General features: G+C 38.7%; 5 protein-coding genes, 1 long non-coding RNA gene and 1 other non-coding gene across 11 annotated transcripts; 4 read left to right on the top strand and 3 right to left on the bottom strand.

Annotated features, from left to right (window-relative positions):
* Window positions 1–17,255: 17,255 nt before the first annotated feature.
* Window positions 17,256–18,357, top strand: LOC146540841 (uncharacterized). The gene is made up of 2 exons (XM_085191195.1): window positions 17,256–17,681; window positions 17,960–18,357. Exons 1-2 carry the CDS (start codon window positions 17,256–17,258, stop codon window positions 18,227–18,229), a joined length of 696 nt encoding a protein of 231 aa, XP_085047321.1. The 3' UTR covers window positions 18,230–18,357.
* LOC146540840 (uncharacterized) lies at window positions 18,327–26,796 on the top strand. Its single transcript, XM_085191186.1, has 3 exons — window positions 18,327–18,370; window positions 19,421–20,168; window positions 21,537–26,796. The coding sequence occupies exons 1-3, from the start codon at window positions 18,327–18,329 to the stop codon at window positions 21,723–21,725; spliced, it is 981 nt and encodes a 326-aa protein (XP_085047312.1). The 3' UTR covers window positions 21,726–26,796.
* LOC146540839 (RNA-binding protein 25) lies at window positions 26,794–43,471 on the bottom strand. The gene is made up of 14 exons (XM_085191797.1): window positions 43,104–43,471; window positions 42,657–42,819; window positions 42,165–42,389; window positions 38,363–38,536; window positions 37,408–37,514; window positions 33,818–34,044; window positions 33,131–33,229; window positions 32,933–33,004; window positions 30,422–31,304; window positions 29,978–30,028; window positions 29,302–29,470; window positions 29,157–29,216; window positions 28,894–29,063; window positions 26,794–28,001 (listed from the first exon to the last, which is right to left on the bottom strand). Exons 1-14 carry the CDS (start codon window positions 43,179–43,181, stop codon window positions 27,753–27,755), a joined length of 2,727 nt encoding a protein of 908 aa, XP_085047923.1. The 5' UTR covers window positions 43,182–43,471; the 3' UTR covers window positions 26,794–27,752.
* A 2,325-nt stretch (window positions 43,472–45,796) lies between these two features.
* On the bottom strand, window positions 45,797–53,569 carry Syx17 (syntaxin 17). 2 transcript variants are annotated; one of them, XM_085191808.1, is made up of 4 exons: window positions 53,039–53,569; window positions 52,473–52,668; window positions 51,751–51,807; window positions 45,797–47,167 (listed from the first exon to the last, which is right to left on the bottom strand). In XM_085191808.1, the coding sequence occupies exons 1-4, from the start codon at window positions 53,156–53,158 to the stop codon at window positions 46,590–46,592; spliced, it is 951 nt and encodes a 316-aa protein (XP_085047934.1). In that variant the 5' UTR covers window positions 53,159–53,569; the 3' UTR covers window positions 45,797–46,589. The 2 variants fall into 2 exon arrangements, with proteins under 2 accessions (XP_085047934.1, XP_085047942.1); XM_085191816.1 differs by lacking the exon at window positions 51,751–51,807 and having other exon boundaries at window positions 53,039–53,549.
* A 2,772-nt stretch (window positions 53,570–56,341) lies between these two features.
* On the top strand, window positions 56,342–56,412 carry TRNAC-GCA (transfer RNA cysteine (anticodon GCA)). Its single transcript has one exon. It is a non-coding gene; the product is annotated as a tRNA-Cys (tRNA).
* Window positions 56,413–58,654: 2,242 nt separating this feature from the next.
* On the top strand, window positions 58,655–64,629 carry LOC146540836 (uncharacterized). Its single transcript, XM_085189002.1, has 7 exons — window positions 58,655–58,879; window positions 61,310–61,341; window positions 61,438–62,299; window positions 62,389–62,445; window positions 62,521–63,267; window positions 63,404–63,645; window positions 63,776–64,629. Exons 1-7 carry the CDS (start codon window positions 58,864–58,866, stop codon window positions 63,899–63,901), a joined length of 2,082 nt encoding a protein of 693 aa, XP_085045128.1. The 5' UTR covers window positions 58,655–58,863; the 3' UTR covers window positions 63,902–64,629.
* Window positions 64,630–65,576: 947 nt separating this feature from the next.
* On the bottom strand, window positions 65,577–67,929 carry LOC146540835 (uncharacterized). 4 transcript variants are annotated; one of them, XR_014878198.1, is made up of 6 exons: window positions 67,699–67,929; window positions 67,111–67,320; window positions 66,645–66,767; window positions 66,127–66,271; window positions 65,878–65,959; window positions 65,577–65,694 (listed from the first exon to the last, which is right to left on the bottom strand). It is a non-coding gene; the product is annotated as an uncharacterized LOC146540835 (long non-coding RNA). The 4 variants fall into 4 exon arrangements; XR_014878183.1 differs by having other exon boundaries at window positions 67,099–67,320; window positions 67,699–67,927; XR_014878190.1 differs by having other exon boundaries at window positions 67,127–67,320; window positions 67,699–67,927.
* Between the last annotated feature and the right edge of the window lie 3,646 nt (window positions 67,930–71,575).

Genomic DNA, 71,575 nt, shown 5'->3' with positions numbered 1-71,575 from the left:
TGTTGGGTGAAGTTTTCTAACAACAAACTTTGCAAATCGTTGCTTAGCAACGGCGGTTGTTATTAACACGGCGGAATAAATTGCATGTCAAATTAATAAGTATTTTAATATAATAATAATAATAATAACTCTTTATTGTACACCCAAGAAAAGACACAAAAAATACAATAACATTATATAAATGTACAATATAATAAAACAAACAATATATTGGTATACTAGCGACCCTCTTGCGGCTTCGCCGGCTTTTACTACTGGATTATTCATATAATGTATGTTTAAAAGCACTTAAGATAATGTGAAAATTAATTAAGCCCTAATGCAACCCGCATTTTCGTAGTTTCAATAGGGATTTTCCAATTGTTTTACACAGCAAGGATTTTTTAGTAGGTACCGTAATTTTAAATCTGTGCTACTAATCTTTTCAAGTACTTATTAATATATATTTAAATGTCTATTTTTAGGTAGTTAAATGACTATTTTTAAACGGAAGAAATTATAAACAAAAACCTACCTACTAATAACTACTACAAAAAATATGAAACCAAATATATCGCGCTGAAATAATACATTCAACTCCAATTATCCAATACGTGCAAACGCATCTAAATCTTCGTTGCTATAGAGGCAGGCGGGTTTTTTTTCGAGCTTGTGGTTAATGCTGAAGAGGGTATTCTGTCCCTGATGAAAAGCAAGCACTACGTGGCTGCCTGTGAGGAAAATTAAATAGAATGCATCGGCCGGGAATCGAACCCGGGGCGCCCGCGTGGCAGGCGAGCATTCTACCGCTAAACCACCGATGCGTGTAAGGCAGGCGGACGCGGCGGACGCATGGTTTCGCAGCAAGGATTTTTTGATATTGTAACAACTTCTAAAGTACTTATTAAAATGAAAAACAGTAAAAGACAGTTTTGATCTACATTAAATGGCCAACGTAACTAATGTACTTATTTATATGCTGAGAGTAAGGGATAAGTGAACCTTGAGTAACATACAGCTGATGTGTCAACGGCGGGATGTGTCAACAATTAAATGCGTTTTTCTCTAAAACTATTCGCAATTTCGAAATAGTGTAAAAAGCAAATTTTATCTTCGTTTGACGTAAAAAATCAATAAAGTATTTTAAAGGATAAGGATTAATACCATTATGGAAAAATATCCCTCACAATAAAAAATATATTGAAATTACAATTTTTAGACAGAAATATAATCACTACACGTTATTCTTAAAAGATACGAATATGCCGTCGCGGACTTTTTTGTAGATCTTATTAAGAGGAACAATACTCCAGTACATTTTTTTCATGTAGTACTTACCATTAAAGCAGCGCATGCGCGAAAGTGTCTCAACGGGTAGGACTTTATACACATTTGTCGTATTTATGCTAATTTACATAAGAATGTACAAATAATAAACTATATATAAACCTTCCCTGAGAAATACTCCGTTGGGTGGTTTAGAAGAAGAAGAGTTAGAAAGTTCAGACAGACACGAAAAGCGACTTTGTTTTACAAGATACTAGTGGCCCGCTCGCGGTTTCACACGCGTGAACTATGTTATTATTAATTTCTGTCTCCATGACTACGTCCTAGTGACGTCTTTGCGAAATTTGAGACTTCTAGCATTTGTAGTTACGAAGTTTCATACAAACTTTCAACCCCAAAAACAACCCCTTAGAAGTCGAATATTGCAAATTCCCGTCTTAGCGAGCACCTACGTCGTATAAGCAACTCTTATGCAAAATTTCAGATTCCTAGCACATGTAGTTTCTGTGATTTCGTGATGAGTAAGTGACCTTTCGATTTTATATATATAGATAGGATAGGATATAGAAAATATTACAAATATGAGAAAAAAAAAATCCTATGTTCATCCCGAGACCCTCAAGTATCTCTATAGGAGTATTTTATCACAATTAAATTAGCCGTGTGATCCCGGCCTAGAATAGGATCACCCTGGTACTGATGGTGTCGTAAGAGGCGACTAAAGTACGTGTGGTAGAGTCAAGTCGCCAGCAATGGCAACACGCATGGGCAGACTCGACCGGATCATTACCACCCCCGGCATTTAAAACCGGCGTTAAGTAGTGGCTTTATGCCACTGCGTTTCGCATTAGGTAATGCCGGGCTCCGGAGCCCAACCCCCACCCCTCCCTGGAATATGAAAGCGGCACATAAAGAGAATCTACCCCAGGAGGGTACCAGCACCTCCGGTGCTGGGGAATCCCTCCTTGAGTCCTCAAACTCAGGCTGCCCTTCGAATTCTGGGGAGGGCACAGTACCGCGCACAAGACCAAATTGCAAACAAGGCAAACGAGACGTACGCCCCACGGCAACCCCTACCACACTAAACGTGGACTTTTCCAATATCAGGGGTCTTCACTCCAATCTGAATGCCGTCCACCACCATCTTGAGACGGCACGGCCTTCCTTGTTATTTCTGACGGAGACTCAAATTGTCCGACCGAGCGACACAGCCTACCTCCAATACCCCGGCTATAAAATAGAACACAACTTTATGCCTCATGCCGGGGTCGCTGTGTTCGTAAGGGAGGACCTGAGTTTCCGTCGTCTTGCTAATCTTAAAGGTCGGGACCTGTCGACTATCTGGCTCCGTGTTGACTCGGACGATTGAATCCGAGTCTACGCATGCCTTTACAGGTCCCACAGTGGCAATGCGGAAACGGATCGGCTCATGGAGCACATGCAATCGGCCATAGACGATATGCTCTCACATATCCCCTCTGCTGAGGTCGTGATACTTGGCGATTTTAACGCGCACAATGCCAGTTGGCTTGGATCACGTACCACCGACCACGCTGGGAGAGCCGTTTTTGACCTTGCTACGGCGAATGGACTGTCAAAATTGGTCGAGTCGCCTACGCGACTCCCGGACGTGGACAACCACAATGCCTCTTTATTGGACCTTCTGCTGACTTCGCACCCGGAACAGTACCAGGTTGTCGTCGATGCTCCTTTGGGGTCTTCTGACTACTGCCTGGTACGGAGTGTTGTGCCCATTCAGCGCGGCAGTCGCAGAACACCCGCAACTCGTCGCGTCTGGCACTACAAGTCAGCAGATTGGGATGGGATGCGTACATTTTACTCATCTTATCCCCAGGGGCCGGTTAGCTTCTCTTCTGATGATCCTATTACCTGTGCCGCTGCTGTTGCCGACGTGGTTCTGCAGGGCATGGAACTTTATATTCCTAGCACTGTAGTGCCCATCGGTGGCAAGTCACAGCCTTAGTTTGATACGTCTTGCAAACTTGCTGCCATTAGCAAACGCGAGGCATATCAAATCTGGGCCGAGGCACTGGTTACTAAGGATCCGAAGGTGAAAGCTTCAAAAAGAGAGTATAACCGGGCCTCTAGGTCCTTTAAGCGGTAAATTGCCAAAGCAAGGTCCGAGCATATCGCCAAAATCGGCGAGAAGCTTGAGAGCTACCCGTCCGGAACTCACCAGTTTTGGGCGCTCTCAAAGGCGGCACTCGGCAACTTCAGCCAGCCTTCGCTTCCGCCTTTACGCAAGGGGAATAACATCTTGGTCCACACGGCGAAAGAGAAAGCCGATCTCCTGGGCGCTCTCTTTGCCTCGAACTCCACTTTGGATGACCAAGGATCAACGCCGCCGACCATCCCGCGGTGCCAGAGCTCAATGCTCGAGGTTAAGTTCAGCCAAAAAGCTGTAAGGCGAGCTCTGTCCTCTTTGGACATCCATAAGTCGAGCGGGCCAGATGGCATCTCCCCCTTAGTGCTTCGCTCTTGTGCTCCTGAGCTGACACCGGTGCCAACGCGTCTGTTTCGGCACTCTTACTCAGTCGGCGTAGTCCCAGATTCATGGAAGAGCGCTCTTATCCACCCGATTCCAAAGAAGGGCGATGGTTCCGATCCATCTAACTACAGGCCTATTGCCATCACCTCCCTACTCTCAAAAGTCATGGAGAGCATCATCAATAGCCAGCTCTTGGTTTATCTAGAGGATCACCGATTGATTAATGACCGTCAATATGGCTTCCGCCATGGTCGTTCAACCGGTGATCTTCTGGTTTACCTTACCCACCGTTGGGCTGCGGCTATTGAAAGCAAGGGAGAGGGCCTGGCAGTTAGTTTGGACATGGCGAAGGCCTTTGATCGAGTGTGGCATGGGGCGCTTCTTGCTAAAATTCCATCCTATGGGCTTCCCGAGAACTTATGCAGGTGGATCGCCAGCTTTCTCACTGGGCGCAGTATCAAGGTCGCTGTCGACGGTTTTTGCTCCAGTCATATGCCCGTGAACGCAGGCGTTCCCCAAGGCTGCGTGCTGTCCCCCACGCTGTTTATTCTGCATATCAATGACATGCTGGAAGATTCTACCATTCATTGCTATCCAGATGACAACACGGTGGACGCTGTTTACTCCGGCCGCGCAAGTCTTTCTCGGGAAAACGCTGAACAGTGCCGAAATAAACTTGTGTCTTCTGTTGAGGCATCCCTCGAGAATGTCTCTTCATGGGGTGAAAAGAACCTGGTCCAATTTAACCCCCTGAAGACGCAGGTTTGCGCGTTAACCACAAAAAAAACCCCATTTATCGTATCGCCAGTCTTACAGAACACTCCCCTTTCAGCCGCGCCCAGTATCAGCATATTGGGCCTTAATGTTTCGCGTTGCTGCCAGTATCGCGATCATCTGGAAAGCAAGGCCAAGTTGGCCTCGAAGAAACTGGGGGTCATCAATAGAGCGAGACGGTACTTCACGCCAAAACACCGATTGACCCTATATAGGGCCCAGGTTCGGCCACACATGGAGTACTGTTCTCATCTCTGTGCTGGTGCACCCCAGTATCAGCTTGACCCATTTGATCGCATACAACGTAGAGCTGTTCGAATCATTAAGGACCCAGTAAGCTGTGAAAGGCTTGACACTTTGGCTCTGCGTAGAGACGTCTCCTCGCTGTGCGTTCTCTACCGCATTTTTTGTGGTGAGTGTTCTGAAGAACTCTTCGACCTGTTACCTGCCGCCGAATTTTCCAACCGCACAGTACGTCACAAACTTAAATACCATCCACACCACCTGGATACGTGGCACTCCACTACTGTGCGGTTTCGTAGAAATTTCCTTCCACGCGCCACCGAACTTTGGAATAGCCTACCCGCGGCAGTGTTTCCAGGTCGGTACGATATGGGTACCTTCAAAAAGCGCGTCTATCTCCACCAGATTTTTAGTCAAATCCTATAATCTACAGGACATAAGAACATCTCATGAGAAATAATTTAATTTACAGTCAATATGAGCCTAGCCATCTACGTGGTCATATCTATATGTTTGCAAATTTTCATCTCAATCGGTCAAACCGTTTGGGTGCCTATTGGTGACAAAGTGCGTAAAAAGTCTCCAGTAGAGCGCTTCGCTCAATAATAATTCGTTTCCCACTCATTCTCACTCGGTGAATTGAACCCGCGACCGTCGCGTTGTAGTCACACGTTTGACGCTTGCGCCACGACGGTCTCAGACTAATACTGCTATACCCTAAATAAATGTATTTAATAGAGAAAGGTTTAGTATATTGACTGCACTGCTTTCCCGCGTACATTCGGATCCCAAATTTGAGATCTCGATATTCTTTATCATTATACAAATAATAGTTTTACAAACAATATCAAAGATCGAGATATTGACAACTTCAGGCACTACATACTTAAAATTGATATAACTTTTTTATTTATAACCCGATCGAACCGTAAATGCAAATGATAAGTTTGCCAAAATCTAATCGGTTACGCCGTTCTCGAGATTAGCGGGAACAAACGCACAGACAAACATATAAATAATTAAAATTGTTTGTTTTGGGTTGTAGTAGGTACACTAATAAATACTCATACTCAACACGCATTGTAAAGAATGGAGTATGTTAAAACTATGATAATTAGGCTATAATATAGCATATGCTAAGGCACACACATACACATTTCGGTGGGTAGTCATTTATATTTGAGCTTACAGTGTAGGATGTATTATGAGTAATACAAATGAAAGTGTGTAAGTCAGAAGCCGCCAGCACATATACAAGTATGTACGACACAATGCACGCGACATAGCGGGCATACAACAGCGTAGGCGGAGGGAACGCAGTGTTAAAACACTTCGTTCCCCCCTTTCCGCTGAATTTTTCGAGGCATTGCGTATTGAGTGGCGGAAGTCAACACTGGGCTTTGCCTTGGAGCCGGAGCAAAGGGCAGAGTTAAGAAATAATAATTTATTCCCTCGAATGGGGATCGAGCCCACAACCGTCGCGTTGCAGTCACACTCTTGTGCCGTGGCGCCACGACTGCATTATAAACGTGACATTAAATTCACAATTCAAGATGGATGTTTTGTTTTAAGCAGTTCCAATACAAGAGTGACCCCCACCACCCCGCACCACCACCACAGGTATTTCTAAGAAGCTGGAGTGTAACGATCAAGTTTTTGCCTACAATTTCTATTACATTCGGATTTACCTACAAATGACTCCCACGAATTATATTATACGTGAAACTAATGGGTAATTACTTTTTATATGTTATTTTTGTCAATTGTATAAGTTACTTTGTTCTTTTTAAGTTATTGGTTTCTTTAATAAAATAAACATTTGTAGTTTCTGTGATATCCTTAAGATTGGATTGGAAATAACCGTTAGAAAATATTAAAACAAATTTATAATATATACAGCCAGATACATCCAGGCCAGTTGTGGCGCAGAGGCACAAAGTGTGACTGTAGACGCGACTAGTTGTGCCTTCCATCCCCTCTAGGGGAACGGAGTGTCTTTGACACTAGGTACCCTCTGCCTGCCCTGCTGTGTGCGGCAGAAGCTGTGCGTACCTCTCATCTATAAGCTCCCGCTAATACCTATTGGAACATCTGAAAACTGGAAAGCACTTTGAAACACTTAGCAATTCCCAACTTCAACTTTTAACATCTATTCGCTGAAATTTGCAGCGACGAGCGGAGCTTAAAGATAAATGAAGCCAAAGATAACTGAGCTGAGCAGTACTACGTGTTAATTAGTTATATAAATATTTAGTTAATAAAATTAAATGTCGATTAAAATAAAGAGACCGTAGTGGCGCGTGTAGTGGCGGCACTTGGTGGCGCGTAGAGGCACGTGGTGGTGCATCGTTTGGTAAATGCTTGCAAAATTGCGCGGGAAATGCAGAGTCCTATGCCGTACGTAGAGATATTACTACCTACCCGGTAGATTACATCTTTAAATAGTTTTCTGTATGTACCTAATATGATTAAAATCGTCATTTAACAGGTAAACAATTAGAATAAACATAGATTTTAAGATTGATTTGATGAATTCTATTATATAATATTTTACTTTAAAACATAAGGCAGACCGCGCATTTTGTCGTCTATTCTCATAGTCAAACGGAACCGGAATTAAATATTTCAAACGATGGCAACCCCTGTTTGCGGCAGTTGTTTTCCAGGTGACCATGTGTTATAGTGTTCAGAAAAAAATAAAGCTTTAATTTGATATATAATTCATTAAAAAACACATGAGTGCAAATTATTACCATTAAGTGATCTGTTTAAACCAGGCGACCCTGGACCTGCGGCGGACTGAGAGCTGGCAAGCTTTAATTTTCCAATTCCTTATGTGATTTTCTTTCCAATGATGTGCGATTCATTTAAAAAACATATGAGTGCAATTTTCTCCAAAAACGAGTTACGAAAAAATTTTATTAAAGGTGATTGCGGCAGGATTCTTCTAGGCAACCCAAGTCTAATCTGTTCAAGTTTAAGTTAAGCTTATAATTTACTACTGTAACTGGGAGATCTAGAGCTGTCAGTGAACCTATTACATTAAAAGTTAATAATATAATCTTAAATTAAGATTTAGAAGTGGCAAATACTTTTCAAAATAATAGACCTATTGAAGTAATACGTTCACTGCCATCATCTCCTTCGGAAGCAGAATTAATACTAAAACTTCATGTAAATAGTTGTGGGACAAAATTTTGTGTTTAAGAATGTATGACCGGATGAAATAGTCAAAACTTTTAAAAGCCTTAATTTAAAGAAAACTGGTGACCTATGGGGCATGTCTGTTAAAGTTCTTAATACAATTTTCTCTAATATTGCTCCTTATGTAGCTTTTATTTTTAAAAATTGTGTAGAATCTAGTATTTTTCCCGATTTACGCCCAATGTTAATAATGTATCTCCTATCTCCAGTTAACGTCAATCTTGGATTGTTCGACATGTCTATCCAATCACTAACCTGCATGCCGTTCTCCATCTCTGTCTATTTCAATCTATGGTTGCAATTTATGGATTAGGATTGATTATTAACATTGGGCGTTAATGAAATATAACAAAATATTGCCACTTCACAAAAGTGGAGATAAACTGACCTAGGAAATTACAGACCAATCTCTGTTTTGCCGTCTTTAAGTAAAATATTTGAAAAAATAATATTGTCCAGCTCACAATTTTCTTATATATTAACAATTATTTCCATAATGGGCAATATGGTTTCACCAAAGGTAAGTCCATTTCAGATGCGGGTGCTGCACTCCTAAAGCACATTTATGACGCATGGAAGAAGTCACAAAATGCTATTGGAGTGTTATGTGATTTATCCAAAGCCTTTGATTGTGTAGACCATGAAACTCTGTTATTAAAACTATTTCATTATCGTATACAAGATACTGCCCTTGATCTTATTGCTTCATATCTAAACCAAAGAATTCAGAAGGTTAGTATAAATATGTAAAATCATCTGGATCTCCTCTAGAGATGGGCGTTCCACAAGGATCTATTCTTGATGTACACTCAATTACGCGAAGCGCGACAAATTCATAACTAAACAAATCTATTTTCTTTACATACTTAAAACAAACATATTCCCAAGTACGAGTATAATCATTTCTAAATCTACTTTATTAATTAAAAGAAATTACAACCTATAAAATATTTTTTATTGTAACTTAGTCTATTATATAATATTAATTACAGTAAGTGCACGGTTACAGGCACACGAGACAAAATAAATAAGCAACCTTTTAAAACGAGCCCTATGACGTCATCTGGCGTTAACAGACTGCTCCTAAGATAGCAATTTACATAAGAACAATCAGCCCTCGACCGTCGGGAATCGACGGAATCACTCAGTATTGAAATTGGCTCAATAAATTCAAGTGGGGCGCGTTAAAATGTTTTTAATCATCTTACGGTGTCCCGGAGGCTCGCCTTAATGAAGGAGGGTGTGATGGAGCGCGAGAGTGCTTCTGCGTGCCTCTCCGTGCCTCGAGTAGTGTAGCGGTGCTCTCTCCGCTCCAGCGGCACAGCGTGCACACCGCGTTAGGGGAGTCTCCGGGCGTCGCGCCGGACGCCATTAGGTAAATGTCCACATTCAGTGATCAGCTGCGGTTTGTTGTCGCTATACAAATTACACGCGCGTTACATTAGTTTTAATTAGTATTTATGGTGTAGTGCGGTCGGCGAGTCGAGGCCGCTCCCGACTAGGCTGTTCAGGTTCAGACAACACAACCACGCCCCGCCGACCGCACTGTATGGGACGCTCATTAATTATTTGTAAAGATACCCTCAATTGTTAGCTGAATGTCGCGTAATATACTCGTAGCGAGGATTATAGTAGACTTGTGATCGCACTCGTTACTTCAAGTTTTAGTTTTCCGAACGTGACAGGGAACACACATGCGATACTCCGCGGCGTAGAACATTATATTTATATATTTAACAACTTTACGCTGTGTCCCGCATGTAGCAGGGTAGGCAGAGGGAGCCTAGTGTTAAGACACTCCGCTCTCCATTATACATTTATTTTATTTTTTTTACTTTATAAAAATAAATATAAAATCAATTTATTAATTCAAGTTTAAATTATTTTAACAGAATAGTAGGTACTAACTAATAAAAGAGTAAAAGGTAAACTTTCATTTTGTCACGACGTTAATTTGCTTGCTGAGATATGCAACTCCTTACCTGACCGGTCATTTTCTAATCTCATATTATATTGTAAACATTTAGTTTTAGGACTAATTGTCTGTGACATAGAGACTACAATCACTTGTTTTTCAGTTCTCGTGAATAAAGTGAAGGAACCCTAACCCTTATAAATTGCTTAAGACGCGGCCTCTTTCTTAAATCTATGATTTGGATTGGACTTCGATTGGAATGAAGAGTTAGTTATGTGAGAGGAGACAATGTGGACTTAAATGATGTGGACGTAAAAACCAAAAAGCTGAAAACTATACATTTGTGGTTAAATCCTAAAAAATAATAGCTTTAAAAGTGGTGCAAATTTTGGTATTAAAGTCGCTAGTTCAAATGAGATATCAGGTGAAAGGGCTCTGGCTAAACTAAGCTTGAATAATTCATACCATGACGGCCTCCTCCAAGGTTATTCATAATCCCTATCCCTATCCCTATATATAATAAAGAAGTAAAAATGACGCGTCTGTACATTGATATATTTACAAAATAATAATGGAGGGGGGTTAAGGAACAGTAATAGACCCCAAATCTACAAAAAAATTGTCTGTTTATTTGTATGTTTGTACATGCCAATCTCCGGAACTACTGGACGGATTTGAATGAAACTTTTTTGGTTGTATAGCTATTAAGTCTAGGCAACATATAGGCTGTATTTTATTTTGAAAATCTGGATACCTGATGTGGAACCTTAATAGCCTGTCTAAACTATATATATAAATTTACTGACATGAGGAAAATTGAACAACATGACAAGAAATTTCCACCCACATAACAAAAATGAAGGTCTGGAGTACCTGACGTGGAACCCTAGCAGCCCATCTAATCTCTGAGATATAAATATAGCATCTTAGTTAAAGTTGAACAACATAACAAGCATATTCAGTCCAAATAATAAAAATGATGATGGTGCTCCAGGAACCCTAACAGCCCAGCTAAACCTTAAGAGATATGAATATAATGGTTTCGAAGTAGTTGTTGTGCGTGGTCAGTGTTCAATGAAATGAGGCTATTATTCTGACCTAATAATTTAAAATACCATAAGCTAGGAGTACCTCCACGCGGTGAAGACGGTAATCTATCTATATATATAAAAGGACTTGTCCTCACTGACTGAGGTAAGACGCACGCACAGCCGTAACCGCTGGTGGTAGAAACGTGGAATTTGGACAGATGTTTACTTTCGTAATCTGTATATCCACTAAGAAGGGATTTTGAAAAATTTTAACCCTGAAGTGGTGACATAGGGGTTGAAAGTTTGTATGGAAAAAAAATTAAATCGGCACCGATTTTTATAAAATTTGAAATTTAGATTTTTAAAAGTATTTAATTGAACAAGTGTTTCATCGTTTTCTAGAATTCTCCCCCTAAGGGTGCAAATAAGGGGTGGAAAGTTTGTATGGAAAAATCTTTAAATGGCCACCGATTTTTATAAAATTTGAAACTTAAACTCTTAAAAGTATTTAATTGAACACATGTTTCATGGTTTTCTACAATTCTCCCCCTAAGGGTGCAAATAAGGGATTCAAATTTGTATGTCCACCAGTCCACCAGTCTTTAATAATTGAAAGGATATTTTCACCATTTTTGGCGTTTATATTTTTTGTGTTAAATAGGTCAGATTAATAGAACCCAAAACATCGCTTTTTCTTACCTACCAAAGATAGAATTAAGAATATTGAAATAATAAATACTTCTACATTATTGTATTTGAGAGGTGAACTCAGAACTTTCACCTGTTCTTCACTGCCTCGCTCTGCCACCATTAGGTAGCCGATATTAATAAAAAAGTATTTTAAAATACTGTTACAATTAAGAATATAACATACTAGCGGCCCACTCGTTGCATGACCACTACGTGGCTGTATGCTAAGACGTCATCGGCGGCGGCGGGCGGGGGGCGCCCCCGCGGTACTCCATGTAGACTTGCGGCCGTGAACAGAGCGTGGAATTTGTAGGGGTATTGCACAAGTCTTATTATATTCTCTATAAACACGCTATATCAGCGCCCTCAATTTATTCGCTACAAATGCAATTGTGAAATTATGTTCCACTATTATGTTTAAATTATGTTTTGTAGCGTATAAATAACCAAATTAAATATATAATAAAAGAGTTCAATATTAAGTCTCGTCTCATTGACATCGCCACAATACCCGTTGCCCACCAATTATGTCAATTGTACATTTTCTCGAAAAGTATACTCGTACGTCCAAATTACATGCTATGAAGCCAAAGACTATCTTCATTAAATGAATCCTTGACGATAAAACGGCTTTCGCTCGTAAGTTTTCAATATCGATAATATATCACCTTACAATTTTCAATAAGTTTTTTACACAAAATGACACAGCGGCACAAGGGTGTGACTGTAACGCGATGGTTGTGGGTTCGATCCCCATTCGAGGAAGTGAAATATATATTTACGTTTATTTTTCTATTTCTTCGGTCTGGTGTCGAGGCAAAGTGCGGCCACTCAACACACAACGCCTCCAGAATTCGGCATAAGTGGGGATCGAAGCGTCTTAACACTAGGTTCCCTCTGCCTACTGTGCGGTGTGCGGGACAGTGTGAAGCTGATTTTAAATTTGAATTTAGAATCTAGTCTCGTATAAAAAATATGATTGTTTATCGTGTTTTCTCATTTCCGCGCCAATGTACCTATTATAAAATAATTTGTGATATTAACATGGAGTGATAAGGAGAACCGAATCGCTCTGATTACATTAAGCTCATTGTGTGAGGCGGCCGCGACCTATTGCGACCCACTGTGACCCACTGGGACCCACTGCGACCTACTGGGACCCACTGCGACTCACCACAGACAAATCCTACATGAAATGGCTTTAAAGTAGCTGACAAATGCGCTCGAACGCGAGCTCGAAGCCTATTTGTAGCCAATAAATAAATTTAATCATGCAATTTATCCACTGAAAGTTAAAACTGAAATCGTTTAAACATTACAGATACAATATTTCTTTACTAATCCACAAAAACTAACACCCCCCATTTATCCGGGCCCCGTGCCCAAATGTTGTCCATTTGTAAAGCAATTTTTATCCCCTCCTAGGTTGCACAACCACACCAGACCAACCCCCCCCCCCCCCTCGTGCCCCCCTCGCCTCCGCATCCCCAAGGAGACAACGCTGTATCGTTTGAATGAAATACGTGAACGATACAGTAAAATGTGGCCATTTATTTTTTAACGTACAATAGAGCGCCGCAATAACCACATTGATTGATTTGAGATATAGCTCTTGTGTCCGAGAGGAGGCTCTCAGTGACCGCATCTTGACAAATATCATGTTTTGCTACATAATTGTTCATTATTATCTTTATAACTTGTGAAATATCTTACCTTTAAATTAAACAATTAAATAGCTTCACGCGGTATCCAGTGTCTCACATGTAACGTAGTAGTCCAATTTTCGAACATTTCGGGTTGAATGGCGAAATTCAACAACGCCGCGCTTTCTCATTGTAACAAGCATAACATCGTCCGCTTATCATAATGTTTATTGCTTTTATGAAAATTAAATCAAAACGCTGTTTATTTATTGATCTTTTGCCCTCATATACAGTGCGGTGGACGAGTCGTGGCCGGCCTGAAGTTAATTGTAAATGGCACGCAGATTTGATATTAGGGAAGATTTTCTTATATTTTTTATTGATGAACGAACAATGTGCAAAAGTTCAAGCAGCGTAACTTTAGGACACACCCGGCGTGTTCGTGCGGGATGTATTAGAATAAAAAAATTATACGCGGATATATTTAATTAAAAATATCAATATTGAATAAACTAAAGCCGGACAGACAGACACCGCACAATAGTAACAGATTTATCTGCAAATGTACTTATTAAAGACGCGCCGCTCTTCATTTTCATATTTAAGCAATAATGATAAAATACAATGTCATAGTAAAAATAGTGACAATCATACGATAGGAACGAGAAATAAAGATAAGATTGTTACGACAAGTTTTCGCCTCCAAAAAGTTAATAAATCTTTTACAGGTCTATACGTGTATATAATAAAATTCCGCAGTGTATTCTAAGTTTGCCACTACAAAAATTTAAAGTATTTGTAAAAAAAGTTCTAACAAGTAAAGCTTATTACACTGTACAAGAATATTTAGAGGATAAACATGTATGGAATTAATGTCTATTGAATGTCAGGCAGGACAGCTGCCAGCTAATGTAATAGTAAAATATACCATTGATTTTGAAAAGAGCAACTGTTGAGTTTCTTGCCGGCTCTTCTCAACAGAACTGCCTTCCGAACCGGTGGTAGCTTTTTGTTTATATGTTCATTCGACGATTTAAAACTGCTTTTAATAGTCTATTTATTTAATTTTTTATGGAAAAAGCGCGAAACGAGATAGACGCGCTTTTTGCTTTTTTAGGTACCCATATCGTACCGACCTGGAAACACTGCCGGGGATAGGCCCTTCCACAGTTCGGTGGCGCGTGGAGGGAAATTTCTACGAAACCGCACAAGTAGTGGAGTGCCACGTATCCAAGTGGTGTGCTGTTTGAACCAAGGATATTTTAAATTTAAATTTTAATACACTTTTATTTTTGAGTTATAAAGTAGGTATTTCGTTATTTTTTTCTTGCATATATGAGGATAAGCAGAGGGGGTTTAGTGTTAAGACACGGCTACCTGCAACTCATTATACTCCAACCTCCACCTTTTTATTCAAGACATTGCGTGTTTAGTGGTGGAAGTCAACGCCGCGCTTTGTCTTGACCAGAACGTACAAATGACAATAATTTATTCCCAAGAGTGGGATTCGAACCCACAACCATCGCGTGTACAGCCAATACGCTGGGCCACTGCGCCACGGCGGCCTCAAGTAGTTTTATTGCTTAAAATAATATTCAAAATAATCCGAGTCGTATGGCGCATAATGTTATCGGTAGCGATTATATTTGTAGTGATTTTTAGTGCAGTGGCGTTTCCGAGTGAGAGAGGTCCGTTGATGTCTTAATATTTAATTAAATAGAGAGAGGCCAGACATAGCGCAGGGGCACAAGTGTGCGACTGTAAACGCGACTAGTTGTGGGTTCGATCCCCACTCGAAAAAAGAAAAATTCTCATTTCTGGTGTCGAGGCAAAGCACGGCGTCGAGTTCCTCCACTCAACACGCAGTGCTTCCAGAATTCGGCGGAAATGGGGAACGAAGTGTTTTAACACTTGGTTTCCTCTGCCTACCTTGGTGTGTGGGACAAAAAATATTGGGACATATAATGTGTTTTTACGTCCCAATGTTTTCAATTTTCAATAACTTTTTCATTTTTGTTTTAATTAAAATGTGATGTGATATTGTAGTAGTTAGGGTTCAGTACCTTTTAAGGAAAAAAGAAACCCTTATAAGATCACTTTGTTGTCCGTCCGTCTGTCTGTCTGTCAAGAGCCTTTATCTCAAGAACTATTATCTACTTATACTAACTACTATCTACTATATTATAACTATTTCCTGAAAAAAACGTATTCCTACATTTACTTTAAAAGAGATATCTATACTAATATAATAAAGCGGAAGAGTTTGTTTGTTTGTTTGTTTGTTTGTTTGTTTGTTTGTTTGTTTGTTTGTTTGTTTGTTTGTTTGTTTGTTTGTTTGAACGCTAAGATCTCTGGATCTACTGGATCGATTTACTTTGTTTTTGTTTTGTATGAAAGCTGCATTCTTCGGAAGTGCTATAGGCTATATAATATTATATTACACATATATACTAATAAATTAAAATACTTTCTAATTTGACATGCAATTTATTCTGCCATGTTAATAACAACCGTCGTTGCTACGCGACCGCTACCGCGACGTTTTGATATTCATCCTTATGAAAATAAATATAATAGTCACTTTTAGCATTTTATCTAGATTGAAATTATAGTTTACTGTATAACATACTAATAAATAATTAAGGAGATGTCACTGATTCCAAATGGCCTAGCCTATGGGCGGCTCAGTATATCCGACGCGAACGGGCAGATGACGTTGACGGTTTTATAAATTTTCATACATTTTCGAACTTTATTTGTTGTTTATAATTAATTTAAAATACACTTTGATTCTCTTCTTATTTTATTTGATATTGCCCGCTAAAATTATCCTACTTAATAGAGAGAAATGTTTAGTTATTTCGTAGAGTCGATATCTATGTACGCACGCACGGAAAACTTTAGGTACTTTTTCTAATATTAAGAATACCTATCCTTTAGTTACTTTTAATCCTTTTGTTAGTTCATTTCAATAACTCAGATATTTTTTTCTAATAATGTGTATCTACTTATTATTCTTTTTGATTATTTGAGCTTATATTTTTTTACTAATTCTATTGAGAATTGAAAATAATTTCATGAATATATTTAATAAATATTCTTATAGTTGAAGCAGGCGTAGCCGCGTCCGGGTCCACTAGTGTTATATATGCGTTACCGTATACCGTTTATATCGCAATAGACGCATATTTTCGGTTGACCTAGAATTATGAAATTATACAGCTACCCTCTACTAATCTACTAATTCAGAGAGAAATCTGAAAACTATACATTTGTTTAAATCCTAATAAATAATAGCCTGAAAACACGCAAGATTGGTATTAAATCCGCTAGCTTGGAAGCTAAGCAAAGCTTGAATTTCATAAAAAGATCGAGACCTCCAAACTTTGTACGTAATCCTCGGTGGGCCAGGCCGAGTCGCGCTTCTCCGGTTTTTTTTTATTGATGACGGTATGCGCAAAAAAATATCAATGTTGGCCAACATCGATGTTTTTCTAACATCAGGCATCCCTAGCGGGTTGCAGTGCGAGGCTAATTTATTTATTTTTTATTATCTATACTAATATAATAAAGCGGAAGAGTTTGTTTGTTTGTTTGTTTGTTTGTTTGTTTGTTTGAACGCTAAGATCTCTGGATCTACTGGTCCGATTAACTATGTTTTTGTTTTGGATGAAAGCTGCATTCTTCAGAAGTGCTATAGGCTATATAATATTACATTACACATATGTACTAATAAATTAAAATACTTTCTAATTTGACATGCAATTTATTCTGCCATGTTAATAACGACCGTCGTTGCTAAGAAACGGTTTGTAAAGTTTCTTTGTTGTTTTAAGAAAACGTCACCCAAAATGAACTTATATTTTGATATTCATCCTTATAAAAATAAATATATTATATAATATTTAATAAATATTCTTATAGTTCAAGCAGGCGTAGCCGCGTCCGGGTCCACTAGTATTAAATAAGTATTTAATATAATGAATTACTTATCTTTTCATTATGTCTTATTAGGTAAGATTAATATATCGAATGAGTTCTTAAACAAATTGCGAAATCAACTGTCACGGGACAACTACGACTACTCTAAAGATGAAAGTATAAGAAACACATCACCACGAATGAGAGCAAACTCTGAGCATGAAGAACCACACAAAGAAGAGAAAAATACTAGAGGCTATCGAAATAAAAAAGTCACGAGATATAATTTCTATATACCAACATTGACAAGAGATGTTAAAGTAAAAATAAATGATACAAATTTAGATAAGACACAATCACGGAAAGTAGAGCATACAGTGTCGAACAGAGACCTGCAGTACTACATGGACGTGCGAGAGCTGGTTCATCAGAGACAGGACATCAAACGTACAGCCTCTTCAGCTACAAAGTATAATATTTTAAAGGTAGGTATTTTATTTTCTAGGACTTCGACTTGAAAAATTATCACAGGTATCAGTTTTTCCGATATTTTTTATAATCAATATAATATGAAATATACATGACAAAGATTTTTTTTTCGTATTTTTCTCATAATCGTCACGACTTGGTCTATCACCTGTATTCGGCTTATTGTTGATTTCTGGGACATCCTGTATATATATTAGTATAAGTATATTTAGTAGCTACTTTATATGTTATTTATATTATAAGAATATTTTACTTATTTTAAAAGTTTTTACAGTTAAAACATGCATATCGACGTCGAAACCAACCGCGTCTCATCCAAGAAGAGAGCATGGGCACAGTAGCAATAGTGAACCTCGACGGCGGGCCGGTGCCCGAGCTGCGCCTGCCGCCCTCGCGCAGGCAGTACATGCTGGACCGCGGGGAGATACTGGGGGAGGAAGACGAGCTACTTCCACCTGTGGTCAACTCTAGTGATCCTGAAGCTGCGCCGGAAGATGTTTCCTCCAAATCTAACTTGACAATAGCAACGAAAATAATTAACTGATTATAAAAGTAAAAAACATCTTTTTATATCAATAAAAACGTTAAGAGTAGAATCTATTTTAATTATCCGTAATGAGACATTTAAGTAGGATTTCACAATGCCCAAGGTTGTACTTGCAGCTTCGCCTGCAGAGTGCGGAGGGTATAGCCGAAAATATTAACGTGAGTTGACATCAAAAATAATTTTCAATTTGAACCAGTAATGCCTGATATCAGCACGCTCTAGCAATCAAACAAACTTTTCAGATTTATAATATTAGTAGATAGTGGAGGATAGAAGTATACGTACGAGCATGTAACATTTGCAGCCGTAACAATGGCTATCTGGCCGACACACTCATTTAGCCGCGCCGCGACCCCACTCACACTCGTATATAAAATATAAATCGAAGCAAAGCTGCCAGCCGTTCAGTTCAATGGTGCAGCTCTAAATATATAGGTGCAGGTACTCCTGATAACGCGATAGTAAATTATAACTTTATAGGACGGCCTTTTGTACCGGCGCGCTGTCACTAACGCGACATAGACGCCGATATTCAAATATATCATGTAGGTACGTAATATAGTTTTACAAACACTACTTTTTTTAGTGCACAAGGTGTCATGGCTGAGTGTCGAGGGGCTCACCTCGCTGTTTGAACTTTGGACCAACGTGTTTATAGATCCATTAACGACGCCACGCGAAGGCGTAGAGGGAAGAGGCAGGAGGGTGTAGGGAAGGATGGGGAGGGGAGAGGAGGGGGATCGGGGGGCGGCGTCTTCAGTTACAGTTCGGCGGATATTGCGCAAATGGTCGTTACGCTGCGTTTTATAGCGCACTCTATTCTCTACCGATATTTTTTATTATTTACCGAGTTATTTTCCTCAAAAGCTGTTTTGTATTTTGTATGTTCAAAGCATGCGCTATGAGAGTCAACGCGCGCGCAGTGTTCGCTGCGGCCGCCCTCCTCTGTGACCTCTGCGACCTCGCGCGAACCTCTTGCTCACTCGCAGGTACTCTCGTTCGTTATAAACAATTATATTTAAATTGTACTAAATTAATTATTTTCTAATTTTTTATTATACGCTTTCTTATCTTAATTTTTTAATTGTTCATTACAAAATTTCTAAATATACGAGTATATGTCGAACCTTGACTCAAATTGAACCAAGATGGTATCTATTAATGTCATGCCAAACCAAACACGAACAGTGTGTCTACATATTTTGAGCGTGTAGGTACACTTTTCATTATATTTTACGTAAATAACTCTAATGAAGTTACAGGTCCATCGCTGAGGCAGGTCTATCAGGAGGGCATCACAACAGTAAGAAATGTCAATTTTGTGGAAATAATAAAACAAGACCTTAAGCGCAACAACGACGACTACAAGGAGCGTCTCCGGAGCGCTCGACCTGCGCTAGTCACCGATGAATCTCTTCCAATTTTATTACGAAACAACAAGCGAATAAACATAAAAAGCAACAGGAGAAATAACGACCCATACTATGAAATGTATGACTTTCTTAATCAACCTCCAATTGTAGATAATAAAAGCTCTAGCAATATGGCTACTGAAACTCAGAGGTTGAGGAAACTGTCGCCTGGACTCAATTTACTTCCAATTTTAAATAATCAAAGTCGTGTCGTGTCGAGTCAAAAGTCTTTCCTAAATTTTATTCAAAGTATGAAACAAAAGCATCAACAGATGACTCCACAACAAACCAAACAAAACAAAATCATCAAATTCAAGCAATTTATGAAGAGAAACGAAGAATTGATAAAACAATACATAAATACTAAAACAGAAGTTCCATCTCAGAAAGGTGCCTTACGACAGCTGCCTCCGAGAGAACACAGACAAGGATCGGACCGCATCAACGACGGCGCGCTGCCGGACCCCGAGGTGCTGGACCTGGCGCCGGCGCGCGGCGGCCGCGTGTTCCGACAACGCCTCAAGGTGCGTGTGAGCATGTTATAATGTTCTGAATAATACAAATTCATTTTATGTTTCTTGATTTTTGCTGGCTTTGGAAGTTCTCTTCTATTGGCTCGAATAGTCCTAAATAAACTGTTTTTTTTTTCAACATTTTAGACTTAGCGGCAATAACCGCATAGATCTTAAGCAAAGAGGGTACTGGATCAAAAACTTTATTTATATACTAATGATGTGCCCCCAAGTAGTATGACATTAAGCAAGTGCCCCTATCCCCACTCCATCCGCTCTAATCCACGAACTTTTGGACCTCCCCTCATAGTATATAATTACATTCTTTTCTAATTGTTGTTCAATCCCGATAAAAGTAACGGTGTACACTTCCCCCTTCGCAGGGCAGACACTTGCAATATGTCCGCCTTTTAGGCAAAATAATCCTCGAGGGCAAACAGGCCAAGTACCTAGGTATTCTCGACAGTAAACTGTTCTTTAAAGCCCACATTACCTATGTTCGCCGCAATGCGACATTTGTATTAAGCCGTTAGCACCCACTCATTTACGCTAAAAGCAAACTCTCACTTAGAAATAAGATCCGCCTCTATAAAACGTGCGTCAGACCCATCTTCTCCTACGCCTGTGTTGTGTTCGCACAGACAGACCTTAGGCGACTACAAGTCATTCAAAACCGCTTCTTGCGCACTACTACCGGTACCCCGTGGTACACGCGTAATACCGATCTCCATAGAGACGTCAAATTAGAGTCATTAAAAGAGCACTGTCACAAGCTCTCTAGTAGTTATTTCAATAAAGCCGAATCCCATCCGAACCCTCTGGTGGTTAACGCGTGCACATACGTCAAACGTACGGGATCTTCGTAGACCCCGGGATATATTAACCGATGATGCTGACCCCATCACTAAAGCAAACGACCCTAAATTTGTAGGTAGGGCTAAACACACTCGCAAACACACTCGCAAACACACACGCTACACACACCGTCCCCGCCGGTGGAGACGAGGTCCCAGTTTTACTGTGGCCCAATCGCGCCTCGGCGCGAGAGGAGCCCGCATCTAATCATCCAAAAGGGCATCAAGAGCCCTACCCAGTAGGCTTTGGTCGAACCGAGCGAAGCAAAGTCCCCCACTACAAACGGTGTTCGCAAGTCGCGGTCCGAGTCTCAAAGGAGACTTGCGCCACTGTGTTCTCTTTTGTTGGTACCTTCCACGGTAGCCAAGCCAAGTTCAGAGCTCGTCTAGCTCGGACTCCCCATATAATCGTTTAGCGCTCCGTTCTCCCTGACTACGCCCGCTAGGGATATAGCATGAAGCTAACTTAAATCAAGTTAATAATTCCACATAATTATAACATACCTAAAGAAGTTGTCGTCCTCAGGGTCGTCTCTGTCACCGTCACGTACTCTTGCCAGAAGGGCCCAAGTACGACAGCGCGGGGCGCTGGTACGTGCCGGCGCACGGAGGGGCAGAGGCGGGGCGGAGGGACTACGCCGGCACGCGCGCGCCGCTGCTGCTGCTGCCACGCTGCTGCAACTGCTGCAAGAAGTCCGCCCTCGGCTGTCAGTGACCAGGGACGTCACTGACTGACATGTTATTTTGTGATGCTTGCGCCTGCTGAAGTCGTCATCATAAACTACGCTCTACGTATACATTCAATATTTATATACCTATATAAGTACTTGCCGCCCGCAACTTTGTTCGTGTTAGATGATCTATTATTATTCCACATCAGGTATTACTCAGACATTCGATTTTTATTTTTCATCGGAAAATACCCATCGCGCTGAACCAGTTTGTCAAGACACGATTGGCAGTTGTTACTGCAGCAAAAGTTGGTCTCACAATTTTTTTTTTTTTTTTTTTTTTCTTTCAGTTTTATCTGCAATCAGTTACGTCCAGTACTTTTAGCAGATGTGATGAGGGTGTTTGTAATCGCTTTTCGAGTGTGTCCTCCAGTGAGGACATCTCCTCTTTCCTTAGCAACTTAAGATGTCTTTCCTTTTAAGTCGTTTTTGATAAGAAGGCGTTATTAGCTTTGCAGCTAGTTCATTGGGATGGACTTCCAGCCTCCCCTTATATTTATCTGTAGCCGACAGGATTTCTTCCTTTATGGTGTTCATTTTTAATTTTTTATATATTTCGGCATTGGTAACAAGCCATGGTACTTTACATATAAATCTGAGTATTATATTCTGCATTCTTTGCAGTATTAAGATATTAGAATTGCTACAACTGCCCCACAGTTGTATGCCGTGAGTCCATATAGTCCAGGCTTAAGGATTGTTTTATAAATCAGTAATTTATTATCAATAGATAATATACTGTTCCGTCCAATCAACCATTTGAGATTCTTGTATCGGATGTTAAGTTCATCTCTTTTACTCTTAACATGGTTTTTCCACGTCAAGTGCCTATCCAAGTGCATTCCCAGGTATTTTACTCTATCTGTGTGTGGGAGAATGGTTTGATTTAGTTGTATGGGAGGACAGTCGCCTTTTCTAAGGGCGAAGGTGACGTGTACAGATTTTGTAACATTAGCTTTTATTCGCCATTTGTTCAGCCATAAGGATACACTGTCCAGTCCCCGTTGTAGCATCTCAGAAGCCTCCACAGGATCTGCGCTGCTAGCCAAGATTGCCGTGTCATCTGCATATGTGGCAGTAGTTACGCCATCCGTTACTGGTAAGTCTGCTGTGTAGAGGGTGTACAACACTGGACCCAGCACTGATCCCTGAGGAACTCCGGCTTTAATTTCTAAGAGCTCAGATGTATTATCAATAACTCGCACTTGAAATAGTCGATCTGAGAGATAAGATTTCATCAATTCCACGTAGCTGTGGGGAAGGTAGGTTTTTATTTTATAGAGTAGGCCTCTGTGCCACACCCTATCAAAAGCCTGATGCACATCCAGAAATGCTGAAGAACAGTACTCTTTTTCTTCTAAGCTTTGTCTTATCCTGTCGCACACTCTGTGAACCTGTTCTACGGTAGAGTGCCCAGACCTGAACCCAAACTGATGTGCCGGTATGATGTTATCTGCATCTAGTAGTGGTTTAATTCTGTGGAGAAGCAGTTTTTCAAAGACCTTTGACAATACTGGAAGCAGGCTTATGGGTCGATACGAGGAGACTTCGTGAAGCGGTTTTCCCGCTTTATGTATCATGAGAATCTGCGATATTTTCCACAGCTGTGGAAAATGCTGAACTGTCAAAATGCGATTGAACAGTGTAGTTACAAACACCACTGCTATTCTTGGTAGCTGCCTTAATACCTCCTTAGTAATGAGGTCAAAGCCGGGTGCCTTCTTATCTTTTAGGCTTCTGATCGTTCGCCAAGTCTCATGAACTGTCACAAGGCGCGGGGGCTTTGACATCTGATAATCCTGACGCAGAACTGAGTCTACAATCTGTTCAGTTCCACTGTCATTGCCAGGATTAGGGCTAAAGACTTGCGATAGATGAACAGCGAAGAGATCTGCTTTTTCTTGAGGGGTCCTTGCCCAACCATGATTATACCTCAGTGGGGGGATTGTCGGTTGCGGCCTGTCATAATTTTTAGTAAACTTCCACAACGAGTAGTTTGTTTGTGGAGTTGGTGTAAGAGATTCCAATTTCATAGCGAGCGTATTATTATGCCACTCAGCTAAGTTTTCTTTTAATTTGTTACACGCTCTGTGGAAGTTTCGCTTGTCTAAATCTAGTCTAGATGAGTGCCAGACTCTTCGCAGCCTTCTCCTTTCCAGTACTGCTATTTTGATCTCTGCGGGGTAGTCAGTAGCTTTAAATTTTGAGTTCGACCAAGGAGTGTTCAACCAGCAGGATTCCTGGATTAGTCTCGTAATGTATTCTGTCGCTTCATCTATGTCCTCAGCCGTCTTCAAAGCCACTTTCATTTGTATATTATCTATTATGTATTGCCCAAAAGACTCCCAGTCAGTATATTTATTATAAAGAGTAATGGGATCCGTTGTCTCTATCAAATCTGAGCTTACCGTGAGTAGAACTGGTGTATGGTCTGAGGGACTGTCATAGCAAGATTCGGCCTTAAGATACTCCTTAGTGAGTCCTCTAGCGACAAAGAAGTCCAGCAGGTCAGGAAGTCTGTCGGAATGGCTTGGCCAATATGTTGGTTCTGCAGTTGTTATGGCAAAGCTATGATGTTTATCCATTGTAGATTTCAATTGTCTACCCCTGGTAGTTGTCACTCTAGATCCCCAATACATGTTCTTCGCATTCCAGTCTCCACCTGCGATGTAACGATTTCCAAGAGTACTGAAGAAGTCAGTGAACATTGTCTCACTTATTGTATATCTTGGTGGGCAATACACTGCAATTATGTTAAGGTAACCAGTTTTATCTTCTACTGCTATAGTTGTAGCTTGTATATGTTCCGTTTTATAATCAGGCATTTGATGGTATTTTATAGATTTTTTTATAATGATTGCAGTTCCGGCGTGTCTTCTACCATCTGGATGAGGCGTTAGATGACATTGGTAGTCTTTGAAGCTTAGGTATGTGTTAATGGTACAATGGGCTTCGGAGATAAGGAATATATCTAAGTTATGTGCCTTCATTAATAACTCCACTTCATGTTTGTTAGGTGTTAGACCATTTATGTTAATAGTAGCTAAACGTAAAGAAATCATTTTGCCAGTTGGTCGACTAGTTTAACTATGAGACTCATAAGAGTGCCCATTTGTTGAATAATGACATCAAACTTTTCAGTTTGTTTTAGGATTACATACTCTAGAGATATGTTTGTTGCAGTTGTATCAGCAGTGGTTGTGTTCTGGTTTATATTCTATTTTACCCCATGACTTGTACTTTTGTGTGAAGTCTGACTTAAGGTTTCGGCATAGGTTCCTTTCTGGTGTGTGGTTTTAATTTTACTCACGTGATTCTCAGCTTTACCCATTTGTGCATAGTTATTTGTTGTTTGGGGTTGTTCAATAGTTGGATCTCTTCTATTTATGTGTACATTTCTTTTAGTTTTACGAGCCAGTATTTCTTTGTAAACCTCGCATCCTTTATAGTTGGCTGGATGGGGTCCTTTGCACAATGCACACAGAGCAGGAGAGTTGCGATCACGCTTTTTGCATTCAGATGTTCTATGGGATTCTCCACATTTAACGCAGCGGTATGGCCTCATACAATAGTTCTTGGAATGGCCATACTGCTGGCATCTGTGACATTGAACAATTGATGTTCTTTTTCTGGGATCCTCTATCACTATTGCTTGATGGTATATGTACTTGAGAAGTTTAACTGCTTTGTTGTTAGGCCCTGGTGCCATGTTCACAAAAAATGTTGAAGTTGCCTTCTTTTCAGGTCCATATTTAGCATTGATAATTTCCCCAGTAACTATATTACCAGTGGCTTCTATTTCTTCCTTGATTATATTGAGTGGAGTAGATGGGTGCAGATTTCTGATCACTATTCTAAAATTTCTTGTATTTTTTCTATTGAATGTATGGCCTATAAGACCATTTTCTCTAACAATCATAATCAGTTTTTTGTAAACCTCAATTTCTACACTACTGATTCTGAGTTGGTTCCTATTAACTATTCTATAGGTAAACTGATTTCTCTCTGCCACTGTTTCTAGAAGTTCGGTCAGTTTATTAACATCCTCAACACCATAGAGCACTATTGGAGGAGGTTTGTTCGGCTTTCTTACCTTTGTATCAGTATTCTCCTCATCAAGATCAATAGCTAGTCCAGTAAACTGGTTCGATGTTTGGATATGGTCTGGAGATGGTGATTGTGACAATTTCTTTCTCTTGGGATTCCTGTTATTTGGTATTCTCTGCCAAGATGGAGGGTTGGCTTGGTTTGGTCTTGTGCTTGGCTGGGGGTCATTGGTTTCTTGTGATTGAGATTCACTAACCTCTGCAGCACTTCCCAAAGATGCAGATCTGTGTCTTGGTAGAAACATGCTGGGGTGAAAGGATTGTTGTACAAGTTTTTTGTTGCTGCTGCCAGTAGTATTCACTGACACAGGGGCCTGGTCGCCCACTCCTGTGTAGTCTTCGGTAGTAAACTTCACACCCGCAGGCCCGGGTACCTGCGAGCGCCGGGGGTTAGCCGGATCGCATACATAATCGCATCCATTATTTTCCGACATTTCATTTATAAAAGGGGGTTTGGAATTTAATTGAAGTACTTTCCAAAGGTACAGCATTCACACTTTCGGAGGCCATTTAGCTCCTCCAGGCTCATGATAGCCCATGAACAGGTTATTTCACCGCCGCCTGTGACTCGGCGTTGTTGTTCTTTTGGCACCACCCAGGGGGCACGTGCAGGGTGGTAGATTTTAACGGTATAAGATATTGGTCATACCTGCGGACGCGAACAACATAACCCCCCGACTAACAAAATATTATATTATCTTTTTTAAGGGTCCACTTGGTAGGTATTTTTGTCCTTGGAAAAATTATACTTACATTCATAATAATTGTAAAATTTTGTGGAATTTGTCATTTGTTTAATTTTAAAAATAACTTTACTAAATACATAAATACAGTGATTGTAAATTAATTTTGTTATCATTAATAATATAAAATTTTGGCATAAGCTGTAATATTTATGTAATAAATAATATATTTTATTTATTAAAGGATGTAATAAAACAACACATTATCGACAATGTTTTATTATTACACTATAATATTACCTCGTAGTCGTCTGTCCCTCTTGCATTGCATCTGTCTTGCTCGCACACACGCACACACACACGCTCTCCGTCTCTCTCTCTCTCACTAGACGCAGTAGTTACATAGTTAGGTAATAATTTACATAAAGTAGTATTTATCTCATACTATGTACAGTATTCCTATTTTCCTCACAGTTGTAGCAAAAACAATTTTTTTAGCTTCACGCTTATAGCAGGGCAGAGGGGATAAAGTGTTAAAACACTCCGTTCCCCGCGCACCATTATTTACGAGACATTGCATGTTGAGTGGCGGAATTCAAGGCTCGCGTTGTCTTGTTACCAGAGCGAGGACCACTCGGGATCGTCGCTGCGCCACGACGACTTCAAGCATAGAATGTTTGTAATTTGTATTCATATGTATGTATGATATATTATGCACATACATACAAATACACAACAATCCTACACAGATCACTCCCCGGCAACATCATTCAAATAAACTTATAAAAGCAAACAAAAAACAATGAATTCATTCATTTTAAATATAAGATACATACAGATCAGTTCTTTATTAACTTTTAAGATATTATTCTTCTCTTATATTTGTATACAAAGATTTAGAAAAGACAAGTCTATTTTTTTTACATCAGTACTATTTTTTTCTGAAGTCCATTAATATAATATGTATATATAAATTGTGGTTCCCAGCGTTTTCTACCTTTTTACTATATAATTCAACAGTATCTCCGAGATAACTTTTTGTTAAGTTACTTAACGGATATCCGTCAAAAAGTTCTTGTATATTTATCTGATAAATATCTAATATATAGATCCTGATTCTGATAGATACCGCCGATTATTTTCTTACTAAGTTATTCAACAAGTATCCGCCTGTTACTCAACAGATATCTATCACATATGTAACTGTAGCTACGTTACCACTTCACTTATGCAGTCCAGCCCGTTTGGCCTCTAGTTCATATATCAGCAGCCGCCACATCTTGACCACGAACACCTCCGCCTCGTCGTCGAGCACCATCTGCACGTCGTCGAGGATGCCCTGCGGCGCGGAGCCCGCGACCACCTTACTGCATATGAAGTCCACTAGAGTGGGCTCGGGCTCGCCGATGTATTCTATTATTTTCTTGTTGATCCATGGACGAATTTTCTTCTCCATTAGAACATTGTCGATCTGAGTGTAGTACAAAGTAATTATGAACAAAAAAGTAAATATGTTACATTGCCATTGTTGATGTAAAATAAATGGTGTGGTGTGTATACGCGACGGTTGTAGATTCGACTTCCACTCGAGGAAATGAATTATTTTGTTTTTCTTCTGCTGGTAATAAGACTTTCAACACTCAATGTCGGAGTGTATGTAGCGTCTAAATACTAATTATGCTACACAGGATGCAAGGGTCAGCGAACCATTCACGGAAACAGCATATCAGGCAAAATATTTCAAACCCATACCTAAAGAAAATAATCAAGATGCCTCAACAGTTTGGACATACCTGTATTTCGTTCGACGCTGTTACGCATAAATACCAATAACGTAAGCACATACTACTACAAAAATACTACTAAAGGTTTAACAACTTTGCACTTTATCGCCAATACCTACGACTCGATTTCGGAATGAGGCGTGTGCGGCGGTGTCCCTGCGGATAGGTTTATGTGTGCGCGCGTCGTCCTTAACAAATGGCGTTTTATTTTACAATGATAATTTGATTATTTATTTTGTTTGAAAAAAAAAACTTTTAATTTTTGGGATAGTGTTAGGTTATTTTGTAGTTAATTGTATTAGGCTCTATACAGAGTAGTTAAAACGTGGTTTCATTTAATATGGTGCTGACACTTCCACCTGTTTTAATATCTTTAAACATTAGGCAGGGAAGGTAGAGGGCACCTAGTGTTAAGACTACTTTTCATCCTTTTTCACATCGCGTGTTGAGTGGCGGACCTCAACGCCGCGCTATGTCTTGTTATCTTGAATTTATTTTGAAATTTATTCATTTATCATCACTGTTCAGATTTTACCAATTTGAAATTTTGAGAAACATAGCGAAGAAGAGACGAGTCACCTGGTCGGTGTCGAGCTGGTACTGGAACAGCTGCTCCTTCTGCGTGGGAATCTTGTCTATGAGGCTCTTGATGTGTTTGCGTTTCTCCTCCGCACATTTGCTATCCTTCTCTGTTTTCTCCTTGTCGCTGCTTTCGCTCTTTTTCTTCTCTTTTTCTTTTTTGTCTTTACCTGTTAATTATGTCGGTGAGGTTAGAAATTGAATTTCTCTGAATTTTAATTATTTCATTGACACACATTAAATTTGATCTGTCATGCACTGACCGGGTCGCTCGCGCGCGTCGTCGTCCTCCGCGAAGGCCGCGTGCACGCCGCGCCGCTCCGCTGCAACGAGACAAACGTGTGCTCTGTTAGTGTGGAACCTAGCAGTGCGACGAATAAACATGTATGATTGGTGGGCGCTACGTACGTTTGGTGCCGGCCTCGTGCTGCGGGCTGTGCTTGCGGAAGCTGATGGTGATGGGCGAGCTGCCCGCGCTGACGCCGCCCGCGCCCCCTGCGCCCGCGGGGCCCGCACCGCCCGCGCCCGCCGCTCCTATGCCACCCCCGCCTGCGCTCGCCGACCCGCCCGCGCCTGACTACGGGAGAGGGGAAACGTGTTGTACACTCGCATGCAGCCGAACCGACTCACCCATACAAATAGACATAAAGTGGGTTTTTATTTCAAAAATTAAAATGTATTCTTTTATTAAAGCCCATTCTTTAACTTTAAAATAACACATTTATCATTTTAATCCAATCACCACTAAATTAAATTCAAAAATATTGCCCAAATTTTCGCGATTATGGTATCATTTTAAAGCTTATGGAGTTTTCAGAGCTATAATATATATAATATTATAATAATATTATTATATTGCATATTATTAATCAAATTCGAGTTACAAGTAACAAAAGTATAATTGAAAAAATCTGCTTCACGCTGTGTGTGTGTGTATATATATATTCGTTAACAATGGTTAACGAATATATAAATTTTCATCATATAGAATTTATTAGAAAAGTCTTAAAGATTTTTGTTATATATAAATTAATTTTATAATTCAAATTATTTCACAATAATTAGTTGATATTTTTTTACTTACATGGTATCTTTCGGCAGAAGGTGGTCGCGGGGGAGTACTTCCTCCGTCACTCTGGAAAGTAATAAAAAATGTTTTAAATAATATTCATTCTCCAAAGAGCCGTAAGATATATTTATAACCTAAGAGCGCGAGATTCTCTGCGAGATGTTTTCAAAGTTGCTGGTATTATTAGTAGCTTCACAGTTTGTATACTATAATGTTCTGTTTGTCCGACAAAATATACAGTGTCATAGTAAAAATAGTGATAAGATATACGATAGGAACGAAAAATAAAGATAAGCTTGTTACGCCAAGTTTTCGCCTCCAAAAAGTCAATAAATCTTTTATGGGTCTTTGAAAAGAGTTAGTAGTTTAATAGTCTATTTGAATAGAGAATATTTTGTATTTGAAATTAAAAAAATAATGTTTCTCATATCATGTTTAAAAAGCAATAAATATACTGACGTGGTGCGGAGTGTGGCGGCGGTGCGCGCGGTGGCGGCGCGGCGGCGTAAGCGAGCCCGCGCTGGCCTCGGCCTCGTCGGGCGAGGCGCGTTCAGCAGGCGAAGCAGGAGAGGCGGGTGGCGGTGAGGCGGGCGAAGCGGGCGGCGAGGCGGGCGAAGGCGCGCTGTCGTCGGAGTCGATAGGCTCGGCCTCGGAGGGCAGCTGGCGCGAGGCGCAGGCTCGCAGGTAGCGTTCGCGTTCGCGCGCCAGGCGTTCGCGCGCGGCTCGCCGGTCGGCCTCGCGCTGGCGCGCGCGCGCCGCCTCACGCGCCGCCTGCTGCTCGCGGCGCAGCGACGCGTCTACGAGTAAGCGCGGCGCGTACAGCAGATCGCGCTGCGCGGCGGCGCGCGCGTAGGCGGCGGCGGCGGCAGCGTCGTCCGCGGGCCGCGCGCCGTAGATGCTGCGACGCAGCGCGTCCAGCTCAGCCTGCTCGCGCGCCCGCTCGCGGGCGTCCTGCTCAGCCTCGCGAACGCGCGCGCCGAGGCGACGCTGCAGCTCCTTGCCGCGGTAGTACTTGTGGTCGTCGCGCTCGTCGTCGTAGTCTTCCAGGAACTGCTTGAGACGCTTGGCCTCGCGCTCGCGCTCCTCGTCGCGGCACCGCTCGCGCTCTCGCTCGCGCTCGTAATCCTTGGCCTTGCGACGCTCGCGCGTCTCCCAGGCGCGCAGGCGCTCCTGGTAAGCGGCCTCCTTCTCCCGTGCCTTCTTCTCGAGACGCTTCTTGTCGCGCGCCTCGTCCTCCAGTTCCTTGTCGCGGCGCGCGTCTGCCTCCCCGCGACCTCGCGACCTCTCCCGCTCGCGCTCCCGGTCGCGGTCGCGGTCCCGCTCGCGCTCGCGCTCCCGTTCTCTGTAATTATGTACGCATAACATTATTTAAAATAATCAAATTAATCAAAAAATTATAACCCAAATTAAACCAAAATTAATTGCATGACATAAAAAACATATAAACCCGCCACAAAGTCTCGCGAGGTCGCGTTTAATCTCGTAGCGCGTCCGAATATAAGGATGAAGTGCGAACACTAAGTTGCCCATATTAGATTTCACCGTATTTTATTTCCACGACCGACGCCAACACGCCACTGCCCCGCAACGCGCGCTCGCTGCACTATCGCTAGTCGAGCTCGTGAGCGATAACAAGCACCTGAGATTAGCGGCAGTGCACAGTGGAACATGCAATAATAAAATGTTGTACTTTGAAAACGGTAAAACCAATGCGTTCGCATATAACATAACTAATATTACATTTTCTTTTATACATAATATATATTCCACAACTCAAATAATAATAATATATTCATGTAATATTAAGGTTTCATTTTGCGAATTGTTCTAATTATATATGGAATTATATATATTAACAGGATTAATTGTGCATATAAAAATAGCATAACATAGTAACTCTTTATTATACACTAAAAAAGACTAACAACTTCATATATAAAAAAATGTAAAAAGCGGCCTGGCCACTAAGACTAATCTCTTCTAGCTATATTTATTTTTTCTTGAATGAGTGAATGTTATACCAGTCAGTGGGCGTAGGAGACTGAGGTGGAATTAGACGGTCAGTCGTTCCAATTATTACAGGCAGGCCTTTCTTTACAGCAATCAAAATTTTGACATCGAATTGAATTGAATTTTCTTATTTTAACGGTTAAAAACTCTGTTATCTGTTGCCTTAAAATTTTATCGCGAAATTTACGAAAGCAGAAAGAAAGAAGCAAAACAAATATTTTTAGAGAACTTCGTAACAAATAAACATAAAGGAAACTGAAACGATTCCATACATTTTGGGCCCAGAATGTAAAGAGATGAAAATGGTTTGATTTAATATGTTCAGGCTCATCATTGCCTCTCTGAAAATTCTATATATTTTGGTAATTTGAGAGCGGAGTTATTTAAGATTTGATAAAAATAAGGTTGCTGTTGTAGCCTGTTCCAAAGGATGTCTCTGTTGGTTTTTAGGTATTAAGAAAGAACAATTGATACTTGGCTCAGCCTGTCGAATCTTCTCGTTCGATGTATTTGACATTCTCAAAATTCAACAAGAAGTACAAGTTCTCAATAACAAAATTGACACAAAAAATCATTAGACACGAAGTCATTGTCAATCAGCTGTCACATATGTTATATAAAATATGATTGAATTTATTTGGTTAAGGATTTAAAACTTATTTTTTTCATTTTTCTCCACTTTAAGTATCTCAATTAATTACTATTTGCTATTCTAAAAATGAAAAAAAAATTACAAATTTTTTAGACCACATCTCAACTCTACATTTTAGCCTAAAAGTTTCAGTCTCCTTTGTAATCTAATTTCTGTGCCCGTTTTACTGATGAAATGTGGCCGATGGAGAAAAGTGTCTCTAACTATTGTAATATCTAAAATGACGTAGAACCTAGTGTTGAGTTGTACATGATGTCAGATGGCAGCACCTGCATGCACCATATATTAGCGTGTAAGTAGTGACTCACCTCTCGCGGTCCCGCTCGCGCTCGCGCTCCCTCTCACGCGCCTCGCGCTCACGCTCGCGCTCGCGCATCTCCCTGCGGACACACGCTTAAATGTAAAGCTAAACCAGTCAATCGTATTAATGATATACACTCAATAGTTCCTAGTATGTTAGTATTAGATGAAGAATTATTACAAAGTAAAACAACCACAAAGTATACCTCTCCCGCTCCCTCTCACGCTCGCGCTCGCGCTCCCTCTCTCGCTCGCGCTCGCGGTCGCGCTCCTCGCGCTCGCGCTCCTCACGCCGGTCCTTGCTCCTGCAAAAATAAACTTTTAATGTCGTTTCTTTGTATTTTCAGGTGTGTATTGTGAACTCAATTAATTATAATTGGTATCAATCAAAATGATAAGTATTAAAAATAAATAGCTTTGTATTTTCAGAGCAACGAATCATTTATTTGTGTGTTTGTGTATAGAAAAATATAATACAACATAATTCACTTTTCTTTGTGTGGAATAACACTTGAGTATAATCATCTATTTAGGATCAGAAATAAGCGTGCTAAATTTCATGATGCGATTTATGCTTCCTAATTTAAACATGCCATATTCTGATTGAATAGTCCAGAGTTATACCAAAAATAGTTAAGTAGTTTTATGATATGGGTATTATACGTATTTCTGATGACCCCCACATGTATAAGATAGATCCTAGGCATAAGGTCTAGGATTGCAAAGAGTAGAGTTTTAAGTTTTATTTTAATTAATCTACAACGCGCCATTACATTTTTAACAGTAAAGAGTACATTAACACTGTGTTTTTTTATTTAATTTCTAAATTAATAAGACTGCAAACATATGGTTCTTCTCTTTTTGCCCCATATTATCATTATATCAAAACATACCTGGAATGACTCCTCCGCCGACGGTCTTTATCCCTATCCCGCTCTCGATCACGCTCCCTGTCTCTATCCCGCTCGCGCTCTCTATCACGGTCCCGCTCACGTAGTCTGTCGCGCTCCGACTCTTTGTCCCTGTCCTTGTCCCTCTCTTTCTCCCGATCCCTGTCCTTGTCCTTGTCGCGATCGGGCTTGTCGTCGCGCTTGCGGCGCACCACCACGTCCGCCTCCTCCTGCACAGTCCACACCGGAGTAACTCAAATATGAAAAAATATGAACCCGCAACCGACATCGATAAGCATACGCTGTTTGTTTTTAATTTCACACTGTATTCCGGATACTCTATCGCAGGATATGTGAGGGAACTTAGTCTCAGATACTCAACCCCCATTGAATGGAGAAATTCTACGCCACGCTTTCACTTTTTACTAAATCAATGAAACAAAAATAATTGATTCCCTCGAATGACAATCAAACCCACAACCAGTTGCGTTAACATTCACACTTTGTGTCCCTGCGCCGAGACTGGCCTCAAAATTGTAATTGTATAAGAATCTATTAAATTGCATAACAATGCAATTATTATTCGTAAGTGCATTCAGTTAAAGAAAACAAATTTAACAAACATAAAAAAAAAATAACAATAAATGTGATTATGAGGTAGAGTGATAAAAGACGCGTATTTGTAATTACGCGTACGTTTTAAATGTCAAGCTACAGTATATTCTTTTAGTTATAAGAAAAAATAAAGTTTTTTTTTTGTTTATTATTATACAAGACAAGGCAAACCAGCGTTCGGGTCACCTGATGGTAAGTGATCACCGCCGCCCACAACCCCGTGCAACATCAGAGGAGCTACAGGTGTGTTGCCGGCAGGCAAGGTGGTGATAGACGCGCATTTTGAGGGTACCCATGTCATATCGACCTGCAAACATTGCCGAGGGTAGGCCATTCCACAGTTCCGTGGCGCGTGGAAGGAAGTTCCTACGATATCGCACAGTAGTGGAGTGCCACGTATTCAGGTGGTGTGGCAACTCTTAGTGGGTAAGATCGGTTCCATCGGTGAGTCCAGTGGCGTAGCTAGCGGGTCGGTCGCACCGGGCATCAAAGGAAAAGGGCATCAAAGTCGACGATCAGTGTGTTTTTTCTTTGTTTTTTTAGACTTTATACCATTTTAATGGGCATCAAGTCTTCTAAGCCGCACCGGGCATCAAAGTCGATGATAACTTTGTTTTTTTTTTTTAGAACTCATCAAGAGAAAAGGGGCGTCAAAGTTGACGATAAGTTTGTTTTTTTTTTAGAACTCCTCGTCAACGATCACTTTTTTTTTTTTTTTTAGAACTCATCAACAGGAAAGGAGCATCAAGTCCCCCAAGCCGCACCGGGCAGCAAATACCCTAGCTACGCCACTGGGTGAGTCCCACAGTACCGCTCATCCGTAAGGCACGCTTTCCGTATGAGCGGTCTACGTAAATGCATTTCCCAGCGAGAGAAAAAAAAATGGCGTGAGAATCAGATCTTTTCCTTTCGCATGATCACGGAAAGATTCCTGGCCGTTAACCAAAAGGCATATTGCTGTCGGTAACTGTAATGAGATAGCGAAACCTCAGCACAGCTGCACGTTTGGCCGTACACGTAGGAAATGCGGAGTCAGCTTAGCTGATCGAATGAAGAATGAATCGAATGATGAAGAATGAAGAGATACACAGAATGGCAGGTACTAGCGAGGACGTCACGGTGACAATGAAAGTTGTTAATTGTAATTTGTAACGAATATTGGCAATTAAAAAGAGTGTAGTGTGAGGATGTTAACGTCTTTGAATTTATTCCTTAGTGACTCCCGTGGACCCATTTTATAGACTGCTCGGACAGCCCGTTTTTAGAGCACAAAAATGGTATCTATGTCAGCGGCACTGCCCCAAAGTAATAGGCCGTAAGACATAATGCTATGAAAAGCCCTTCTCTCTTACTACCCCACTAGGTGTACAACGTGAAGCTAAGTATTATTAACTTCGATCGACTATACACTAGATAAAGAATTGCATACAAATACGACTTAAAAATATAGCACCAGTCAATATAAACATCAATTCAGAATATTACACACAGACTTATCACATAAGATCTTCTATCTCTCAAAATTTTTTTCAACTGTTTTTAACCCTCTGTAATTGACGTGGTTTTCGCAAAGACACCGCGAAATATAAAGTTCGTCTTATTACCACTGATTTTCAAATTTAAGCACCGCAGCTTTCAGTGCCTTATCGTAATGAGCTTCCGCGTCGGATAGTGTGTGACAAGTGGTCGCAGGGAGCCCACGGGTGCTTAGAGGGAGAAAAGTATTCACGAGACTGCCACGTCAACATTAAGATACTAGGCTACCATCTCAGTAAAATGGTTATATTTTGTCTATTTTAGATAATGTGTGTTTTTGTATTATTTTCCGTTATTTTAGGCTTTAATTTAATTTACATATGTATATTTATGCTAATTTTAAAAATAAAAATATAAAATTTTGCTTCTAAAGAATAGACAAAACCTAACAAAGACTTTTTCTTCTCATCATAATCTAAAAATTTAAAATAATACCGCGTCAGTATAATTGTAAAAATTAAGATACATCAGTCGCAGAGGGTTAAATTCCTTGATATAAAATAGAACATAAAATAGAAGTCAAGGAGTCGCTTTATTGACAATATGTTTAAATTAATCTTTTATTTTTAGTAAATTTACTAAAATTGTCAACAAGATAAAAACAACATGTATTCTTAAAAAAATCTTATCTATCACACAGTTTAATATGAATGGGGTGCGGCTTACTCACGTGCGGTCATTTGATCCCGATGCGAGGAGGCTATCGTGGCGCAAAGCGTGAAACTGTAAACGAGGTTGTGGGTTCGTTTTTTACTGGAGAAATCAACGATTTAATATTTTTACTCCCTCGTTCTGGCAAAGACTGCAACAACTAATGAGAAAAGCGCGGCGTTTAGTTCTGCCACTCAACACGCAAAACCTCAATAATTTGGCGGAAAATGGGTAACGAAAATGTCTTGATCGGGAACGAAGTATCTTAACAAGTGTCCTAGATTCCCTCTGCCACTGCTATATATATATTTAGTTTTAATATTCTAAATAGTCATTTCCTGGGCGACAGTGGATAGCCATTGTGCATAGAAAAATAGGTCAGTAGGATACCTATAAGAAAAAAAAATATTAAAACAATTATCAAAATTAATACATCCATTCCATGCATGTTTTAGTCCAGACCAACCACTATTGGTCGCAAATATTGGCCAAATGATGAAATATTTGTATTTAATTGTTTAATACTGATTTTATAAAGCACACTGACGCATTTTGGCACGTCCGCACGTTAGGTGAAGTTGGACCATACTAAAATCGAATAAGAACACATAATTTTTCGTTCTCTTGCCGTTTGTTAGACTGTAATCCTTCATCTAGCGTATAATTGATCGAAGATTATTAATTATTTTTTTATTTTATTTTAAAATTATATTTTATTGTTCTTTTTACAATGCATGTGACATTGCGGGCGTCGTCATGCGTCGCAGCATACAGGGGACAGGGCATGTTACCTTCATACTCTCGCGGAACTTGCCGATCTCGCGGTGGATGACGTCGCGCTTCTCCTCCGAGATGTCCGCCTCCTCGAGCACGCGTGCCGTTTTGGAGATTGCCTCCTCTGTAACATGTCATACATACTAAATTAGAAGGTTTTTAATTATATTTAAGTTCAGTTCCCACAGTGAAATTAGACTAACATATACAGAGAAAACCTGATTCGTTTCCCTTTGATAGGTTTGTCTGCATGCGTCGTTCTTGAAAAATGCCGTTTTATTTTACAACGATAATTTTATTATTTATTTTGTTTGAATAAAATAACTTTCTCAATTTTGGTAAAAAAAAATTATTGAATACAATTAAATAGAAATTAATCGTTTATAAGGCTTTTATAGAGTAGTTAAAACTGCGGATTGATTTAAAGTGGTGCAGATAAAATACTCTGTATAATGTAACATATATATACATGTTTTATCAAATTTGTTTTCGAATAGGACTTGAAGTCAAAATTTGTTGCAAAATAGGACTTAATCATAAGTGCATTTTTTTGTCAGCTATCCAATTTTGTTATAAAATAAAAAAAATATTCGTCTGCTTCACTATAAACTTATATTTATTAAAGAACAAATAACTATAATAATATATACAAGACTAATAGATTTAAACTATTTTTCTAAATACTACTAACACAGGATGCATATCAACGCCGATAAATCCAATTTTCGACTCATGAGTCTCATGACGTCGCATTTCATTTAGACTAGTGGTGACGCGATTTGTAAATTTAAATTGACCAAGTAATATTTTATGGGTTTAAATAATAAGTAAATATTTGAGACATTAAAATTTTATGCACGCTCCCTATTCTTAAGACACTGTTGAGGGGCAGAACTCAGCGCCGCGTTTTACATAATTACCAGAACGAGGAAATGAAAATCGCACAAAGTTTACAATCACATGTTTGTTTACCTTTCTGCAGCATCTCGTAGTTATTGATGTCGTCCTGGTAGTCGCGGTACAGCTGCTGCAGGCGCCGCTCCGCCGCTTCGTCCAGCGCGCGCTGGGCCGCGTCCAGCCACGCCTCCCCCTCGCCGCCCTCGCCCGCGCCCCCGCCCTCGCCCGCCATCCGTGATCGCTGCTCCGCTGCGGGTACCAGTACATCACTTATATAGGGTGGAAGTGTCAGCGATTCATTTACGGAAACAACATCAACAACAGGACGTTAAATATTTCAAACCAACTAACCAACAAAATACAACATTATCCCTCAGCATCAGTTTGGCATAAGGGACTCCTGTACAAAATAAAAGATAAACTTCCGCACTCGCTCTTTCTAATTATCAAGTTCTACCTCAAAGACAGGCTTTTCCAAGTAGTTTCAAAGTAGTTCCTCAGGGTTCGGTACTTTGCCCTGTACTTTACAACATATTTACATCAGACTTGCCAACAGACAAAGATGTCACCATAGCGACATACGCCGATGATGTAGCTTACCTCGCTAGTGATGATCTCCCATCAGCGGCCAGCAACAAACTTCAACGTCTACTTGATGACACTCATAGATGGATGAGAAAGTGGTGCATCCAGGCTAGTGCTCAAAAATCGAACCACATTACGTTCACTTTGAGAAGGGAAAACTGCCCTTCTGTCAGATTTGGAGATGATACACTGCCGGAATGCAATCATGTAAAATACTTGGGTTTTAATTTGGATAGAAGGCTCACCTGGACCTATCACATTAAGAAGAAAAGCGATAAAATTTACCAAAAGTTCCGAGGTCTTTATTGGCTTATGGGTAGAAACTCTGTCCTATCTGTTGATAATAAGCTGCTGATTTACAACTCCATCCTAAAACCTATCTGGACCTATGGAATTCCCCTATGGGGCACTGCTAGCAAAAGTAACATCATGTGCATCCAACGAGTTCAAAATAACATTCTGCGTAATATAGCAAATGGTCCGTGGTTCTCAAAAAACGACGAGATCCACGATTATCTTAATGTTCCCACAGTTCAGGCTGAAATTGAAAAACAGAAAGAAGTACGCGTACCGTCTCTCGATCCATCCAAATGTCCTTGCAAATGATCTTTTAAAACCCTTACCTAGAAGGCTGAAAAGGAAGGATGTGCTATAAAAAGGCAGACGAGTCGCTGGCCTCGTCGCCTAAACGCCATTTACACTCAGGCCATCTGCTTATAGTCTTGCGAATGATTGCAGATTTAAATACTAAAAATCTAAAAAAAGTGATGGGTAGATCTTAAAATGAACGAGTGGTGATGGTGGTGGTAGTGGTTGTCAACGACTGATTGCGATTGTCCTATGTGAAACTATTATTTTACAATTTAAATGTCCTCCCGAATCTTCTGTGTTTACAGGTGAGGCTGTTGCTTTATTAGAAGCAATCCTGTTTGCACATTCCCATGACTTTAGACAGACGGTTATTTTTACTGACTCGCTAAGCTGCCTAATGGCGTTAAGAGGTAACCCATTTCATAGTAAATTAAGATCTTCAATTGTTTTAAGGATTCGTGAAGAATTGTACTCATGTTATCTAAAAGGTTTGGATATTACTTTAGTATGGATTCCAGGACATTCTGGAATTAGTGGGAATGAATCGGCAGACTCCTGCGCTAAGTTAGCTACTCAGTGTGGCACTTTTCTAATTCGGCCCAGGATTTGTTGTCCCTTAGTTGTTGTCATCTGCCCATCTGGATGAGTCCTGGAGGAAACTCTGGGAAAGATCAAAGTCTCTGAAAGGTAAGTACTATGCTTCTATCCAACCTTCTATTCCAAAACGACCTTGGTTTTTTACTCAAAAATGTACTGGACGGAGAATTATATCAACAATTTGTCATTTGCGTTTTGGGCATGCATGTACGCCTGTTCATCTGGCTAAGATCAGGGTCAGGGATCACTCTCTGTGTGAATGTGGCCTCGACGACGGTTCTCCTTCTCACATCCTTTTCTCTTGTCCTGAATTGACCCGTCCCCCCCGCCCCCTTAATGTACAGTGTTTGTTAATGTTTGTGTTTAGTCCGTTATGTAAATTTTTATGTAAATACATATATTAAGAATAACAAAATTAAACTATAAACTAACATCTGTGTAAAATAATAGATATTACTAACCCTCTTTATTTATATATTGTATATATATTTTTTGTATTGTTATAGGTGAAGGCAGTATTTTAAGTGGATCTCTCTTAAACATGCATTTTTCTGTTGTATAATATTATTCCTTTTTTTTACCATACAACCTCTTTCGTGAGTTCTCCATTCAATGTGACACTGGCGAAGTGATTTTGTGCTCAACTGGCACGCTCAGAACGCCATAATAGAAAGAACAGAACAGAGGACTGTATGTGAAACTTTACTTAATTAGGTATTATTTTTGTGCATACTAACATTTTGGTATACTGACAAGAACATACATACATGGTTGAAAATGAGAACATCCTCTTTTTTAATGTTTGCTGAAATGAAATGCAATGATGAGGAATTTCATTTCTAACACTATTTTTAAGAATGTTTTTCCTTGTAATTACTACATTATAATTATGTTTTAAAAAAAACAAACTTTCTCAATTTTGACCAGATCCAATAATGGGAACCTAACCAAATTTTCACCAAACTATCCTTGAAGTGTATCCTTTCAAATAAAAAAAGAATCATCGAAATCAGTTAACGCAAATTGAGTTATTCGTCTATTTGTCGCGCACATACTTCATGCAAATTTGAGACTTATGTGATTTTCTCATAGATATCATTGTCAACATGGACCAAAAAAATGGGACCACACGGGAAGCACTCACTACCTTTCAAATAAAAAAAAAATATCAAAATCGGTTCACCCAGTCAAAAGTTAAGAGGTAACAAACATAAAAAAAAAATACAGTCGAATTGATAACCTCCTTTTCTTACAGAAGTTGGTTAAAAATCATTTTATACTTTACTTATTAGGCTTTTAAATTCAAATAAAATATAATATTACATATATACTTATTTAATATTGTGTTGGTGGTTGTTTGTATTTTGCTCTTTTATAGATTAACCCTCCAGCTCGATGGACCGACGACCTGAAGAAGGTTGCTGGCTTCGACTGGATGCGGAAGGCGAAGGATCGGGAGCTTTGGCGCACCCTGGGAGAGGCCTATGTCCAGCAGTGGACCCGAAAAGGCTGATTTGATTGATTGATTGACAGATTAACTTATTTTGTTCCGACTCTAGAGTGTTATTCGGACTTTTATGGTGCTGCTTCTCTCATTACTTGGCTATCCTACCTGTGTGATTGACCCCGACTTCGGTTTAAGAACTGCTGCGTACGATATTTAGCCATAACGATGACGAAAGTGCCGAAATGTCCACGTTCTAACTAACATGGATATTATTTTAATTTGTGTGAGCTGGCATTCAGCGAAATAAAATACTAGGGCCAGTTTTTTTTGACGGTAATTTAAATGCTACGAAATTCGTAATAAATATCGTAATATGTTACGGAGATGCAATTTACACATTCAAAAACAAATGGTGTTTTATTATAAAACGATAATTTTATTTGAATAAATCACTTTTTCCTTTTTGGAAAAAAAAAATTAATTGTATTAGGCTTTTATAGAGTACGTAAAACTGTGGTTTCATTGAATGTGGTGCTGACACTTCGACCTTGTAGAGACACTCACTTAGCAAATTGAAACTATTTAGGGACTTATTATAAAGTAACATAAAATATATCAATCAAAGACACTTGATTATAAAATCCATATAAAACTCACTTTTGTATGTATCAACGAGAGCCTGCATCTTCCCATCAGTGCGGGCCAGCAGCTTCTTATCCGCGAGCGGTCTCTCGTGCAGCAGCCTGACGCATCTTAGGGCGGCCTCCGGACCGGCGAACTCACAGAAGCCAAACGTGCTAACTCTCTTCCAGCTGACGACGGGCCCGCACGCGCCCAGCACCGCACGGATCATGGCATCAGGAGCTCGACTTGATATATTACCTGGAATACACAGTTAACATATTATGTTAATTTATATAAAAGGACATGTTCCCACAGACTGAGGTAGAAATGTAAAATTTGGACATGTTTATTTTCGTAATCTGGACACCCACTAAGGGATTAAAACTATAAAAAATAAGGGTTGAAAGTTTGTATGGATTTTTTTTAAATTTGCATCAATTTTTCTAAAATTTGTAATTTAGACAATAAAAAATATTTGATTGAACATGTTTTTTCATTGATTAAATTGTGTAAGGCATTATTTACCTATAAACACAGTAACTGGTGTTCCATCGGTGTCTTTAGCACCATTAGCAGGCCGAGACTGAGGCCTCTGAGCAGCCTTCCCTGCCGCATTCTGTGCCGGAGCTGGCAGGAGGGCGGAGCGTCCGCTTGCCACCGCGCCGCCACCGTATGCACCCACCATTACCTGAAATGACAAATATTTACGTACGAGAAAACAATTTGTATTATTATATACTAAAATATTGGTATCCTAATTAATATATATTTTTTTATTTCTATGCAAATTAAATTCAAATATTTTCTATTAAAGACCGTGACATTTGCTGATTGGAGATAAAAGCGTTAAACTCCATATAAGCAAGATAATTCTTAAAAACCTAACCTAGCATTTACAACGACTTTAAATCCAAGTAAGATGTAGTGAGATAGGTTAAACGTTAGGTGTTGACAGTAAGCCGTGTTACATACGTGTGTCGCCATGGGCATGGTGACCACCCCCGGCGGCATCCCGTACGGCACGAGAGGCGGTCGAGGCGGAAACGACATCGCACCCCGGACCTCGCTCGCGAACAATCACAAACTCATCAACTCAGCACTGTTAAGAAACGCAAACGACATACACGTACACAGATAACTGCCAGTTTTTAACCTCATATATACAATCAATGGCAGCCCTCGCTAAGTCAAATGTTCAATTTGTTATTTTAATTTTGGATAGGTAAGTAAGTAATATATTTAGCTAATAAAATAACGCTTCAGTCGCACCGACATCGACATTACAAATCAAATCGGCCATATTTTCATGCCACAGAGTATCACAAGCCCTGCCCAAGTGCTCACAGCCCAGTGTTGCCAAGCTCAGGAAAGCAAAAAACAGCATATGGAAATTTAAAAAACAGTAGAAAACAATAAAATACAAGAATTCAATAAAAATAATACAAATACTCTTATATTTATAAAGAACATAAAGTTAGAATGCTAATATCTAACCAAAATATTATAAATTTTATGAAAATAGTTAATTTTATGAACCATTTCAATGTCGAGGCTTTCAACGTTCTCTCTTTATGGTATTGTGGACCAACAATTATGAAATTTGACTAAAAGTGAAAATTTACAATACAAACCAAGGTATGAAATGAGTGCAAACTCATACATATTTGTCAACTTTAATAAGAAAAGTTGACCTACAATCATAATGATTTTTACGTATTTCAAAACACAGCAGATATAAGGACTAAAACAGAAAACAGCGATACAAGGCAAAAAACAGTCAATCTACTTAACAGTAGATTGACTGTTTACTGTTTTTTGCCAACAGTAGAGTTGGCAACACTGTCACAGCCTCACAGAGTCACAATTTGTGATACTCCACAGACTGTACAAATAAGGATGCACAAAATTTAAAATTATTTGTGCCACTGTACTATACCGGTAGTTAGTAAAGTACCTTGAAAGAGAAAAGGCACTCATGAGCAGCTGCTCACAATGCAATGTTCGGCAAATCATCGAAAAAAGCGGTGAATTTAATAATCCAGTAGTTCTCTGCTTTATTGACTACATTGGACACCGTGCAAAAGCCAAAATATCATCAGTCATCTCATACGGCTGATTGAAAACTTGTACACCGCCACCAGGAGTTACGTAAGAATTGGATCAGAATGTTCCAAGATGTTCCATACGAAGAGAGGTTTCCGACAGGGTTGTATATTATCCCCAATGCTTTTTAATATCTGTAGCGAATACATCATTCGCAAAACTTTAGACGGATGGAACAAAAGTTTTCTTGTTGGTGGGAAGAGAATCAATAATTTGAGGTACGCCGACGACACAGTACTGTTGGCATCATCAATTTCTGACATGCAAGAACTTGTGCAAAGACTACTAACAGAGAGCAAAAATCTTGGTCTCACGTTCAACCGAAGCAAGACCAAGCTAATGAAAGTAGATCGCGCCGACCTTCTGTCAGGGCATAAATTTCGTCAACAACTTTATATACTTGAGTTCAAAGATATGCATCAATGGCAGCTGTATCCCGGAAATTAAGAAACGCATAAGTATGGCCAAGGATGTCTTGACACGTCTTCACAAAATCTGGCAAAATCATGGAATTTCCAGGAAAACTAAAGTGCGACTTATGCGAGCCCTAGTATTTCCTATATTTAGTTATGGAGCTGAAACTTGGACCATCAAAAGTAGAGAGAAGCAACGCATTGATGCCTTTGAAATATGGTGCTGGAGACGCATGTTACGAATACCTTGGACTGGGAAAAGCACAAATGAGTCCATACTCTCTGAGATAAAAATAAAGACGCAATTCTCTTCAATAATTGAGCAACGGTTTATTCGCTATTTTGGCCATAGGTATACTAAGAAAAGGTGGGGAAAATTTGGAACGGTTAGTCGTTGTTGGGAATACTGAAGGCAATAGACGAATCACGTGGCCGATCCCCAGTGCGATGGACTGACCGACTGAAGAGCGGGAATCTCTCACACAAATTCCACGAAGTGCTCACCACTTCACGCGCAATAGATCGCAACCGATGGAAGGCATGCTTTCACGCTCGTATGACGACCTCCAACCAGGATCATCAGTCATAATGACCAATAAAGTCCATTCGAAAAAAAAAGCATTGCGGTCATGGTTATGTATTTACACAACATTGAATTGTTACCATCTTAAACCGCGCGCCGAGCCAAACGCGCGTCGCCGCGCGTTCATCTGAACTTAAAGACCACGACTATAGTTGACAATCTTAAAATAGCAGCTTAACAGCCGAAAGCATTAATTTTGTACCCACAAATATACTAAGTTTGTAATTTTTTTACCTGTGTATGCGTATTATGCGTATAAATTTTCATAGTTTTTTCTTTATTTGTAATTTATGTTCCCTTCACAATTTCATAATTGCAGTCCCACGAGACGTACCCGATAGGTTTTGATGACGCTGCAATTTTCATACTAAATGCGGAAAAACAATACATAGACGCGCTGACAGAGGAGCTTAAATTATTCTACGTTCCAAGGGATTGCTGTCATGGGTGAGGTTGCTGTACTTAGCACTTTGTTAATAATTTCAGTTTGATAATTTTACGCAATCTTGAGAAATCTTTAATCACTAGAGTGATATGTGGAATAAATTATTCTTTATAAAAATGCATTTAACAATATTATTTAAATTTATTTTTGTACAAAATATTTTATATTGTCATTACATTATTTAACTAATAATCAATAGGTACTAAAAATTTTAATATTACTACACTTATAATTTTTACGTAACAGGGAGTTACAAGAAACATATTAAACAATTTCACAACTTGAGAGCACAATCAACACAATTGTAAAAAATAAAGGTAAAATTATTCATTCGATTTAAAGTGATATGTTCTTTGCACATTTTTAAAAAACATATGTATTACAGTACAATTACAGATTGTGACTAGAATAAATGAACATATATTAAGTAACATATAGGACACAGCTACATAGTGTATATGTTGTCAATACTTCAACAAACATACTTTCATATGTTTCACATGCACTTTTGTAATGTACAAACTCGACAAGGCAATATATCACAGAAGCTTAATTTGTATTTTACAATTATATAGGTACTCTAGACACTTACAAAGTCTCTCTTATTTAATTTTCTCTAAGGAATAAAAACACTATATTTAAGGTAAATAACAATTTGGTAGTTGTCATTACCAACATTCTTTGTATCCGTGTTGTATAATATCACATAAACTTTTTAACTCGTCCAGCCTTCATCACTAGTCACATTTTTAACGTGCCTGGTGTGAAGTAATTTTGCATCTTTACAGTTATTTACAGCAATTCTAAAATTGTTTTTTGAAATATTATGTATATATGTATAAAAACCACAAAATATTATACACTGTAGACCCTACTTTCCCGCGAAAAGCGTGTTGTAATATATGGATGACCCTTTAGCATTTTTTCTTGTCATCGTCACCGTCCGGCGCGGCGTCAGTAGCGTCAGATTTGTCATCAAGCTGTCGCACGCGTCGTCGGCCGAGCAGACGCGCGCAAACGTACCCGCACGCCGAGCCCAGCAACAGCGCAGCCGCGCCCGCCTTGGCACCCAGCACCAGCCCCGCCGGCCCGCCCAGCAGCGCGCCTGCCAGGGCGCCGCCCGCGCCGTACGCGCCCGCACGCAACCGCTCTGCCGCCACCAGGTGCTCCCGCGCCGCCACCACCTGCTCGCCCGCCACGTCCACGTCGGAAGCCACGCGCGTCACGTGCTCGCGGTGCGCCAGCGCGGCCGCCTGCACGTGCTGCCACGCGTCGTGCAGGGCGCGCAGCTCGGCCTGCAGCGCCGCCCAGCCGCGTAGTGCCGCCTCGCGCTCTGCCAGCGCCAGCGCGCGCGCGTCCACCTGCAGCTGCACCAGTTCCCCGCCGGCCTCGCCCACCACGCCCACCGACTCCATGGAAGTCACGCTACCCGCCGCCTGCTCCTCCCCCACCCCCGTCACTGCCATTGTCGACACACTCATGGGTGACGAATCTGTGACAAAGGTTTTAAAGAATTAGCTTAAATAATAGTGAGTCACCCCAACATATTACAATATATTACCATAAATTATCTTTTCGTGTTTTTACCACGAATAAGTTTAAATTTACAACAATGCCGCATTAACAAAGTCCGACAAGCCCATGCATTTACCAGTTCAAATTCAACTAATGGAATTTTGTGGTGCAATTACATTGAATAACCAGAACGACATTCAATCCAATTCTTCTGAAGACAAACTGGAGTACACTGTAGCTAAACGTGCCAGTAAAAGAGCTGTAGCCAGAGCCCCTCATTTACAAACTGGCACGTACTCGGGATAAAGCAACGCAAGATATCGCAAAATGTCTTTGCGTCAGAGATTCCCAGGGCACGCAGCTCTGTAGTCATGCCTCTGTGAAGGTAAGGTGGAGAAGCTACTTCCAGGAGTTGCTGAATACACAGCACCCGAGCTGAATGCAGTCTTCATCACGACCCACCGCCTAACCTCGGACTTATTGCCCCAATAACCCTTGACGAAACTCGTAATTGCCTTCGACGCATGAAGAACGGAAAAGCGGTGGGACCTGACGACATCCCGATCGAAGCGTGCAAATCGTTGGGCTCTCTTGGTGTGCTCGTGCTTACTGACCTATTTAACCATATCTTGAACACTAGTAAGATGCCGCACCAGTGGCGACTTAGCTTTATTACCCCTATTTACAAGGGAAGGGGCAGTATTCAAGATTGTGGTAGGGCATTAAACTTATGAGTCATACCATGAAGCTCTTCGAGCGCATGATCGACCTCAGGCTCCGCCGAGAATGTACTGTCTCTGAGTCGCAATATGGATTTCAGCCAGGATCGGGCACCATGGACGCCATTTTCGCCCTCAGAACTTTGATGGAGGCATACAGGGAAAAAAGGAGAGCTCTGCATGTGGCCTTTTTAGATCTGCAGAAGGTCTTTGACTGTGTGCCTCGTCAGTGTATCTGGTGGGCATTGCGATCCAAAGGGAACCCTGAGGCCTATATTGAGATTATCAGAGCCATGTACCACGATTCCGCTTCTATGGTTAGGACTGCTGTTGGCGACACTAGACCCTTCCCGATTACAGTGGGGGTTCACCAGGGCTCGGCTCTTAGTCCGCTCTTATTCAATGTAGTGCTCGATACTGTCTCGGCTCACATCCAGGACCAGCCTCTATGGCTGATGATGTATGCCAACGATATAGCACTCATTGACGAGAACCGACTGACGCTGGAGCGTAAAGTGAACTTTTGGAAGGATACGCTTGAGAACGGCGGTCTTAAACTAAATGTGTCGAAGACCGAGTACATGGCCTGCGGGAGCCGGTACTCGAGCACGATCCTTATAGGTTCTGAGCCAGCCGTTAAGTCGGAAAAGTTCAGGTACCTTGGATCCGTTATGCACGAGTCTGGAGGCATCGATCACGATGTCCAAGGCCGGATAAGCGCTGCCTGGGCCAAATGGCGGGAGGTCACTGGTGTGGTCTGCGACCGCTGAATACCGCCCAAGCTCAAGGGACTGATATACTAGAGCATCGTCCGACCGGTTCTTTTATACGGCAGCGAATGTTGGCCGGCACTATCTCGGCAAACTCAGGAGCTTCACGTCACGAAAATGAAGATGCTGAGGTGGATGTGCGGCGTAACGCGGTCTGACCGCATACGCAACACATTCATCCGGGGTAGTCTAGGGGTCCGTGACGTAGCGGATAAGCTCCAAGAGCGTCTCCTGAGATGGTTTGGCCACGTTACGCGCCGGCCTAAGAACTATGTCGAATGCAAGTGCCTTGCTATATCAGTTCACGGAGTGAGACATCCCGGACGCCCAAGGAAGCGCTGGTTAGATGTCGTGATGCAGGACATGAGAGCCAATGGTCTAATCACCGAGGACGCAAAAGACCGTGCAAAGTGGAGTAGGTTGAGTAGGAAGGCAGACCCTGGCAATAGCCGGGATTAATGCCAAGAGGAAGAACCAGAACGACGACAAAATTAACAGAAAGTGGAGAACATGATAACTTAACCCTAAATACTTCCTATCTGGTAACTATATTTACTTAACATAAAAACAAAAAGTATTTTACACTTGAACATTTGAACAAAAGCTAAATCGTCGGGGATAGTGCAAATCCGCGTAACTAGCATTGGATAATTTCGCGTAACTGACATTTGTAGCTAAATCTCAATTTCACGGTCATTCGACGTAAGATCCCGATTGGCACCCTCCTGTTTGATGGGATTTTTTTTCGACCAATATAAAGCTAGATTTCGCCTAAAAACAATACTGCGTATCTATAATCGACAATTAACAGTACCGCGTATGTCTTCAAGTGTCATTAGAAGTATATTTTGTAGTTTATTTTTGTTGTCAAACTCCGTCAAAACACATTAAAACAAGTAGAGCTTACTAAAGAAATCGCTGGCACGCTCGAAACATCATAAATTAAGAACTGAACTGAACTGAACTAAAGAAATCGAAGCTTTATCTTGTTGCGACACAACCACTTTTAAATAGATAAATCTCTTTATTGCATACATATAGAAAATAAAATATTTTACAAGAGAAATATAGACCAATATTGAAAACAGATAAAAATAAAAACACAACACAATAAAGACATTTAGCGCATAGAGGCAGTATGCAAAGGCGACCTTATCACTACTAGTGATCTCTTACAGGTATAATTAAACAACAATAAGATTTATTTGTATCTATTCCTTTTTACTTTTCACTTTTAGTGCATTCTGCTTAGAAAGTCCCAAATTACTGTCTATTTTCTGAAATAACCAATGTTGCATCGGTAGCTTCAACATCAACATGTAGCAATAATGATTTGTTTCCTGAAAGAATCCTGGAACGTGAGGCTGCCATTGAGGTTGAAAAAAGATGCATGTGATCTATGTTCATATAATTGCTGGCAAAATTACTTAACAAATATATCAACAATATGTGTCACGTAAAGATTTAGTAAACGAGAAAAGACTTTAGACAAAGAGGCTGCAAAAATGGAAAGCTTCACGTAGTAACAGCCGATTTACAAGCTGTGAAATAATGTCCATTTTTGAAAGCTAGTGCATTGTATTCTAAAATAAAGTTAATTGTCCATATAAAACGCTATTGATTTAATGAGACAACATTACATTTAAAAGCTTCCACATGCACTTCCTTTTTTGTCGATTATTTGAAGAAAATCTTAGAAGAGAGTACTAAAAACGTCGTATTTATATTGATGGTTTACATCACAAAACTGAAACGTCATAGTTTCAAACGCACTTCCGCATTTTTTTAGAAAAAGACCATACTCAAATGGAAGTGGATTCAGTTCACTACATAATAGAAAGTTAAAACATCGGGAAATATTTTTATATAGTCAATACTCCTCAGTTACCAAAGAAGCTAGCCTGAATCCATTTCCATATGAAGTAATAACGTGTGACCACACTTTTTTCAAGGATTATAGTATTAAAAGTAGTCTTTTATATGATACAATCCGCCCTGGAAGAGGGGCTGGTACAAAGTGCGGCAAAGTGGTTTTATTGAAAACAAACTGAACTAATTTCAGCTATTACTACAAATACCAAAAAAGTATTACCCCATTTATTCCTTATTCACTATACTTTATTCTTATCTAAGAAAATGACTGAGACATAAAGTTTATTTATATAATGTACCTGAAGAATCTATTATTGTTATTCATATATTAAATATATAACATATAATTTGCTTTTAAATTTACTGATAATATATTTTCTGAAAAAGCTCTTGGTCTTTTGTGTATTAGTACTTTGAAATTATTTATACTTGTAATACTTAAAGTTGTATAAAAGGCTGATAAAGAATCGCTCAAAGCTGATTAAAAAGTGTTATTGATAGTGTATTTTCAATTTTATATTTAAGGGGATTGTTTAAAAAAATACATTAATTAATAAATAATAAAATCTTCATTTTATTATTAAATATTATTTGGAACATTAATTGCACGTTTGATTTTAAAACCGTGTAACTAACTGTCAGGTTTCAATTTAATAAGATCGTGGTCAAATCAAATCAGCGTAAGTGGCGTATCGCTTAAATTAACCACTTGTTAACCACTGTAAAGGATTGTGTATGACAAAAATATGTAGAAAATACCAATTATTATTCTCTATGTTAAAATGAGACCACTTGGACTTAAATTAACGTTGTTATAAAGTTTTAACCTCCTCCTGTAAAATCTGATCAAATGCAGATACGCGCTCCCCACCTGTGGTAGATACGCGGTTCTGCACTATCCCCGACGAAATGTTAATTATTTAAATATTTTATTGTTAGAAATGTCAAAACGTTACAATTAATTGCTTTGCTTACATGCATCTCCATTAAATTTATGAATTTTTCACAATGGAAATAATCATGTTTTGTTTATTTTTGTACGAAACAGATAACTTATTATTGGATGTTTATCCTGTCATGAAAAACACACAACATCTCACAATAGAATTTATCACACACCCAGATCTAAACTTATTTTATAGATGTGGGTGCGAGATATGCAATTAAGTGAACAAGCATACACCCTAGTAGACTCTCACCACCATGCGCTGTCTGCGACGCCATCGCCAGTGCTATGCAACTGCGCTCTATCACACCTACAACCATCATAGTTATGTACATCTTACTTATTTAGAAAACATAAAAATTTGGCTTGAATCCGGTGCAGGTCTTTGGAAACTGTCCGCACTCTGACCAACTAAGCCATACATTCTCATTAAGCTATATTGATTTTTTTATAGGCTTGTTAAGTTGTTACTTATTTATGTTGTTAGCATGTTTGGACAGTTTCCAAAGAGGTGCATGTTCAAATCCCTCTACATTTAATTTTTTATATGTTTTCTTAACATATATTTTTCTTTCCTCAGAGTTTAATAACATTTTAAAATGTTAAAAAATATGTACATCTTATTGAATTTTAAATGAATACTAAAAATCTACATCTTTATATATTACATTTTCATGTCATACAATATAAAGTGAAAAATATTGTCTTGCTTTAAAATTTGTATCAATTATTCTATGCATATCCATATTAAACACAAAGATAGTTTTTTAAAAAATTTGGTAGTATTAGTGCTCATAAAACAAATCTTAATCTATCATTTTGTGGCTAGAATATCATCAAAGGGTGCTGATCATTGGAAATATATTTAAATATTTTTTCTAAATACATATAAACTTTGTCCCTATATATGAAAAATTTATGAAAAATTGGTATTTTACTCTTTTTCCAGTGAGTAATTTACTAAGCATTTCTTACCTAAGTAATCCATAATAGCTCGTAAAGTAAGATCCCTAGACCGCTGAGTGAGACGATCAAAGCTGGCCACATCCTGAGATCGCACCTGTCTTCTCAAAGCCTCAAGTTCTCCCAGAAGTGACCGCATCTGAGAAGCAACACGTCGTGCATGTGCTTGCTCTGTGCGCATGCGAGCATACTGTCCTGCTTCTTCATACTGTAACATTCCAAATTATGTTCCAAACATACTATAACTATAACATAACATTCATAATTATCTAATAAAGTATAAAGTAAATAAATTTAATAAAGACTAAAAAAAGTTATGTTCCAAATTTTAACTGTTGTAAAATTATTTAACTTGAACATTTAAAGTACATCTAGTAACTGAAAAAGAAAATAATAGATTCAAAATTTCTGAGTGCTTAACCTTGTTCGAAATATGTTATTTATAGACCTTTACTGACGTCAAGGTGTGAGGCTAATGTGCGTATATTCTTTATGTATTAAGTTTTATTTACTGCCACGTTTAAACTAACTATCGTTTATTCTTAACTAATCATTATATAGGACAAATGTTTCGTTACCTTTGTTATGTTTGTTTTATGTTGACGAAGTAAGTCTAAATGATGTGGAATAGCTACTTCGTTAAATTTCGACAGCGACAACTCGACGCGTTTGAGGGGTAGTTTATTTTCTTCGTCCATTGTAATTGTAAATGTTTAAATATTTTTATGTAATGTAATGCAAGGTGCACTACAGTGTTACTTTTGTTGTCACTTTTGACCACAGAACACATTTACTCAAAGAATGTTCACTTCATACTCGCCACTACTCGCTCACAGAGACAGAACACATCAAGGAACACATTTACTTGTGACAAACTGACAATTACTAATTTATATTTACTAGCAGCCGCCAGCTGTCCTAGGGATGCCCGATGTTAGAAAAACATCGATGTTCGATAAAAATCAAAAGAACAACATCCATGTTAGCTAACATCAATGCTTCTTTTTTTTCCATTTTTTTAATGATTTCTCTGTATCCATCCCGCGTCAGCTATATATTTAAGTAAATATTTTATTTCCTCGAGTAGGAATCCCATCATCAGTCGATTGTAAAGTACTAACTACGAAGTGAACGCCAGTGTCGCCAAGTTGCCAACTCGGATTTTGAAAAAGACGAAAGCCAGATTAGAAAAATACAGACAGAGAAATAGTAATTTCCATATGAAAAATATGTAGGATATATAAAAGTTAATAAAACGACTATTTATAAGACTGAAAGTAGTAATGTTTTTCTTTTTGCTTACGATATTTCTTTTTAAATTAAAATTAACACGTGAACATTTGTTATTCATAATAGTTTTTTTTAAATCAGAGTAACACTCTTTCTCCAAATTGAAAAATATTAAAAAGAAAAAAATTCTTCGAAATACAAGTTCGAAATATACTTAGGTACAGAGCTTAAGAGATACACTACGGGATGTATTATGACAAAATCGTCTTAATCTTAAGAGTTAAGACGTTCGGTTTAGACAAACACATGAGTCACAGTTCTATGGGAATTGGAATGGACATTTCGTTTTAAAAATCAATGGCGCAGCAGCTTGAGTAGCGAGGCAAGTATGTGTTAGTAAGAATCTGAATATTTTTTAACTTATGTTTAATATAACGACATGTACCATTTCGCATATTGGACGTGCCCCACGATTTTATTTTAGTTGACTGTATCCATGAAATTATTTTTTAGCGTTTAGTACATTTAGCTGCAATATAAAATCGTTTAACTTAAAAAAAAAAAAAAAAATATTTTTAAGTTTTTAGTTTTTATTCCACCCTAATGCCATACAGTTTTCGGCGCGCTTTTACCTTTTACCTTAACTTGGGTGGTGTACCCCTAGCGACGTATCATTTTTAGCCACCCTAACGCCACACAGTCCTCGACCAGATCTTGACTTGGGTGGGAGATTCATATTGTAATTTTGTATAGTATACTGTATTATACTTACCAAGCTCTTTATTTTGATACCTATATTGGTGGGATTGAAAACTAAATTATCTGCCATTTTGTAGTAGTGGCCATCTTTGATTTTGATTTTGTATAGTGCACTGAATTTTACTTGATAAGCCCTTGATACCCATATTGATGGGATTGAAAAAAACTAAGTTGTCCGCCATCTTGTAGCGGCGGCCATCTTGGATTCACAATAACTTTGAATATGGATAATTGTATTGTCACCAGAATCAAAGGTGTATACCAAATTTTAGATCAATAGGTTAACGGGAAGAGGGTTAAATTTCAATTACTAAATTTCACCCAAACAAATATACAAATAAATAAACAAATAAACAAACGGGGTGAGCTAAATAAAACCGTTTAAATACAAAAATAGAATCTGAAAAAGAATTTAATCTATATATATAAAAGGACTTGTCCTCACTGACTGAGGTAAGACGCACGCACAGCCGTAACCGCTGTGCGTAGAAACGTGAAATTTGCACAGATGTTTACTTTCGTAATCTGGACATCCACTAAGAAGGGATTTTGAAAAATTTTAACCCTAAAGGGGTGAAATAGGGGTTCAAAGTTTGTATGGAAAAAAATTTAAATCGGCACCGATTTTTATAAAATTTGAAATTCAGACTCTTAAAAGTATTTAATTGAACACTTATTTCATGGTTTTCTAGAATTCTTTCCATAAGGGTGCAAATAAGAGGTTGAAAGTTTGTATGGAAAAATTCTTAAATCGCCACCGATTTTTATAAAATTTGAAATTTAGACTCTTAAAAATATTTAATTGAACATGTGTTTCATGGTTTTCTAGAATTCATCCCCTAAGGGTGCAAATAAGGGGTTGAAAGTTTTTTTGGAAAAATCTTTAAAACGCCACTGATTTTTATAAAATTTGAAATTTAGACTCTTAAAAATATTTCATTGAACACATGTTTCATAGTTTATTAGAATTCACCCCTAAATACGTAAGCGAAGCTGCGCGCGTCCGCTAGTAAAGGATATATTGTTAGGCTTGACACAGACCTATTAATACTTTCAGCAAATATTTTACAGAAAAGAACTATTATCCTATCCTATATCTTATAAAACAAAGTCGCTTTTCGTGTCTGTCTGTTGTTTCTAACTCTTCTTCTTCTAAACCACCCAACGGATTTTGATGTGGTTTTCACCATTAGGTCGAGTATTTTTCGTAGAAGGTTTAAATATAGTTTATTATTTGTACATTCTTATGTAAATTAACATAAATACGATAAATATGTATAAAGTCCTACCCGTTGAGACACTTTCGCGCATGCGCTGCTTTAATGGTAAGTACTACATGAAAATAATGTACTGGAGTATTGTTCCTCTTAATAAGATCTACAAAAAAGTCTGCGACGGCATATTCGTATCTTTTAAGAATAACGTGTAGTGGTCATTTTTCTGTCTAAAAATAATAATTTCAATATATTTTTTATTGTGAGGGATATTTTTCCATAATGGTATTAATCCTTATCCTTTAAAATACTTTATTAATTTTCTAGGTTAAGCGAAGATAAAATTTGCTTTTTACAATATTTCGAAATTGCGAATAGTTTTAGAGAAAAACGCATTTAATTTTTGACACATCTCGCCGTTGACACATCAACTGTATGCTACTCAGGTTTCACTTATTCCTTACTCTCAGTATATAAATAAGTATATTAGTTACGTTGGCCATTTAACGTAGATCAAAACTGTCTTTTACTGTTTTTCATCTTAATAAGTACTTTAGAAGTTGTTACAATATCAAAAAATCCTTGCTGCGAAACGGCTCGCCACTCGCCATGCGTCCCTGCGCAGCTCGCGACGTTTTGCTTATACAAGCGCGTCCGCCGCGTCCGCCTGCCTTACATGCATCGGTGGTTCAGTGGTAGAATGCTCGCCTGCAACGCGGGCGGCCCGGGTTCGATTCCCGGCCGATGCATTCTATTTAATTTTCCTCACAGGCAGCCACGTAGTGCTTGCTTTTCACCAGAGACAGAATACCCTCTTCAGCATTAACCACAAGCTCGAAAAAAAACCCGCCTGCCTCTATAGCAACGAAGATTTAGATGCGTTTGCACGTATTGGACAATTGGAGTTGAATGTATTATTTCAGCGCGATATATTTTTTGTAGTAGTTATTAGTAGGTAGGCTTTTGTTTATAATTTCTTCCGTTTAAAAATAGTCATTTAAATATATTTTAATAAGTACTTGAAAAGATTGGTAGCACAGATTTAAAATTACGGTACCTACTAAAAAATCCTTGCTGTGTAAAACAATTGGAAAATCCTTATTGAAACTACGAAAATGCGGGTTGCATTAGGGCTTAATTAATTTTCACATTATCTTAAGTGCTTTGCAAACATACATTATATGAATAATCCAGTAGTAAAAGCGGGCGAAGCCGCAAGAGGGACGCTAGTTAAAAGAATAAAAAAAAAAAATGATTTCGTCATGGCCCAGTGGTACAAGGTTGTCACTGTAACGTGACGGTTGTGGGTCTGATCCCACTCAAAGGAATGAATTATTAACATAGCATAACATAGCTTTACGCTTAATCCCTAGTGGGGTAGTCAGAGAGAACGGAGCGCGAAACGCTATGGTCTCTACATACGTCTTTAGCCTCGTCCAGTGTCATCAACCTCTTCATACATGCCCTCCGGAGGTCCTCATGCTTTTTACGTTTACATTACCTTCCTGCAGTATCTTTGATACTGTGTTTTCGAAGGTCAACGGAGGTCTCCCCCTACCTCTCTAACCGTTCACTTTTCCATCATAGATCTTTTTTGCCATTCTTTCATCACTAATTCGCTCGACGTGCCCAAATCAGCTGAGCTCGTTCTTCTTCATTTTCACCGTGACATCCTCGCATGTATCTGCCATTCTGCGTATCTCTTCATTGCGGATTCGATCAGCTAAGCTGACTCCGCATGTCCTATGAAGAGATTTCCATGTCCCATTCACGCTAACATTGCATTCCGTCCTCTCTTCATTTATTTCGAATACCAGAACTTTTGCCTTACTCGCATTCCGGCTTAGACCATTATTTTCACACCCATCTTTCAGAGTGGTGACCAATGCATGCAACTCGCATTCTGATGATGCAATGAGCACTGCATCATCTGCGTAAAGCAGACAATTCACATTTAAGTCACCTACTTTCACTCTCTCTTTCACCATATCATTTTGTTTCACTCCTTGGAGACAGCTATCCAAATACAAATTGAACAACCAAGCTGACATGGCGCAACCTTGTTTAACACCCTATTGGATATCAAACCAAGGCGATATGCCAGCTCCTACACGCAGGCTGAGTGATCTATGTAAAGAGACCTTACAGCCTGCAACAAGGGTCCGTTCACATTGTGCTGGGGTAGTATCTCCCATAATTTCTCTCTTACAACTCTGTCAAACGCTTTTTCCAAGTCCACAAAAGCGCAGAAAACTTTTTAGTTAACAGCCAAAAATATTTCCGTGATCATACGGAGGGAAAAGATCTGATCTATACACAACAGCCTTTCGGATCTCTCTTGCGTTCTTCTCGCTAGAATTTTAGCATAAACTTTACTACCTAATCTAATCAAATTGATAGCCCTATGGCTATTTGGCGCAGGCACATTCTATCTGTAAACCTCTGCCTTTATACAAAGACATGATGACTACACCTCGCCAATCGTCTGGGACCTCCTCTGATTTCCAGCATAAATTGCATAAAAACCAGAACAAGTTCAAGACGCGGGGCCCACCATATTTGAACATCTCGGCAGTATCTCTATCCGCTCCCGCTGACTTACCACATTTCAGGCTTTGTATTGCCATATATGTACTTTGTATGGCATATCAATTTCTTTTATACTGATTTCGCCATCAACTACATTAAGACTCAACATTTCGCTGTTACTTGAGACTGTCATCGTCATCACATTGATACCTCTCCTTATAAAATTCCGCCCATCGCTGCAAAACGAATATGAATACATACGGTAACGTACATATAAAACTATACGGTATAGTACAGAACAGGACTTTCGATATGTAAAGTCCTTAGTTTATTAATATCTTTGTTGTGGTACTAGACAGGGTAACGGGAATATAAAAATACATCACTATGCTTTTACTGTCAGCCAGTCTGTACCGTACACGGTACAGCACTAGCGGCAGTAGGCAATGAAGTCGTAATGTATCTGTGCAACTGTAACAATTTCAACCCATCAATATCGTACAGCGTACAGTTTTCTTGATATTTCCATTCCAACATGCAATAACATTAGCGTTAACATGAAAATTGTGTAGCGGTACTAGCGGTTATCAATGATTACATATGCTGGATGTACTACTGACTGACTAGCCCCACTAAATATAATTTACAATTACGTGAAAATAAACGAAAAGATGGATGTCGATACAGGTAAGATTTATCTGTGTTTGCTAACCTATAATATGTATATTATCGTTACTAATTGGTCTTGTGCAATACTACTATGAATTAATGACAAATCATTAAGCTATAATAAGAAACTTATCAATGAAAATGATATATTTCTTAATTTAAGGGCAAAGTATTGATTTTCTGCTTTGTTGTTGATCAATGAGGATTTCTACAAAATAAACACAATTGAGTATGATAATGATATAATTATTCCCAGTTTTGAAAATGGTGTTTAAATATACCCACAATTATCGTAAGCCATGGGTGCATGTTGCAGCGAAACAGTGTTTACTTAGAAATAGTGCTCTCAAGATTATGGGAGAAGATTTTCTGATTTTTCAGAAAGATAACATAGACCATTACAACATCATCCCTCAGCAAGTTTGGATTTCAGAAAGATCACTCCACAATAGTGCAAATACACCGAGTTTACGTTTACGCTGCTTTGAAATTAAATTATACTTCTTTAATGTTCAGCAGGCTTTGACCAAGTTTGACATAAGGGGCTCCTGTACAAAATAAAAGATAAATTTCCACATTTGCTCTTTCTAATCAAGAAACCTTACCTCAAAGACAGGCTTTTTCAAGTAAAGCAGAGAGATGCCCGATCTACACTTAGACAACTAAAAGCCGGTGTTTCTCTGGGTTCGGTACTTGGCCCTGTACTTTACAATATATTTACATCAGACTTACCAACAGATGAAGATGTAACCCTGGTGACATATACCGATAATGTAGCTTACCTCACTAGTGATGGTCTCCCATGAGCGGCCAGCAACAAGCTTCAACGCCTACTTGATGACACTCATAGATAGAAAAGAAAGTGGCGCAACCGGGCAAGTGTTCTAAAATCGAAACACATTATTTTTATGTGGGGTACTGTATTATGGTGATGTTACTGAGACAAGACCTTATATTCAACTCCTTTATTGTATATTTAATTTCGTTATTTATAAGCTACAAAACAATAGTGAAACATAATTTCACAATTGCATTTGTAGAGAATAAATTCAGGGCGCTGATTTAGCGTGTTTATAAAGAATATAATAAGTACATTACATTAGTACTACATTTACTTTGAGAAGAGAAAACTGCCCTTCTGTCAATTTTGAAAATGATACACTGCCGGAATGTAATCATGTAAAATACCCAGGTTTTAACTTGGATAGAAGGCTCACCTATCACATTAGTAGGAAATGTGATGAAACCAACCAAAAATTCCAAAGTCTATACTGGTTTATGGGTAGAAACACTGTCCTAGTTGTTGACAACAAGCTGCTGATTTAGAACTATATACTAAAACCTATCTGGACCTACGGAATTCCCCTATGGAGAACTGCTAGCAAAAAAAAAAATGTTTGGGGTTAAAAATAAATTGTGTTTTAGGAAAATTAAGATGTGCCAATTTCGGCCAATTGTGGCACACAAGGTCAAACATCTGACTAAACTCAACAGGTTGTGAGCTTCATTCAAATATTTAATATTTTCATTTCTTCATCCTGGAGTCCAAAGCAAAGCATGCATTGAGTTCCACCACTCAACCCAATGCCTCCAGAACTTGGTAGAAAATAGGGAATGGACATATCTGAATGGGAAGGGAGTGTCTTAATACTAGGTACCCAGTTTCCCTCTGCCTGACCTGCTATGTGCGGTATACAGTGTGAAGCTAAATATATATATATATATATATATAAAAATAAATAAAAATGATTATATATAATCATTTTTATTTATTTTTATTAAATGATATATATTTTTAATTTTTAATTTTAATTTATTTTTCTATAACATTCTTAAAAGTGCTTAAGGCTATGTCTGCTGTTGTGTGTATATTTTATTTAATTGCCAAGTTAGTCAATTACTAAATTTGTCACCGGTGATTTTAATTAAATTACCTGTTTTTCTCTGGTTAAAACTGGCTTATGATAATTAACGGAAATACAAAACCCATAAAATAGAAAATAAGAGTTATGTAACAAAAAATTTAGCTACTAAGTTACCTATATAATTAAATAGATAAAATATTTGAAAAATCTTTCATTTCTTACTTATTATTAACTACGGCCGGTCACTAAAGCCCGATAAGTCGAGGTGTAATGGCTTAGCTCAATAGACTTAACTAGTTTATACTGCTTTTTGTCATTTATAATTTTGTGATTCATTAGAGAAGATATTCACAAAATTTAAACTTAAAGTGGTTATCTATAAGCTTATTATTATACATATTCTTCATAGTTATTACTATTTTGTCTGTACCAACAACTGGCACTTACAAATAATATTCAAGTGCGAATATATGTAAGAAACACTATGATGGTTAGATATATTTTCCCTCAGTGAGCTCTGTTCATAGCATTTTAAACATCTCAAATTTTCAAATGATTATAATTTATTTTTATTTTTCAACAGATGGGCGGCGCTCTAGGTCACGCAGCAGATCTGTGAGTACAATGTCACAATCACATTTCACTTTTAGTTCATATATATCTGTAGTGTACAAATTTTAATATATATTTTTTGTGTACATATTACTATAGGTAGCGTCCGATTCAAAGATGTCACACGACGGTTCGGCACGCTCGAAGTCAGGTTCGCGGTCCCCTTCCCGCTCGCGCTCTCGGTCACGCAGCGGGTCGCAGCCGTCGTCACGGTCGCGCTCCGGCTCGCCCAAGTCCGCGCGCTCGCGGAGTGGCTCACGCTCCAGAAGTGGATCTCCGAAGTCTCCTCGCTCAAGGAGCGGGTCGGCCAAATCCGCGAGGTCAAGGAGTGGGTCCCGCAAGTCAAGGTCGAGGTCAAGGAGCGGATCTCATAAGTCCGGATCAAGATCTCGTAGCGGGTCCCATAAATCTAGGTCGAGGTCTCGGAGTGGGTCCCGCAAGTCCAGGTCTAGGTCTCGGAGTGGGTCCCAAAAGTCTAGGTCGAGGTCTCGGAGTGGGTCAGCTGCCAAGTCGCGCTCTCGCAGCGGATCGCCCGCGAAATCGCGGTCCCGGAGCGGTTCACGAGGCAAATCTAGGTCGAGGAGCCGATCTAGATCGGGATCCAGAAAGTCAAGGTCCCGAAGTGGATCGGTTAGGCGTTCTAGGTCAAAAAGTGGATCTCCAGCTAAGTCAAAGTCCAAGAGTCCTATCCCACGGAAGTCAAGATCAAGGAGTGAGTCTGCGAGATCCAGGTCTCGCAGCGGGTCTCGGAGATCACGCTCTAGAAGCGGGTCTGGCGATAAATCAGTTTCGTCTAGAAAATCGAGATCGAAAAGTCGATCTCCTAAGTCAGCAGTAAATAAAGCATCCCTATCCAGATCAAGATCGCGAAGTAGGTCGCTTGTAGATAGAGATGGGAGCAGATCTCCCGAAAAAATGGATGTAAACGAAGAAGGGGGAAATAGGCCACTCTCGTCTGCAGGTTAGAATACTGTTGTATATTTTTTAATTTGTGCTTGTTATTTCTGTGTTATGTGTATTAAATTGATAAAATGTTATTGTATATTGAAGGACCTCGAGCCAGTCGTTCGCGGTCTCGATCACGTTCAGGTTCGCGAGCCAAATCTGGTAAGTCTTACTGTAGTGAAGCTTATAAACTGAAACTGAATATAAGCAATGACATTTGATTCACGAACGTTGCAGCTTCGGGGCGTGCGAGTCGCTCGCGCTCGCACTCCGGCTCGCCTGACGTGAAGCGGCGTCGCGTGGTGCGCCTGGAGTCGGATGACGAGGGGGAGGGAGTTGGAGCCGGTGAGCGAGAGGCGGCGGGGGTGGAGGCGGCGGGGGTGGAGGCGTCGACAGCGGCGGTGGACGCCGGGGACTCGTCGGACGACGAGGCAGGGTTGGGCGTCCGCTCACCAGAGGCCGGTGGCGGTCTGTCGGACTTCGAGGCCATGTTAGCGCGCAAGCGCGAGGAGCGGCGCGGGCGGCGGCGGCGGCGCGACATCGACATCATTAACGACAACGACGACCTAATCGCGGCGCTGCTGCAGCAGATGCGCGCGGCGGCGGAGGCGGACCGCGAGCTCAACCGGCGCAACCAACCCGCCGTGCGCAAGGTGTCGCTGCTGAAGCGCGCCATGTCGCAGCTCATCAAGCGCGACCTGCAGCTGGCCTTCCTGGAGCACAACGTGCTCAACGTGCTGTGCGACTGGCTTGCGCCCATGCCCAACCGCGCGCTGCCCTGCCTGCTTATTCGTGAGAGCGTGCTCAAGCTGCTGATGGACTTTCCCGCCATCGACAAGGCGCTGCTCAAGCAGTCCGGCATCGGCAAGGCCGTCATGTACCTCTACAAGCACCCTAAGGAGACCAAAGCTAACAAGGAGCGCGCCGGCCGGCTGATCTCCGAGTGGGCGCGACCAATATTCAATCTCTCCACGGATTTCAAAGGTACGTACCGTTTCAGTACGATAACAAAAACAAAATATTATAAGGTATACATACCGACATGCGTTGGTTGCAAATGTATAAAAAAATATAAATTGTGTGGCTGGCCCTTGATTACATTGTTTCGTGTTGTGCGCAGCGATGTCCCGCGAGGAGCGACAGGCGCGCGACGAAGCCATGGCGGGTTCGCGGGCACGCGACGAGGCGGGTGGGAGTGGGGCGAGGACGGGCGCGCGCGGCGAGGGTGGCGCTCGAGGCGAGGGTGAGCGCGCGCTGCGGCCGGGCGAGCCGGGCTGGGTGGCGCGCGCGCGCGTGCCCGCGCCCTCCAACAAGGACTACGTGGTGCGCCCCAAGTCCACCTGCGAAGTCGACATGTCGCGTGTAAGTACTGGGCGAGGGGAACTCTAACAAGGACGAACGAGCGAGAATCGAACCCACAACATATCTTGTTTTCAGTTGCGCTTGCGCCACGACTGGCCTAAGTTAATAAAAATAAAATGCTCATTTACAGATGAGCAAAAAGAAAATGACTCGCTATGAGAAGCAAATGAAGAAATTTCTAGACCAAAAGCGCATGAAGGGCGGAACGCGGCGCGCCGTCTCCATCTCCATCGAGGGGCGCAAGATGGCGCTCTGAGCAACGACAACACAGGGCATAGTGATAAGTGAATAACGAGCTACGACCGTGGGCTCTCTGAGAGAGAGTCTTTGGGGGGATTCTGGCGCCCGCTTAAGGATTTTTACTAACAAAATATTAAGGCTAAATATTTAAACACATGTTTACACAAAAATATCTATTTAAGATAAAATTGAGAAAGATTTAGAATTTCTTTACGAAATTGGATTTTTTATTCTAAACTTGAAAGAATTTAACCCTGGCTCGAAAAATTCTTCACGTGTACTACGCTACTAGTACGCTACTCGTTAAAATAATTCATGTGAAGATATCTTAGTAAATAACTCATTTGTTAATAATCACCTCCCCGTAAAGTACAACACGCCCAGGGCTTCGACGATGAACAACTTCGTCAGATATTGTAGAAACAAAAGGATGTTCCTTTGTAGCTTTTATCGATAATTGATTGACCCACTTGGTGTTTTGGTGCTTTTAATGCCTCACTTATTAAGGACTGATGTTAAGTACATACATAATAATATAAACCTTTTGTCAAATCGTAATGAAAACCAGTATCTTTGTTTTAATGGGTGTAACAATTATATGTACGTAATATTGTCATTATCCTGCAAAGTATTAAAATATGTGGCAGATACGTACAAGTTGAGGTGACCAGAGGCCTTCTGCACAAAACATCGTATTGTGTAATAAGTAATCAATTATATAATTAAATAAGTGACTGAAAGCAATTGTTATTTTATTTTTAGCTCCTTTATACTCAAACAAACAAAGTACCACAGAAAAGTGATTCCTAATTATTGCACGCTTTATTTTTAGATAGATTTCCGTTATCCGTATCCGTTTTAGATAGGTGTCCATCGTGGAAGCAAGGGTCGTACAAAGTAGGAAACAAGCGGGAAAGCATTCAAAAGTCAAAACGCATCGAAACGAATGAAACGAGTGAAGCAAAAAATGTAAAAATCAGCTGTCTGTCATTTAAAATATTATTGAATTTAATAGAATGAAAATAGATTTCTTGTTTTTTTTTTCAAGAAATGACATTTTCTTTATTTATACTGTAATTACTGAAGTTAAAGTATTTAGACATAAAAATAAACAAATATTTTATTTTGATAGTACTGTAATGCATTATTTATATCGACTAGAGAACTCTTTGGCGACTATATAAATTAACCATGGTTCATCAAACAATATTTTACACTTTACAGTACTGACATTTGTTACATTGCTGCCATGACATGTCCACAGATACACCAACGCGCAAGGAACATATACTAGAAGAAGCGTAACTCCCATACAAAAAATTTTGCCAATAGCTTTACACGCTTATACTACTAGCGCCGCATTTTATAGCACCAAACTTTTTCGGAAAAGCGGGAATATTCAAATTCAAAAGCATAATTACTAGTACACAGTATTAGGGTAATTTTAATTACAATTAACAATTAAATATTAATAATAAAACATCTGTCTGTACGGAAATCAAAATTACCAATTAATTTTGATTGATCATAATAAACAATCAATTGTGATTTCCGTACAAACAAAATATGTTAAATTGTTAATATTTAATTGTCAATTACAATTAAAATTACCCCAATACTGTAATAATTTTTTTTTAATTATTAAATTTAAATTAAAATGATATTGGTAAGTACAATATTAAAAGAATATAAATATGAAAAATGTTTTATTTTATATCAAACATTAATTACAAATGGCTGTTTCACATTTCTAATGATTTATTATACACTGAACTGGGAATTCTTCTCGAGGGGTCCTTCAGTTGCGGCCTGCAAATTTATATATAGTTGTATAAAGGAACAACAAGCCGTAATAACCACAGTAATGATTTGGTTAATTTAATACAAGTTTGCTTTATGAAATCGATTTTTTAAAATAAACTTATAATTTGTTCCTTTTCTAAACAAATAAAATCTTTTTTATTGGTATTTACATGTTTTAAAAATACTTACGGGAGAGAATGTGAAGTTATTGCAACAAGACATCCAACTCTTCTGGTGCTATTGTTTCTGCTGGGTTGTCAATCATAGGGGACTTTTCCGTGCCATTGAGGACATCAGCGTGCAGAGCAGAGTGATTTGGTGTTATGAAAAAAATGACACGCGAATTTAATTAAACATTGAAATATATTATCAACTAACACAACATATTTGAAATTTAGATTATTAAACATCCAATTTAAAAATACTCTAAAAACTTACTGCGGGAGTCCCCACTTCCAGGCTCAAGATTTCTGCAGCTTCTTTTTCTTCAGATTCTGAATTGTCATTGCTGGTGTCATCTTAGACATTCATTCTAATCTTTTTTTCCAATACTTTGCAGTTATGCTTTGGAATGCTGACTTAACTGTAAGTTGCAAGTAGCATAAGTATTAGTCCGTTATTATTTATTATTAACACAAGTATGATTATAATTATCATGTTCATTATTACATATACTTTTCTTAACTATCCTTTAAGTAGTCATATCAAAACTAAATTTCCAGCATATATGGTTTATATTTGAATATTAATTATTTTCAATTGGAGCAAAGAAAAACTTGGCATTAATTTACATAAATCATAAAAGAATATTTTATTAAATATTATAAATTTAAATATTTCCTAATCTTATTATTCATTTTATTTTCTTTTGGTAATTTCCCTGGGAGTTGTATCACAAATTGTACTCACATTTAAGGAATGGAATTGTAAAAATAATGTAAAACATAATAAAATACCTCTTCTCATGCTGTTGACTCTAAACCAATGTTTTTATGTTATCTTCACGTCTTGCTCTATTTCTCAAATTTTATATTTTTTTAAAAGTTAATGTCCCTTGCTTTAGAAGGAATCTCTTTCATCTGTAAAAAAAGAATTAATTTAAAATTCATATTATTGCATGTTTGTTAGTTTCTACTGATATTTTTTTTATTTTCAACTGGGCTTTAATATTATAATTATAAAAAATAAAATAAATCAGCTTCTCACTGTATCCCACATACTGTGACTGTAATGCAACGGTAGTGGGTTCTATCCCCACTCAAGGAAACAAAATATTCTGATAATTTATGCTTTTATTTCCTTGCTCTGGTGCAGCGTGGCATTTAGCTCCGCAACTCAACTCTTAATGCCTCCAGAACAAGAAAAGCAGAATGCCTAAAATATATTTACAATGGCAAAAAATAACTTTACCTGAATATATACCTCTAATAGTTAATACCTGAATAGGATGGCCCAATTATATCTGGCACAGCATATTATATGCTTAGGTTTGCCTTTCGCTTTTATAAAAACATGACATACTAATCACATAAGACTATTGGTAGTATAGGTAGTGTTTATAGTATAGTAATAGTGGGTGTAATGACTCCAAAAAAAGTCTTAGGCCAACAACATTTGACCCAAGTCTGTGCCCTGAAACATGAAATAAATTAAGGTGAAAAAAACCATAAAATATAGAACTGTGCTACTTATAGATTTCTTTCAAAAACAAATAATTCCTTTCTGAAATTACTTTTAATGACCCTAACAGCAATGTTAACTGAACACGCATATTATAACATTTACTGCTCTCTGATATTAACATTTTACATAATAGGTTTTTACTTAAATTTGGAAGTTGTGTTAGTATTGATTTAACAGCTACAAAACTTCAATCTAAACACTGGCTACCAAATGAATAACGTAATTATAATGCTTGAAGGTATACTCGCAATAAGAGTTTGATTTTTAAGTCCAAAATATATCATAAAATAATTTTCATTACTTGCTTTATAATATTTGTACACTTACTTCATAATATTTAGCTTTTCTGTTTTAAAACTATAAAAGACAATCGCCATATTGCAAGCACGTGTTTTAACAAACTCTTCAATATACTGACACGAAACCACTTAACTTAAAGTACATCTTTTCGTTAACTAAATAAAAAATATATTAATTCGTATACACACAAGAATTTTAAAAATATCAAATGAGAAGATCAGCTATTCAGCTAAATCACATGGAACAACAAGATCGACCGCCATGTTAATTAACCCAACCCAGATAACATTGTTGCCATTGACAAATATAACAAAATAAACAAAAAAGTAACATGTGGAAAATGAAATTAATATTATAAAAGTCCAATATATTGTATAATTCTTTTTGTCTAATATTCTTCAGCAGATAAATTAAATTCATTATAATTAAGCAAACATGTATTTTTAATTCCACTTTAACAAAACACTAAGTACAAAATTGCAGCATTGTAATTTGTCTATTATGTTAGAAATCTTGGTACAATATATATTTCTGTATAAAATATACAAATTATGGTTGGTACACAAAATTAAAATAGTAATGTGAAAGCAAGTTTGAATCTTGTAACATAGAAGCAGCCTGGGAGGGTCACGCCTAAACGTAACGTGGAATGAATTAATTAATAATAATAATAATTCATAATTTTAGCACCAAACACAAACACAGCCAAAGAATATCTATGTGTGCAGGCAAAACTTTTAATATGGGAGTTGATGGACCCTGCCAACGCGTATTATACTCGCCAAAGGATAATAGATCGATAGATAGGTCAATAAATAATAGTTTCCTTAATTATTGTAATAATATTTTTATTCATTAGAGCTCTTCATCTTTTACGAAGTAGACCTTAAGGAGTAATGCTGATTGATGACATTTGTTATCAACCTCGGGATCGTCGACTTGGCTGAACCATTAAGATCTTTGCCTACTCATAAATGAATAATACTTGACTGATTATACAATGATTAATCTTTATTTATAATTGATAATTTATATTTCTAATTAATAATTTACATTGCTAATTATTAATCTACATTTCTAATTAATAATCAATATTTTGTTGAGCGGTTTCCGTTCTCTATAGTATCTACAGTGAGTAAAAAAAGTATTTGCACACCCTAATTTTTTTATGTTACATCTACAAAAAAACAGAATGCTTTTAGTTAATTATTGTATTTAATAGCTTAATCTATATATACTTCGAATTGGTTAATAAAATTTCTCAGAAAATAGAAATTAGAGAATGAGACGGTATAAACACATATTTTAAAGTCAAATAAGTATTTGCACACCAACCAGCTTGTAGGTATTTTGTAAAAAAAATCAATAATAAATGAAAGAAAAGACACTTAATATTTTGTGTGCATTCCATTAGCATCAATGATGACTTGCAATCTCCTTGGCATCGATTCCAATAATTTGGACGTTGTTTAAATCGAGATTTGAGCCCATTTCTCCACCAAAGCACCCTTCAAATCATTTTTATTTAAAAATTTCATTTTCCTCAAATTTTAATCCAGCAGATGCCATGAATTTTCAATTGGGTGGATGTCTGGCGTTTATGGCGGAGTTTTCAGCATTCTACGGACATTGTATATCACCCATTCCTTAGGTTTTCATAGCTGTATGCTTAGGATCATTGTCCTACTGAAAGTAGTATGTCTCACTTACGGCTAATTTCGATGCGCTGCAAGATAAAATATCGCGCAACACTTTACCGTAATCTACTGCTTTCATTATTCCTTCGATAAAAACCAAGTTTCCCACACCATTTGCTGTCACGCAGCCTCAAACCATCACAAGACCACCGCCGTGTTTAATTGTACTATGCACATGTTTCGCCTGAAGTTCAGTATTTGGCTTGCGCCACACAAATGTTTGTCTGTCCGTTCCAAAAAGATAAAATTTGCTTTCGTCAGAAAAAAATAAAATTGTACCAAAATTCTAAAGGGGTATTTAAGTATTCTTTCGCGAAAGTTAGTCTTTTTGCTATATTGGCATCACTTATGAAAGAATTTTTCCTCGCTGTTCTGCTACGAAGACCACCATTATCCAGTACGTTTCTTACAGTTTGGGCACAGACAACCTTACCTGAACTTGACGCGATATCATTTGCTAAGCTTTGAGCGCTTGTAAATGGTTTATTTTGTACCGATTTTAAAATTTATCGCCTTTCTCTCGTACTGAGCTTCTTCGGAAGAACGGACCTTTCCTTATTTTCAACACTACCCATTTCTTCTCGGTTTTTATAATTTACTACACAGTCGAGTAATTTAACTTTAAATTTGACCCGATTTGGCGATAACTTCAACCTTCATTACGGAGTAAAATAATTTCTTCACGCGTCGATAACGACAGTTCAAATTCTTTCGGCGTGTTGGCTTCAAGATTTTTTCTGAACACTAAACAAATGTCTCGTTATTGGAATACGTTTCCCAATGTTCACATGTATACCTACAATGTTCACATTTTACCTAAAGTGACAAAATGTCGCGGGAATAACATTGTATCTAGGGAATGGTTGGTGTGCAAATACTTATTTGACTTTAAAAAAGGTGTTTTTACCATCTAATTTTTTTATTTCTGTTTTCTAAGAATTTTTAATATTGAATTCTAAATATATATAGATTAAGCTATTAAATACAATAATTAACTGAAATCATTCTGTGTTTTTCTAGGTGTAACTTCAAAAAAATTAGGTGTGCAAATACTTTTTTTACCCACTGTAATTTCCGGTCTTACATATTATTAGAATAATCAATTTAATATGATTACATAATCTTTTAATACTATAGTAATTATTTGAATATTAATTTGTGATATAATAATAAGCTTTTGTAATTAATCTTTCAGTAAATCTTATATTTCCATGTTAGGCGCTAAAAGCTTATTTCCGTAGCATTAATCGTTTTACTTAAATTATAAAAGAGACTATGTCACTTAATTATAATCAAGGGTAAATGCATAAATATAATTATTACAACTAATATTTAATGTTTATTCGTAGAAAGATGAGTCAAGTTGATATTATTATATGTAAACTAAATGGTATAAATATGGCCGCCCATGCTGGAGAAGCCATTACTGTTTTGGTAACTTAAGAATAATAAAAGAATTACTAAGTAGAAGTGTGTCGTTTGAATAATACATAAAAATCATCGGTCACACCTTTTAGTAAAATAGAAATCTGCCGATTGCTATATATTGTATAATAGATAGATTGCATTTTCACCAAATCACATATTGAACAAAGTTGTGGGTAGCCCCTAAGCAGTGTACTCTATTTATTTAATTATAATTATTCTATCTCAATAGAGACAATAACCAGAGACTATAGAGTTCTACAGATGTCGCCACTCGCCACTTGTTTGACATTTCTTCGACGCAGTGACGTAGTGACGTATGACGTAAGCCATAGGTAAATAAAAGTCCAACAGTATCAGGCTTTATTTCTACAAATTGTACAATATTAATACTTTAAAAATACTTTTACATTTTAAAACAAAATAAATTCAAATTACTTTGGACTAGTACATCAAGTTTGATGAATTTGAATGTTTCTTATTTATCGTATCTGATAAATTATAATTTTTGTAAATAAAACAGACTTACAATAATATACAAACCAACAGTATCAGGCTTTATTTCTACAAATTGTACAATATTAATACTTTAAAAATACTTTTACATTTTAAAACAAAATAAATTCAAATTACTTTGGACTAGTACATCAAGTTTGATGAATTTGAATGTTTCTTATTTATCGTATCTGATAAATTATAATTTTTGTAAATAAAACAGACTTACAATAATATACAAACAATATTAAAACTATTAAGTAATGACAAAGTCCATCATCTTTATA

The sequence above is a fragment of the Heliconius melpomene genome, chromosome 1 (genome assembly GCF_056956725.1).
Source record: "Heliconius melpomene rosina isolate 202511_hmr_F chromosome 1, ASM5695672v1, whole genome shotgun sequence".
NCBI classification, from domain to species: domain Eukaryota; kingdom Metazoa; phylum Arthropoda; class Insecta; order Lepidoptera; family Nymphalidae; genus Heliconius; species Heliconius melpomene.
This window is presented reverse-complemented; position numbering and strand designations above follow the sequence as displayed.

What these genes read in the sequence shown, in the direction of transcription:
- LOC146540841 (XM_085191195.1), top strand. Translation starts at nt 17,256, where the DNA reads ATGAATTACTTATCTTTTCATTATGTCTTATTAGGTAAGATTAATATA. An exon ending in CAAAGTATAATATTTTAAAG is followed by an intron (nt 17,682 to 17,959) that starts GTAGGTATTTTA and finishes AAGTTTTTACAG; the next exon opens with TTAAAACATGCATATCGACG.
- LOC146540840 (XM_085191186.1), top strand. Translation starts at nt 18,327, where the DNA reads ATGCCCAAGGTTGTACTTGCAGCTTCGCCTGCAGAGTGCGGAGG. An exon ending in TCGCCTGCAGAGTGCGGAGG is followed by an intron (nt 18,371 to 19,420) that starts GTATAGCCGAAA and finishes AAACACGAACAG; the next exon opens with TGTGTCTACATATTTTGAGC. An exon ending in TGTTCCGACAACGCCTCAAG is followed by an intron (nt 20,169 to 21,536) that starts GTGCGTGTGAGC and finishes TGTCGTCCTCAG; the next exon opens with GGTCGTCTCTGTCACCGTCA.
- LOC146540839 (XM_085191797.1), bottom strand. Translation starts at nt 43,181, where the DNA reads ATGTCGTTTCCGCCTCGACCGCCTCTCGTGCCGTACGGGATGCCGCCG. An exon ending in GCACGAGGCCGGCACCAAAC is followed by an intron (nt 29,217 to 29,301) that starts GTACGTAGCGCC and finishes GTCTCGTTGCAG; the next exon opens with CGGAGCGGCGCGGCGTGCAC. An exon ending in CGACGCGCGCGAGCGACCCG is followed by an intron (nt 29,064 to 29,156) that starts GTCAGTGCATGA and finishes CATAATTAACAG; the next exon opens with GTAAAGACAAAAAAGAAAAA.
- Syx17 (XM_085191808.1), bottom strand. Translation starts at nt 53,158, where the DNA reads ATGGACGAAGAAAATAAACTACCCCTCAAACGCGTCGAGTTGTCGCTG. An exon ending in ATAAAACAAACATAACAAAG is followed by an intron (nt 52,669 to 53,038) that starts GTAACGAAACAT and finishes GGAATGTTACAG; the next exon opens with TATGAAGAAGCAGGACAGTA. An exon ending in GTCGCAGACAGCGCATGGTG is followed by an intron (nt 47,168 to 51,750) that starts GTGAGAGTCTAC and finishes CCTTTGTCACAG; the next exon opens with ATTCGTCACCCATGAGTGTG.
- LOC146540836 (XM_085189002.1), top strand. An exon ending in TAGGCCACTCTCGTCTGCAG is followed by an intron (nt 62,300 to 62,388) that starts GTTAGAATACTG and finishes TGTATATTGAAG; the next exon opens with GACCTCGAGCCAGTCGTTCG. An exon ending in GCGAAGTCGACATGTCGCGT is followed by an intron (nt 63,646 to 63,775) that starts GTAAGTACTGGG and finishes GCTCATTTACAG; the next exon opens with ATGAGCAAAAAGAAAATGAC.